Source organism: Plasmodium gonderi (assembly GCF_002157705.1).
Source record: "Plasmodium gonderi DNA, contig: Chr07, whole genome shotgun sequence".
Taxonomy (NCBI): Eukaryota; Apicomplexa; class Aconoidasida; order Haemosporida; family Plasmodiidae; genus Plasmodium; species Plasmodium gonderi.
Window position 1 is genome coordinate 1,578,371 of NW_021628932.1, and position 61,585 is coordinate 1,639,955.

Consider the following 61,585-nt stretch of genomic DNA (forward strand, 5'->3'; position numbering starts at 1 on the left):
AGTACTATCCTTTTTATATGGAGTTGTGTACATGAACATGAGAGAAAAAAATATATTAAAATGGTACATAATATGAAAACAGTATGTAGAAAATTGGCTTCTCATTATAATGTTCCCTGGGAATATGAAACATACCGATTTGGATATACAATGAATAAAATGTTAAAAATGTTAATGGAAAAAGATGAGCAGGATTTAAAAAACATCAAACAATTTGCTACTGATGATGTTATATGTGCTAGGTGGGAATTTCAGAGGTACCTAAAACTTAAAAGAAGATCATGGAATGATTTTACAACAAACATGCGAAGAAAATGGACCTACAAATTGCACAATTGGTTTAAGGATCTGTAATTACAAGGTATTTATTGAATATGCTTTGAATATTCAAAACGGGGGAAGGGTGGGAGATGAAGCTCTGTCTAATTTTGACTGCAAAAAAAGAAAAAAAAAGAAGTAAAGCGTGAAATGGAAATGTAAAATGGAAAAATGAAAGGAAAAATTTGCGTAAAAAATTAGCGTAAAAAATTAGCGTAAAAAATTAGGGGAAAAAAAGTCCATTTAAGGAAGATGGGTTCAACTTTGCAAAAATTTTGATTAGAGTAGGGCAGTGATTACATTCCCTCTCGCTTTGTCTTCTTTTTTTACTTGTATAAATTTAGTCTACGAGCGGGTGTTCATCGAATTTGGTATATACATATGAAAGACGTTACACTTGTTTTAACATTTTGTTTTTTTTATTTTTTCTGCGTCATTTTTCTGAATATTTTTTTTGTTTCACTTGTTTGGTTCATTCCTTTGAGAACCACTCTTTTTGATAATCCTTTTTGCTTCTTTTTTTCCGCACTGACTTAAAATTTTTTTCCTTTTAACGAATATTTGCAAAAAAATTTGACAACATTTTGCACGGCACTTTGAGCATTTTTTTTATTATTTTTTTCTTGTTGTAGTAGGTTTACATTACTCTTTTTTATGAGCTCCTTTATTGATAGAATAATTAGGTTTTCATATGCTGACAGGTTCTAAACCAGAGATGAATTCTCACGACATAAAAAGATTTGAGAGCTTTTTTATTAGAATTTTTATTATCACCGTGAGTGGGGAAATGGTGTGATATTATTTGTCACAAAATTGTTGAACCTATTTTTTGCCAATTAAAAATTGGGTTATTGAAAAATGTTATATAACTGTTATGAATATGTATGTTATGTCAATATGACGAGATTTATAATTGCAGGTATTTTTTTACAAGTTCGTACTATGTTATATGAATATAGGCAGCAGAGTCATGCATTTTTATAATTTTTTTTTTTTTTTCTTTTTTATCATTATTATTATGATAAAAGGAATGCTTTACATGTATTTAGTACCGTTTAGACATGGTAATTATTTGACATGATATATACCTCAATATCAGTATCTAGTTAAAACTGAATTGTATGATTATTAACCAAAAGGTCCGGACAAACTTAAGTGCTCCTTTGTATATGCATGTTTATTTTTGTTTCATTGTTATTTTATAAAAAGTTGTTTCCAATAGGGGAAAAAATCTTGTTTTATGAGTCGATAGGATATATTACGCTTATATTTTCTGCTTTAATAAAACTAGACAGATGAATTTACAATTTTTTTACTCCTCCATTCTTTTATTCACAAACAAAATTATATGATTGTATAAATTTTACTATATATATATATATATATATATAACCTTATTTTTTGATAAACAATTTCATTTTAAGCTACGTTATGGGATACAAAAAAGTGCCTTAAACACACAATGTATGAGTATTTTTTTAAACTTTAAGGAAGAGATAGATTTTCAAAGTAATTATTGAGTCCTTATGTAGTGAAGGATATGTTCCTTTTCATTTCATCATTGAGAGGCACTTTTAAGATATCGTGCTAGCCATTTTGCATACTAATTTGGTGGGATAAGAGTGAATTTTTTTTATTCATCGTGCCATTTAACACTTCTGACAATTACGTGATAAATTCTTTTGAACTACGTTTAACTAGGTAGATGCATATGGAGCATATTTTTTGTAAGCAAAAAAAATTGCGTTAAACAAATGGAGGTTTTTTTTTTTTTTTTCTTTTTAGTGATTAATTTGGCGTTAAAGTAGTGTTAATCATTTGCTAGAAAATCTTTAAGCATATAAAAATCATATCTATAAGTTTCGTGGTAATGTTTTGAAATTCTATGGGGTTATGTAAACATTAAATACGTAAAAAAAAAAAAAAAAAAAAAAAAAAAAAAAAAAACTCATATGCAGGTTAATCTTTAATATATAAACACTTAGCACATAGCTACAGATTGTTCATTAACAAAATAAAATAAGTACTAATTTAATAATTTAATTATATGCATGAAATTTAAAATTACAAATAACAACACTCGTTTTGTGATAGGGAAGCTTATTTTTATTGTGATGCATGTTATGCTTTCTGTATTTTTTTTAAGGTATATCAATGTGTGGAACTCTCCGAAAAATTGCAAAAACGTGTAGTAAAGGTTGCATAAAAATGGTGTAGAAGTGGCCAGAAAATGGTGTAAAAATGGTGTGAATATGGCGCAAAAATGATGTGAAGGTGGCGCAAAAATGGTGTGAAAGTGGCGCAAAAATGGTTTGAAAGTGGTGCAAAAATAACGAAAAAACGAACTAAAAAATAGAAAAACATAACATGCACAATCTCAAATGCTATAATTATGCAGTATTTACACATAATTAAAAATTTCATAAATAAAATACAAGAGGCCTGTTCTCAAACTCAATATGCAAAAATATCTGTGCAACGGAGGAGAGGGGCATTTTGAAGATAAGGAACGGAAGGGAACATACTTTTAATATTTAAGAAAAACGGAATGTAAAATATAGGTATATGTATACATATATATATATATATATATATATATATATATATATATATATATATATATATATATATAAAGTGTATATTTTATTTTTTACATTTAATCAGGTAATTATATAACATTTGGGGGTAAACCCATATAGGGTTAATTAAAGCGCATTGATTTGTTCGAATCATTTTATTTAGTCTTAGAGTTCTCTAATTTCTTCTTTTCATTAGATTTTTCCAAATTTCTTTTTACGCGTGTCATTTTTGCTAATTTTGCAACATAGTATAATGCCAGAAGAGCATACAAACCATAAACCAAAATATGTAATATAATAGAAAATATAGGTGACGAAGTGAAATATTCCATATAGTAATAGCGAGCTGATAACATTAAAGAAAAGATTCCAAGTGCGACTAGTGGGGAAAATACTCTATATTTGTTCATAATTTTAAAAGATTTTAGTACTTTATTTTGGCTTTTTTGAGAATTGTTATTTTGGCCTTTGGATTGAATATTCAAGTAACGTAACATTTCTAATTCAATTTTGGAATCTATTCTTCTTAAAAGTTTACGCATAAAGGAATTACTTTGTTTATTATTATTTTTCTTCTCATTATGTATAGTTTTTTGATCACTTTTGACATTTCCTTGATTCGAAGTTTCTGTTTTATTATATTTACGCAAATCTTCTCCTTTAAGAACTTTTTTATTATTGATATAATATGTTGTTTTCGGGGGCTGCTTATCAGATGTAGTTGGATTTATTTTAGGATTTATTTTTTCAGATTTTTGTTCATCATGTTTTGCAATATTTTCATTTTTATGAACCCTTTCAGTTTTTTCATTAATTTGATTTATCATGTATTCTTCAGCACTTATACAATTTCCATCATCATCAAGATATACAACTTTGTCATGATTTTCTTTTAATTCATCAATATCAAAACAAGATTCATTATCTGTTTCATCTAAATCAGATTTATATGCATCGTCTTCGTCTTCATTGTCTTCATTAAGATCCAATGATTCCAAATCATCTACAGAGTCAAAGCCTATGGGATATTTATTTCCATAACTGGATTTATTAGATGCATTTTTCAATTTTTGTTTGTCTTGATTTATTCTTAATTCGTTATCCAAATTGGAAATACTGGACTCTTTGTGCCATTTACGAAATTTTGCTACATCATCAGCGTTTTTTGCCAATTGATGTAATTTGGATACCTCCTCTGCTATTCTTGGATTCTTATATTTAGCTAAATCTGTTACTTTCCCAATTTGTTTAGGATTTTCTACAACAGAAATTTCATTTGGCTTTTTAAGTGTTCTTACATCAGCTACATCTTCTGATTCTTCAGAATGTGGAGCATATTGTTTTTTTATTCTATCATTAATTTTTGCAAAATCAGATAATCCTTTTAATTGTTCATTATTAAGCAAAATATTAAATTGTTGCTTATAATTGCTGTCATTTATTAATGCATTTAGTCGTTTTCCAAACAAATCTTTATCTTCTTCTTCCAATATATCCACTAATTCTTCTTTTAATTTTGAATATGTTGCTTTTTTCTGCACAACCGCTTCTCCCTTTAACATTCTTCCATGTTGCATACCTAGTGTATTATTTATTTCACTGTTCCTGTTCCATTTGTAGGAGGCACATGACTAAGGGTGGGGGAAAAAAAAAAAATTTATTTAACATTTTAAAAATGTGTACATATATATACATACATATATATATATGTATACGTTTATAACTCGCTTCATAAAAAAAAAAAAAAAAAAAGTAAAGAATTTATGACGTGTAGAAGGTGCGATGCAATTATTTTGGAAATTATTTTCCGTTGATCTTACCTCGAAGGGAAATTTCCAGGCAGATATTAGGAGAAAAAAGGTAAAAACTTTAGGGGAAAGATTAAATGGCATATTGGTTTTTTCTTTCATATTAAGTTACACTCAAAGTTAGTAAAACATTATGGTAATGGGGAATAACATACATACATATATTTATATATGTGCTAATATATATTTATTTATTTTTCTTTTAATTTTATAACTTTGGTAAAAAATTAAACTTTATTGGAATTTTTTAGATATGTAAATTTTCCGTAGTTTTACTTAACTAAGTTTTAAAAAAAAACAAAAAAGAAATTAACGTATTAATAAAGGTGTTTTCTAATGTTATATTTATGCATAAAATAAAAAAAAAAAAAAAATACGTACGTAGCATTTTTCCATTTAATTTTAAAATATGCATACAATAATACGAATTCGTAATGGTAAATCGGTATATATATGTATAAATGTATAGTAAATGTATAATATTTGAAAGATAAGTGTTTTTTTTTTTTTTTTTTTTTTTTGCATGTGCTTATTACCAAATTTTTTATCTTAAGGGAGAAAATATATACAAAAAAAATATTCTTTTTTACCGTTATTATTTTAACAATTTTTTCTATTAGGTAAAAATAAAATTCTAAATTATACGGGTACGTTAGAACTTTTTTACTTACTAATTTATATAGGGAAATATAAAACTTACTGTGTTGTGTTATTTTCAATTTCGATTTTTAACACCTTGAAACTGAGGAGTAGAAGAAATTTTCATACCTAACAGGGTTTTTATTTGTATAAAGAAAAATGTAAATTATCGCAATAATATTAATAATATATTGTTATGAAAAAAAAGAAAATAAAATTGCATATGAAAAAAGTAAAAAAAATAAAAATTAATTATGGTAATTGAGCGGAAGTTACTTTTTTTTAAAATATACTTTTATATTACGCAAAATGTAATATTTTTATATATACAAAATAGCATAGAAAAAATTTATATACCCATTTTAGTTAAATTAATAATGTGAAAAATTAAAAAAATATATTAAGCAAATTTCAAAGTTCTTATTTTTTTTACTTTTTTATCATTACACAAAAAGTTTAGTAGATGTATTTTCCACTTTTTGGAAGTGTTATTTTATTTTTTTTTTTTTGCGCTATCATAGTGCGAGATATATATATGCAATAAATATAAAAAAGAATTCAAGGGAAAAAAAAAAAAGAAATAACACTTCAAAAAAGTGGAAAATAAGGTGATGTGTTACAATAATTTGACAACACTTTTACTGAACATTTTTGTTACTCTCTTAAATTTTGTGAAGTAAAAAAAAAAAAAAAATTTAAAACATAAAAATGTGAAAAAACAAAATTGTTTCAGCGTAAAATTACGAAAAGTTGTAAATAGTAAAAGGTTATAAAAATGTTTTCATTCAAAATGTTATAGAAGCCCTTTTTTTTCTATTCAACTATCTGTTTAAACTTATTTTGATGTAAAATTGCTTCTCTTTTTTTGAGCTTTGTGCTAAAAGAATATAAATATATGTAAATACAATAAGTTCCGCTTCGTAATTATAAGGGTGAAAAAACAGTTAATGAAATGTAGATTGTGCACATTCTCAGAAAAAAAAACTATATATATATATTATATTAAGGGTGTGTATATTGTGTATACCTAACATTCTAACACAGCAACAAATAAATAAGATTAAGTTTATCCTGTGCTGACTAGAACATTATGTTCTACATTCACTGAAATGGGGTATGAACACGATTACGATATACCAACTACTTTTGCTATGTATACATATATATATAAAGAAGATAGAATGAATTTATTGCATTATTTAACTCGTGTAAAAAAAAAAAAAAGTGTTCCACGATTCTTTGCATATATATGGGTGAGTTCATACCATACATAGAAAATTTTAAGTGAAAATTTTCTAGAGCAATTTGCCTTATCTCAACAAGGAATTGTTACTCATTGGAATTTTTAACTTTGCGTATAGTAAGAAAACAGTTTTGAACATTATTTCTTGTATAAAATTATCGATGTACATTTTAAGTACATTTCCCCATAGCGTGGTTCACACGTGCCGTTCATATATAAGCACCTGTGCAATGGTACAATTTTGTAAATAATATACTCTTTAGAATTATCAGAGGTGGGATATTGCATATCATTTTATATGCACAAAAATTGTCCATTTTCAAAAGATGGAAAATATACTGTGTGCACAACTGTGCTGTTGTAAAGGATTTTTACCCCACTAGAGATAAAGTTATCATTTATTTTGAAACCAACACTTAGCAATTTAATTTTAAAACAATTCGTGAATTGTAATGCGTGAGAATTTCTCTCAGTGTGAATAAACGTCTATAGAAAAATGGGGTAATAATGTTGCTATATCAGTCAGTTTGTCATACTTTAAGGTTTGTAAATGTTTGAATCATATGAACAAAATGTATTAATCCCTCCTACGTTGTTGTAAGAAACAAATGGACGCGAAATTAGTCTACAATGGAGATTAGAAAAATAGCAAAGCGTTACATATTCATTTGGGAAAAATGCTTGGGATGAAATTCTCACCCGGTCACTAAAATAAGATTACATAAATGGAAAATAAAAAAAAAAAAGGAGAACACCTTATAGTTATTGAAAAATAACTAAGGTAAAACATAGAACTGAAGTGAAAGGAATTTACCCTACTGTAGAAAATACATAAGAGGGGTACATCTTCCACCACGAACTATTTCATGGATAAGTGTCATAAACACAATTTATCTATTCCATTTATATATAATATATATGAAATCATTACATATGCTGTTTCATGTGAGCATGTTCATTTTATTGAATATGTAATTATTTAAAACTTTTAATTCACATTGACGCCCCTGTAAGAAAAATAAATTGTTACATTTCTATGGTTTATTATTGTTTCTTATTCTTTAACAAATTGGTAGCATATAGGTAGTTTCTATGCCAAATATGAGTAAAAAAGAAAAAATGAAATATGTGTCAAGGGGCACTGGTAGTTAATATTACCAAAAAGCACCAGTTTTATAAGTGCATCAGAAGTTGCGAAAAAGTAGTAAAAATTTGTTAGACAAATTTATGAACGTATTTGTGGATTTTCAGAGGAATATTTAATAAAATATGATTTATATTAATTTCATGAAAATTTGGATTTAAATTTTTCTTTCTTTATTATGTAGCATGATATATATATATATATATATATATATTAGGTATTTATTTAGATCTATCTTTTTTCCTGAATGTCATTTATGTAACTATATGCCACCCTAGATATTTTTTGAGCAAAGTATAGCTATTATGTTTAATACAATAACATATGATAATCCATTTTTTTTTTTTTTTTACGTTTTATTTATCTGGTTTTGTCCTTTCCCATTTTTATGGTTATCTACATGGTGGTTATTCACATTTTAATGGTTTTGTCATTTATACCATTTGTTTAAACATTAATTTATTGTTCTACATTTATAACTTGACACAACCTATTATATTCCCTACGTAAGCTGCACAAATATTTGAGTAAGGATTTATTTTTTAATTTGGGGAAGGTTTAATCGTACACTATTTTGCTTAACAATTTATCACCCTAATTTACTCTCCATTTTTTAAATTTAGTTGGAATTGAATCGCCCTTCGTTTTAATTAAAGTTAATAATTAAAATATTGTCAAATAAATGAAAAACCTTTAAATACTCATTTGGATTGTAATTAATACAAAGGGTATATTACGCATGTATATTAATAATGAAAGGCTTTTACTTAAATAATATGCCGAAAAGTGATGTTAAAAACGTAATTAAAAAATGATGAAATAAAACAACATAAATTTTATTCTACAATACTATATTATTCTCTGAATAAAGCATTTATATATTATTCACGATTTTTGGATAACATACTACAATGAATTGCAGAAATTTTTATATAACCCATATGTTTAGAAACTTTAAATGGGGGTCCAAAACTTACATATTAAAATGTAGCGTAATAACGATATTATACTTCATAACATTTTAAATGTGTAAAAATAGTAAAATTTTGCTTGGAAAAAAATATTTCTCCATCATATATGCTAAATAAAATGTAAAACTGTAACCTTGATTAATATATTATATACATTTTGAATATGATAAATTTAAATGGCATTTCAAGGGACATTCCGTTAATAGTATTCCATTATTTTTATGTTATTTGATAAGAATATATCATTTATAATAAAATTTTGAAATTCCAATATGTGCATTCTATAGAATAAATTAAATATATAGTGTGATGCAAAACGTTTTTTTTTACTTGTAGATTAAGGAGGAGAGAAGTTTGAATACTTTGCAATGAAAATATATAATATATTCTAATAAATTAAGAAAAAAAAAAATATATTAATGATAAATAAATTACATTTATATAGTGTATTCTTATGAAATTTTCTTATTTAACAGGAATTCTTACTTATGCATTTTAATAATGTGGAATGTAATTATTTATGCATGGCAGGATATTTTATAATTTAGTGTTATATTCTTATATTACTAGACCACACATTAATCGATACTTTTTAATAATATCGATTTGAAAATAAAAAAGGAGTATTTATTATTAGAGTGAAATAATAAATATATGAACATGTATCACTTCAAATTTTATAATTTAAAGCAAAAAGGAGAAAATTATGTGAATAATTCCCCAAATGCCTATTCAGAATAATGTAAATAATTTTTCGCATAAGTACCTTATAGCATAATAATTTTTCACATTTAAATTTTTTATTTTATAAAATTATATGTTTTTATATAATTGTACTTTTTTTTAAGAGTTAATACACATATGAACTTCCATAACATTCGACATATATATTCTCTTTCTACGTCATTTTAATGATAATACTATAAATAAAACATTAGCTATAATTAAAAAATACACTACTATGGAATATAAATTTACATTTAAAAAATTAGTATAAAATGATTATTTATTTTATTAGTGTATTATAGAATTACATTTTTTACTTATGAATATTCGTATATTGACGGATCACACGGTTTTGTTTAATTAGCATGTCTAATGAAAGTGAAAATATTTTAACAAACTTATGTAATGATGTATGTTTACGTTTGTCATTAAAATGTTTTTTAATATATTATTATTAAAATATAATGCATTTCATAAAACATAATTATAAACATTTTATTAAAGGAAAGTATTTTAACATTTTTATAATAAATACATTTTACATGCATTTCAGAATGGGGATTTTAAAGTGTTGCCCTCGTGTATGAAATATAAAAAATTGGATGAAGAAAATAATATAAACGCGTGTGAAGAGGAATGTAAAAAATGCAAAGAAGATATCTGTAAAGAATGTAAAGAGTGTAAAGAATGTATAGAATGTAATCAAGAAAATTATAAGGAAACATGTGAAAAAATTTGTCATAGATTGATAAAATTGTCCACTATTCTGAGCGATGAAAGTAGTTTAGGTAACCGCTGTTCATATTTTAATTACTGGACATATGAACAATTATGGAAAAAATATAACAGTTCTAGTAGTTCTAATTCAAGCACTCAAATAAATACTTGTGTTCTTAATGCATTACATAAGTTAATTTGGAGTATTAATGAAAGTGATAATGTAAAGAATAATCCTTGCTACTTTTATTTTGATGGGACATTCAGTGACTGGAAAAATGAGAAATACTTGCATGATTATTTTAAAAATCATGATCATATTAAAAGTAATGGCGGTTCTAATAATGATGAAAGTAAATATTGTAAATATGTTACTTCTATTTTGACATTATATGAAAAATATTCAAGTTATTGTTGTACATATTTTTTCTTCGGACATTACTGGGATCATTGTCCAAATTTTTATAAGTGCAATAAAGATTATAGTCCTTATAAACTGCTAAATAAATTAAAGTGTCATGGTGAATTGCCTCCATACCCAGAAAAATTAGTACAATCATCAGCCATTGACTTTTATGTTATACTTAAAAGTCAAATGAGTAAATTTAAAAAATTAACATACGATTCTTTCTACGTTACAACATCAATTTTATTTACTGTTTTAGCAATATTCTATCTCATTTTTTTATTTTACAAAGTAAACAATGATATGATTTTTTAATGTACATCTGATACATATGATTGTATTATATATAATGTATGAATTAAAAATATAAGGAATAAAAGTATTAGATATTTCTTTTATTACCGTTATTTTTCCTAGTTTACACCTTTAGGATCATTTATTGATAGGAAATCACATAAGAAAAAGCAAATAAAAAATAATTTTCAGGAAAACTCTAAACAGAAATTACCATCTAGGAAGTTGCAACGGGGACACGGGAATGATCGAAAAAAAAAAATCTATATATCTTATAATTCTTAATGAGAGGATTATGTCGAACTAATTCAAGAAAATATATTGAAGATTTCTATAATGCCATAAGAGATATATTTATATATCCTATAATGTATATTTTTTTATACAAATTAAAAATGTAGGTGCGATCATATTTAACAAAATATTAATTTAACTTTGACAGTTTTTCGTTTATTTATATTATTGTTATTATTATTATTCATTTTTTTTTCTTTTTTTTATTTTTATACGTAGAAAAATATTTTTATGTAAAATTTTCACTTTTTTGATTGCATATTTGTTTTATAAAGTCAGTTATATTTTTTCTTTTATTACTATATTCTATTTTTAATGATTAATATTAATTTTAAGGGAAAATTGAAAAGAAATTTATTTTTATGTTCATCAATTTATGTTACATTATTAAAACTTAATAAATATATATATATGGGATATGATATCTACATTTGTTATAAGCATTAACAGAATTTCATTGTTAATGTTAAAAAAAAAATATATTTTTTATATTTTCTTTTATATATAATATAATAGAAAGGATGATTTCTAATAAGAAGTTTTTTTTATAATTAAATACACAGAAAATATGATATTCCTATTAGTTTATTTTTTTATATATTATTGTGTGAAAAAATATGTTTCATATTCCATGTATTTAAGTTGAAGGTCATAGAAAAATAATTTCGGATAAACATATTAATAAAAAAAATATTATTTGGAATTAAGTTTATATCCTCCTTTTTACTCATTCAGCATTTGAAGATGATTATTACTTATATAATATAATTCAATATTTATTACACCTTACAGTTTTATGAATTGTTAGATAGATTCTCATACAATTTACATAGTTCGAAAAATTATAAGAGTGACAAGGCAAAATTGATGTAATCATATACTGTCATATTTGTATATAAGTTTTTGAATAAATTAAATTCATTATTATTTTATATCTACTATCCACCATATGAATTATTATATAATTTTTTTATTAATTTTACATTTTTGACATAAAATATACGTGTAAAAATAATACTGTAAATTATATATTATGAATCGTTTTATAAGCATGAATTAACATTCCTTTATTTGCACATTAAATTGTTATTTTATAGATATTATTCGATATTCATGAATCTACTTTACATGTACTCTTTCAACACTTAAGTATTTGTGTACTTTATTTGTTTGGATTATTAATCATTATTTTTCTACATTATAAAATATTCGAAAGATATAAATGTAATTTTATATTTATGTAGTTAAGATTTATGCATGTAGATTAAAATTAATAATGATTGCATATGCTGAATTAAGTAGATGCTGTAACAGCTTTGAGACTAATCATATGCTTGTCCTACTTTATTTTTTTTTTTCATAATTAAAAATGTATAAATATAATATAAAAATATTTTTATGTATATAATTCATTTTTTTATGATATATTGTAATTAATTTGTTTGTAGATGTAGGGGTTTATATTGTTTATGAAAACACAATTTATTATAATTGTTATATTTTTTTTGATAATAATTTAGATCATTTCGAATATTACCAATAATGGTGATATTTGGAAATATATTCGAAAATATTTCCATTGATCAAATGTATTATTAGTTCTAAAACTGAAAAAAACCATATATCATAAATACTTTAATTAAGTTATTTTTTAAAAAATACAATATATGTTATTGTATATATTATAAACTAAAAGAAATAAGGTTTTTACATTTATTTTTAATGATATAATGGATGTAACATAGGTTATATTCTGTATAATTTACAGTTTCTAGATCATAGAAATTGTAAACAATAAGAAAAAGACACTACATAAAATATTTGTAGTAATTATATTGTATTTTTATGTTTAAATATATACTAATGAACATAGAATTTAAATAATAAAGATTATAGTAAATTTATTAATAAAGAAAAATATATTTCTATAGCTATTTATATACTTCTAAAGAATCAGACCCCTGAAAGATTATTGAAATATAGAAATAAAATTTAAATTTATGAAGATTACACTTAACATATTTTTTCTATATAATTGGAATATTTTCTTTTACTTTCTATTTTACAATATGGTAATTATTCTTTATCATTTAAAATATATAGCATTTTATTAAAATTAGCTTTACTGAAATATTCGTTTTTGCTAAAGAGACGTATAACACATATCCTATTTTTTTTTATTATTATTTATGTATTTCTTTACTGCTTTCTGAAAAATGTTACTCAAAAAGAGAAATAAACAAGAAAAAATTAAACAATTTTTACATGAAGGCAATAAAAAATTTATAAGGGAATAAATAAAATTTAATTATTTTTAATTATTTAATATAAATGTTGAATATAGCATATAGACGGGTTATCTATACATACATTAATGTTATATATAAAATTATGCGATGATGTCTTAAAATTTTCAAATAAATAATTTTATTTAAGACATATAAGTAAATGACAAATATATATAATAATATTTTTACATATTATTTATAAACACGATGCAACGACAATTGCTACATAAATTTAAAATTAGGTTAACGAATTATAATAAAATTAGTGCAAAATATAATATACAGAACGAACTGATTTTTTAACCAAATTAAATAAACACATTTATTTTTAATTCACTCGATTTTCCTTTTACAGGATTATTCAAAATTGTTGTACACTGATTTTTTTTTTGCATAATTTTCTATTTTACGTGATTTGACATTTTGTTTTAAGGTCAGTTTTTTTTACGCTCACATTAATTTTAATTACACTTCACAATTTATATAGTTAAGAAATACACTATTTTATTTTATATAATATAATGTCAAATCTTCTACATTGAGACATATATTAATTAATAGTTAGTTCTTTACAAATATAGTATATTAATACATTCGTTTTCTGAATATATTTCCAAATCTTCTTTGTTTTCTAAGGGGAGTACACGCTTCAAACATTTCCTTAAAAATCTACTCTTATTATATTTATCACTAAAAAATCTTTTGATCTTAGTATACTAGAATTAGAATTTTAATTAATAGAATATACTACATGTATAAATAATTTTAGTGAAATTAAAACGAAATTAGCCCATTCGTTTATTACGAAATACTAAAAATATTTTATAACAAAATTTATATTACATTAAATACAAAAAAGTAGCTAAGAGTAATTATTATTATAACTGTAAAACATATGGAAAAAATAGCACTTTTTGGTGATGAAACAGGAGAAGCAATTTTCCCTAATGATGTTGAAACAGAATTTAATGGTGATGAATCAGGGCACTCAATTTTAGTAGGTTTGCATTTACACTTATCATTTGTTATGCTCTCCCTTGTTAGCAACTGTTCCAATGTAGCGATAATATGATCTTCCCATAATTTTTTTTTTTCACAGTGTATATTATTAGGATTATATCCTTTTTTTTTTTCTTCTAGCCATTCATGGAAATAAACGCATATTTCATAATTTTGCAGAGATTTAATGATAATGGAAAGGCTATTAAGGAAATTGATCCTCATAAAACACCATATGTTATATAATTCAGGATCTTTAATCTTCAGTGAATCTGTTTGTTGACAGTACATATTTTCATAAGTGTTTATATCTGCATCATTCCATATTGAAATACATTCCTCTTTACTTGGAAATTTCTGGTTTGATGACTATAAAAAATGTTATTAATGAATATATATAGAAATAGGAAATTTAAGTGGTTATTTAAATCATCGAAAGGTAATTATATATATTATAATTTATTTATATATGAAACTATATAAACAAAAAAATTTTATTGTTATTATAACCATAGTAAATATATAAGGATTTTGATTTCAAGTTTTGGATGTGGGGTCAACTGATAACGCTTTATTTTTATGTTTTAACTAGTATTGTCAATATTTCAATATTCATTTATCTCTTTGTTATATGCTGTAATTAATAAATGTATAATTTCTTACTCCATGAAATTATGTAAATGGTTGTTGGTATTTTATTCTGTATTATATATAGAAATGAAATATATATTTTTTTTTATACTTTTAGTAATAGATGTTTAATTATTATACACTTCACAATGTTTTAGTATATATTCTGAATACATTATACATTAAATCATGTACTATAAATAATATTATTTACTATATTTTTATTTTTTACCTATTACAAGGTTATTTAATATATTTTATACATTTTGTATTAGTTAATTTTTGTTTGTTAATTTTTTTTAAAAAAATTATGCATTCATATGAGAATTTCATATTTTTTTTTGATACATAGATGCATTTTTCTTTTTTTTTCAATATATATTTTTATTGATATGTATTATCTATTATTAGATTTAATTATACTATAATGATTTAACGTAATTATTGGAGATGATTTATGTATATATATTCACTTTTTAACCATCACAATATATATAACAATTTATTTTATTTTTTTCTTTTATGTAACTTTTTATGCTCTTTTACTTATACTATTAAAACATATACATATTTGCATTAAGTATATAAAATAGTATAATTATTATTAGTTTTTCATGAGCTATCGGTGATATATTATATAAATATATGTAGAACTCTAATACCATAATGTAATAATTTGTAATATTTTACAAATTATATCTTGATTTATAAGAAGATAAGTATTTTATACATATATTTTTTTTAAATGATTTTTCTATTGGATGCACTAAAATAAATATATAACCTTTATTTTAAAAATATGATTATCTGAAATATACATAGTATAAATATTTTTATTTATTTTGTTCATGAAATGTAAGCACACATAAAAGTAAAACCACATATATATCCTCATATAAATCGTGTATAATATTTTATAAATTCAAATTACATTATATATATCATACCTAAAAAAGTTATTAAGTTAAGCCCAGTTAACCACATTTTTTGGAACTGAATATTGAATAACTTAATAAAAGGGAAATAAATAGAAATCATTTATATATTGAATAATATTTTTTTATATTTCTGTTTACACATATATATTAGAATGATATGTTATAATTTGTATATGTATTTTTTTTGTAATATGATATATCAAAACATAATAAAAGTTGATAATTGACACAAAATTTTAATTTTCATAATTATAGAAGTGATTTTATTTATAAAATACATAATGCATTTAATAATAATACCATTCATACTTTTAATAATATTTATACAATGTCAAATATAATGGAAGCAATAAATGTATATAATTCTTTTGTTTTCCTGAGACTAATGATCTCATGAAACATACAGTATAACATAAGATGCGAGCGGAAAAGTTTAATTAGAAAATAAAAAGAACAGAATTCATAATTAATTTCGCAGGTTTAGAATAAATATAGTGAGAATCCTTTACCTCTATATGTTAGTCACAGATAACGGATGTAAAAATTATCTTGATACAACATATGCTAATGCATCACTTGAGAAAATTTTACCAGTAGTTATCTCATCTTATAAAGGATAATATAACAATATAAAACAAATATTCATGTTAATCATAATTTATATATTATATATCCATACTACATTAACAAAATTATTTGTGTATACTTTTGAATAATATTACAAATATTTATGAGTAGATTACATGCTTTTGATTACATATATGCATATGAACAGTAAGAAAAATATACATATATATATATATATATATATATATATATATATATATATATAATAATATAACTAACGAATTATTAATGAATAATTTTTAACACTTACAAAAGGAAATACAAAATGATGTATATTACATTTTTTATAATTCTTTAGTGTGCTTCTAAATAAGGTTTAAAAAGTAATGACACTATAAATAAAACTTTTAATATTATGAATAATATATAATGTTCAATTAAAAGAGAAAATAAAATAAATTTTCTATATTAAAAATGCATCATAGATCTAACGTATTAATAATATGCATGCATAGATAGAATGTGACGGAAACTCTGGATAGACCCAATATCATCAAGAGAATATAGAATAAATAGACAGTTACAATTTTTTATAATTTATTTCTACCATATAGGTGATGATAATGCGCCAAAAAGTATGATTTTACAGCAAAAATTACACAGAACAACTAAATAAGAGGATATAAAACGTTTTATGTATTAGCGTTTATTCAATAATTTCTTTAGTCTTGTGGAACATATTTAACTTTTTTATATGAAAATTGAGATAACACTTTTAGTTGCATTTATAATATATATTTCGTATTTTCTTCTATGCAAAATTTATAATGTCACGTTTTTAATGAAATAAATATAGAAAATTTCTATATTTTATTCTTCCTTTTAGTTTGTTTCACTACGGCACTTTTATAAATTGATCAAAAGGAATTATAATTTTCTGAAAAAGGTTAAATTCGATTAATACGTACAATAGTATTTTTATATTAATTTTCCTATAAAATGATTACTAACTACGCTTATCATTTAGTATGTAATGTTTAAGCATATTGTAATATCTACTGTTAATATAGGGAAATTTTTTAAGAGAACAAAGCGGTTTCTACATATATTATTATTTATTTTAATTATGAGAATATAACTCATTTTTATCATGTATTTATATCCATATTTATCATTAGTGAATTTTTTTGGAGTTTTAATATTAGATATATAATCAAAAATTATTTTGCATTATATTCATGTACGTATACTGTTTAAATTTGTATATTTTTCATGAAGAATGAAGTGCTTCATTTATATATATAATTTTATTGTTTTACAGAATTCAATTTATATTATGATAAATATATTATATTCCTTTTCAAATCTTTTATTTTAGTAAATACATAAATGCTAAAATTATAATTGTAAGATACTTTCTGATATGTGCTATAATTAGAGTGAATAGAAAATTTAACAAGAAAGAAGTCTATAATTAATACAGCTTATAAGATTTGACATAATAAATAGAATATTCACAATATGTTAGAATGTTTCTTTTTATGAAAAAATTATTAATCCATATGAAATTTGCATAAATGTGAATGAAATTCTCAGATATTTATTAAAGAATAGTTGGTTAAGAGAAAAAAATATATAATAGTTATAATCAAAGGAAGACGATATATATAAATAATAGAAAATGAGATATTAATAGAATACTGAATTAAAGATGCTTCCTTTCTTTTTTATTCATCATATATCATGTTTTATTATATCAGGTTTTTAATAATTATAAATATATTTGTTTTTTATAAATTAAAACTAGATGCCACATTTTCGAAGTTGTGAAGAAAATTGACGATGTAATAGAATTTTACTTTTATTAAAAGGCATATTTAAAAATAATTCTTTGCTTTTTTTGGCAAACATTTATTATATATATTAAAATGATTATAAACTGCTTATTCTTTTTGGTTATATTGTATCCAGGGATATAATAAAGTAAAAAGAAGGAACATAATTTTAAGAAAATTTTTCATATATTTATTTTATTAAACTAAATTTTCAAATAAATATATTTTTTATTAAGATGATAATCATGAATTCAATATTAATATAAATTATATTTTATTATATACACAAAAAATCTTTAGGTGTGATACATGTTCCTAAACAAAACCATTGAACATAACCTACTAAATAAAAAGAATAAGGTCCTATTAGATGGATATTATTTATCTTCTTTTTTTATATAATCATATAATAAGATGTAGAATTTATTTTTTGCTTGTTAATAAATTTTTTTAGCATATTTTTGTTTTATATTTATTTGAGAATATTTGATGCTGTTCTGTTATTCGATATTTCCAAATAAAGACATATTGTACATTTTTTTAATATACTGGACTATCATATATTTTTAATGAGAACAATAATAATCATTTTCTTTTTGTATAAAATGTAATTTCTAAATATCATCATAGTGTTAATGACAATTAAACTACAGTTACTGATTGCATATGGTTAATATGTAATAGACTTATATCTAACGTTGTAGTAATTATTTGATATGCATTTTTTTAATCAATTTAAATTTGACAGATAATAAATTATTAGATACTTCATTATAGGAAGTACATTTATATTTTCGTTTACATGTATGAATTTATTTTATCATGGTGCAAAATATATATATCATGTATAAAATTTGAGGTAACATTTCAGAAATAATCATATACAGTTTTATTATTATAATATGTACAATTATTATTAAAACTATTCATCATATGAATATTCTTCATATGTACTTACATTTTGTGTTAATATCATGATGTAGATCATTGATAACTAAATGGAAGCAGCAATATTAATCATATCAAAATTAAGAGGAAATTCTTTTTACTCATAACTAATATCAAAAATTAACCGAGAATCTTTCGTGATACCTGACGATATTACGCAATCTTAATTTTTTCTACATTTTTTCACCCATATACGAATATTTTTCTCTGAATTTTATATTATATGGTGTATATTATAAGTTTAGAAACTTTGAAATATAATATCATAATTGATTTATTCATGCTTTTCCTAGTTACGATAACCTGGATAAACAAAGATTAAGGCAAATATGACATTGTTATTATGAGGTGTATGAATATTCACAATATTATAATTACAAAATAATGATTCTTAATAATTGTAGGATAAATTTTCCCTTTTTTTAATGATATTTTTATTAATGGCAAAAAAAACAACATTTCATAAAATATAAATTATTATATTTGTATAATAAAACTTATTATCTTAATAATGTATTTTTATTATAAAATATAGCAAGGAGTTGAGACATATTTCTATGTTTTCTAAAATCTTCTACATAAAATTTCCAGAAGATATGATATATGAATCTTAATTTATTAATTTTTAAACTATGTGTCTTATGATGTAATTTTAGCTTATGAAATATTTAATATGATGTATATAATAAATATAATTTGTTTACCTATCAATTATGCTTTCAGTATATATTTATAATATGAAAGTATAATACTTTTGTACTTATTTTATAAAATAAGAATTAAGATATAAATCAAATGAATTTTTCTTTCTATATAAAAAATTTGTTTTTTTTTCTGTGAAAGCTATTTGGAATATTTAATAAATCTTCAAAAAACAACAACACAATAATAAAAATTTATAAACACATAAAAATTGTTTAATGTATACTGAACTGAAAATTAAAAAAAATCATATAATTTTAATTATATATTATTACATAATTCCATTTCATATATGAAAGACTATTTGAATGGAATATGAATTTATAGATAGAAAAAATCTCGCAAGTATAATGGAGATATTTTTAATACTCTTTAAGAAAAAGTAAATTATTTTAATTAATTAAGAAATATTAAAATAGCGTATATGTATTCATAAGTGTCTTTTTCTCAATATAATATAACATTACGAAATGTTTGAAGCATGTGAATCTTAATTCTGGAAATCAGATATTATTTATTACTCTATATTATAATAAAAATGTAAAAAATATATATGCTTTCACGGAATGTTATCTTTAGCTTACATATACTATATTCTTGATTTTCTAGGATATTATTTTTATTGTAAAATAATAATTTATATTATGTATTTAATGTGACACATGTTATCTGTAATTTTACATTTTTTTATTTTGTACAAAAGACATTATATAGTAATATATTCACTCATATATATTACTATTTAATAACATGTTGTATTATACATTAATATAAGGCATAGCAAACGTAAACTTTACAAGATATTATTTATATTTACTCCTTCATTATATTTTACAATGCATTAAATTATTAGCTGTTTAGTACTATACAATTAAGAGTTTCAAAAAAGTAATAATTTATTTGGAATTAAATAATTTTTTACGAAATTATTATATTAATATAATGCACAAAATTTTAAAATAAATTTGCATTAATTTAAAATTTAAAATATCTTTAATATATATGATAAGTAAAAATATAACATATTATTTTAAAATTATTCCATCATAAAATTAATATTTTCACATTATGAATTATATTTTCGTTAAAATATCAATGTAAATCAAGATTTATATTCTATCTCGCTTTCATTCAATATTAGATTTCAAATATAGTTTATAAATTTTTTTTTTTTATATATAATCATTAAAAAAAATATATTGCGTAGAACATGAATAATCTCGTTTACAGTAATATTTTATAATCATTTAGTTTATGATGCTATATTTTAGAATATATTTAAATAATACACAAAATGTGGTGAACATATAGATAAAAATACTTATGTTATTTTGTAAAAAGTGTATATATATAAATATTTTAATTATTTAAACATAATCTATTAAATTGATATATAAGAAAATAAATTTTTTTACATGTTTGTAGTTATGAAAACTAATGATACTTGTTTATTTACATCTCTATTTATATGTTTATTTTAAGGGATTGAGATATAAGTAGTGCACGAGATGTAAAAAAATTTATGAATTATGTTGTTTATGAAATTCAAATGGAAATGTATAATATGATTAATAAGAAAAAATGTGTGTGAAATGTATATAATTAAAAATTGAAATGTAATGGTGAGTACAAGTACTAGAAAAATGAAAATTTTTATCGAAATAGTTATGAACTGTGTAAAAATTTTTAAAAATCTTGTTATGTTAAACTCAAAATTATTTATGACATATGTTACATTTATATTAGTTATTCTATTAGGTTTTATGCATACTATATGAATTAGATACATCTATCAATTGTAAAATGGATTATAATAAATTATCTATTGTTGAAAAAAAAGAATAATTATTATTTATTCACATTTTATGTATTTCAAGAAATAATCCCAATACAAGCATTTGTATAGTTCCATATAATAAAATAATATATATTTTTATTCATTTAATACAATAACACAAGTAATATAGATAAAATAAAATAATGAAAAAATGGGTAAACTCTATATCTGATCACTCAAAACTAAACACTAAGGAACAATCTATTATTAAAACAGATAATTAGTTCATTTATATTTTTATGGCTACAAAATAATATACTTTTTAATGTATAATAGTACTTCTTATACGAGGAATAATTAGTACCTTATATATTATTTCATTACTATATAAATATTGTTCTTATATTATTCTATTTCTAATATTATATATAAAACCATGGCTACGACTAAGGACTATGCCACTAGGGAGTATTCAAAATAATTTAAAAACTTAGAAAAAAATATTATATAAATTGTTAGTATATAATAGAATTAGGTTTTCATTTATAAATATTCGCACAGATACATTATATATCTTTATTTATCATTTCTGGAGATCCAATGGATTATTTAGAAAAATTATGTGAAAACGTATATTTATATTTATTAACAAAAATTCATTAATAATATATTATTATAATATTATGGATTTTGTAGAACACAATATATACTAATTACTTAATGATCAACATTTTATATTTTTTATAATAAATATATTTTTTTTATATTATAGAATGTGAATTTAAATGAATTGCCTTCCTGTAAAAAATACCAAAAGTTGAAGGAAGAGATAGACGATTGCAGAATTTGTGAGAGCTATTGTGATAATTATTGTAGTAAAATGTGTTGTAATGTTTGTTGCAACGATTGCTTTATGATAGATAAAAATGTGTGTAATAGTGATTTCAGCAAAAACTGTGATAATGAATGTGATAAATATAAAAATTGTAAAGAAACGTTTTGTTGGGAAAAATTAGTAAGAAATTATAAAGATTGTAAGGAAGCCATCAATTTGGAGAAATTGTCGCAAGGTAAGATATGCGATGAAGTTATTGACACGAATAAATTATCAGAATGTAAAAATATAACTGATAAAGATAAATTATGCCAAAAACATAAAGAATGTGTAGAAGCTATTGATAACAAAATATTAAAGAATAATAATAAAAAAGCATGTAATGATATATGTAATGGATTAATAAAATCCACTATTATTCTGAAAAATGAAAATGATTTTAGAAATCATTGCTCATATCTTAGTTTTTGGGTATATGAAACTTTATGGAAAATAGATACTACTAACAGTGTACTTGATCCTTGTGCTAGTGATATATTACAGAGATTAATTTTTAGAATATCTTATAAAAACCTTGCAATGCAGAAACCTTGTTACTTTTATTTATATGGAACCTTCGAGGAATGGAAAAAAATGAAATACTTGCATGATTATTTTAAAAACCACCAACACATCATGAATAATGTTAGTTACACAGATTCTAAAAGTAAATATTGTGAATATGTTACATCTATTGTGCCACTATATAAGGATTATTTAAGACATTGCTGTACATATTTTTACCATAAGGATTATTGGGATCATTGTCCAATGTTCTTTAATTGTGATACAACATATAGTCCTTATGTACTGTTAAAGAATTTAAATTGTGAAAATCTATTAAATGATTATCCAGAAGGAATAGAATATGAATTATCTATTGATCGCTATGTTAAAGAAATAAGTAAAGAAACAGAGTCAACTAGTAATGGAAGGTTGCCTGAAAAACAAGAAAAGGAGCAACCATTAAGCATTAGTCATCATGATATAATTAATGGTTTAATTAGAGAAAATGGAAGTTTAACAAGCGACCCCCTTTATGTTACCATAGTATGTGCTTACAGTGTTTTAGGAATGTTCTTTCTTTTTTTTCTCTTTTACAAGGTAAATAATGTAATAATTTATATATATATGTAGAATAGAATTAAGTCCACAGAAATAATATATGTTTTTTTTGCATCACGATTTCTTTTATCAGTTTACACCCTTAGGACCATTGATTGATAGGAATATGCACAATAAAAAGAAAATTAAACGTAATTTTCAGGAAAATTGTAAACACAAGTTATCATCTACAAGGTTAAGGCAAGGTCAAGGAAGTGCTCGTAATAAAAGAATCAGTATAACTTATAATTCAAAATGAAAAAAATATTTCAATCTTATATTTTTCTACATAGCGGAGTATTATAATATATTACAGCTATACACACACGTATCTCATATAGGACACATTTTAGCGTCGGACAAAAAAATAGACGTAGGAATATTTTAACAAAAAAATGTGTTTATATTATGAATATATTATTTCGTTTTTACATTTTTATTTTAAGTTTATATTTTTTTTGTATTTATGGAGAACAATTATAATATAAAATATTTATTTTTTGGATTATACAAGTTAATTTTATAAAATACATTTCGTTTTTTGTTTTATTATTATATTTATGTTTTAATTATTACACTTCATTTTAAGCATAAATATGAAAAATGATTTTATTTCTGCGTTATTATATTTTCGTTATGCTGTAATAATAAAGACAATAGATACAAAGAGATCATACCTCTGAGTTTATTTCAATATATTAATGAAGTAGAATGAAATTCTTAATTTATACTTTGTTGAAACCTTAATATTAAGACGAAGCTAGAATTAAAAATTAATATTAAGATGAGACAGAATTCACTAATTATGTTTTTCATTAATATGCAATATTGTCGAAGATATGCATTGATGAAGATGGCATTCCAACATAACATACTATGTAAATTTTATCAGATTAGGCATCTTTTATTTTTAATAAAACGAAAAACATTTTACATATTATCATAATTTATATTACAACACTTTGTTATATTTAAATTAAATTACTATGCTTGAGATATTCCTTTTTTTAAAAAAATATAACATAGTGTTCTTTTCAGGAATATGAATTTTGATTAAATAAAATATAATGTAGAAGAAAATGACAAATATGTATTAGAAAAGCAAAAAAAATTAGTTGGAAATTTTAGGAAAATTATACTTCTAGTGCTTTAGTCCGGAGCGATGCGAGATATTCTCCCAAATGGGAATATTTATATTAATAAAAACGATAGTTTGAAATAATTAAGAATTTCTGTCTTTTGAGGAATATTTAATAACATTAATGAATGATTAATGGTACAATAATAATTCTATTAGTGGAACATAATAATGTGAAATTATTCTGAATCATTTATTGAAGAAAAATTCTAAAAACATTATGACACATAAAATTATATATTAATGTATGATGTCAGATACAACAATTAGTGTATATTTTAGGGGAAATCGACAAAAAATATTATTGTTTTACTCATCATAGTTATGCACAATATTAAACTTTGATAATTCAGTAGACTAAGATTCATTTATTGATGATTAAAAAGACATAATTCATGTATAGAAACACGTAAGCATTGCATTGTAAGCTACACCAGAAGAAAGGTTAAAGTCAATAAAAAATACATTATTAATGTTATAAAAAAAGTGTTCGTACTAAATATTTTCTACAAGTTCAATTTGTTTGAGGCACGTAAGACGCATTACCATAGTAGTGGCAAAAAAAAAAAACTAATTTAAAATTTTTTTTTTCTCTTATTTAAAGCATATTTACGTTAATTCGAAATGATAATGCATTGACACTTCACTAAAAATATTAATGAAAAGTGTGGAAATTACAAGACAAACAAAAAATTATATATAAAGTTTTAAAATTATTCTCCTCTTTTTAGATTTTATTTTCAAATTGAGAACAAAAATTGCTCGTCATTTTATTATAATTTATATGCAATGTAAAAATAGGAGAATATTTTATTCTTAAAAGTTTTTTCTTTATTTTTTCTGAGTGAAAATAAGTTATTAATGATAATAATAAATTATTCATAAAAAAAAGATGTTTTATAAGCCACTTGTAATTTAATATGTGCATATTGTACTGAAGAAAGTTTCTTTTTTTTTTTTTTATTTTGGTGATTGAGTTTTTAAGAGTGTTGCAATGCAAAATATATCATCTATCAGAGTTAACATGATTTATCCACCTGAGAACACAGAAATTAATAGTCTACATAAAAGGATTTTATATTTTTTTAAGGTATTTATAAAAATGTCAGTATTCGTACTTTCTAAAAGTGCATAAATAATATAATATTTTCATAACTTAATTAATTTATTAATTTTTCTTAAGTGAAATAATAACAGGAACGAGGAAAATTATTTTATTTCCCACAAAATATAAAGGATTTAGAAATAAAGGAAACTACGATTTAAACATTTCATACATGAGATAAGCTTACATTAGGTATTATAAAGTATTTTTTTTATGTGGTATATTGCATATATTATATAATAATATAACATTATAACGCAATGTTCTTTAATAATGTGTATAAAATGGTTGTTTGTTGACCTTATATTCTGATGTAGAAAAAATAAAATATATTTAAAGATATATATTTATAAATACTTAAAAATAAATTACACAAATCCTGTAAAGTATTAATAAATTAATTAGACCCAATTAATTCCAATAAAAAATATACAAAACATTCGTACATATATAACCAAAATAGTGGGATAAAAACAATTCTATATTTTATGCTCAAGTATATATGAAAATACTTTTTTATTTATATAACAAATTAACACTATTATTTTGTACATGCTAAAAGAGTGTATATTTTATCTTATAATATAATGTTAAACAATTTATATTATATGCCTTTTCGTTTTACGCTATTTTTAAATGAATATCATTAATTTGTCTAATTTTAAAAGTATCATTTTATTTATCTAATGTTAATAATTTAAAAAAAAAATTATTACTGTTGCTTCATTCATTTTCACATTATAATTATGAAGAAAAAAACATGTAACACGTGTCAAAATACTATCCACTTATTTTCCATACAAAATGATATATATTTTAAGATAGGTTAAATTAATGCTCTTTAATTTACACATCAAATTTCAATGGAAGAGAACAGTGAATTTAGTCAAGTATGTTATTATTATTGTTTATAATTTTGTATCAATTGATTTAAATGTCTTATTTAGTTAGAGATTCTTCAAAATCTTATTTTTTTTAAATAAGTATTGATTAATTTATATGTTTGTTTTGTCTTGCAATTTTTAGGGTTCACTTTTGAATGAATGGTCTATAGAAGATTTTGCTAGAGCATTATACAATGGTGACATTAATAATTACAAGTCGCTGCACGATGAAGTTCTACAATATTTTAGTGGTTATAATGAAACTAATATCGATTATAATTTTTCAAACGAAATAGAATTATTAGAACAATTAGAAGAAAGAGATGACCATAGCAGTGTTGACAATATGTGTAGAAAATTAAATAATTGGTTATATGTTATGAAAAAAGAAAATGCTTATGTTTTTATGGCAGCAAAGCGCATACTGGTTTTATTAGGACGTGTTACAAATGATATTACAGATAAGTATCATTGTAGCTTTGATTGGTTTACAAATGAAGAAGAATTTGAGAATTTAATAAAATTATATAATTTTAATGAGCATATTGATTCTACTAAAGATAAAATTAACGAAACAATCACTGAAAAGTATAATTATTTCTGCCACTATGTACGTAGTTGTATTGAAACATATAATAAATATAAAAAAAGTCATTGTAATGGAAGTAATAAAAATCAGAGTACACTTTGCAGCGAATTAAAAAATTTTGAGGAAAATTACAAAACTTATATATTAAAGTCAGATGAATTAAAAGAAAAATTTCCACCTTTAGAATCAGTTACGCATGGTTCTCAAGTAAATTGTGCATCAACTAGGGAACGTGATTATAATAAGAAAATTACATTAACAAAATATAAAAATGTTGGGTGTTATTTGAAGAGTACGCTACATAATAATGGTGATATTCCTCTGAGTCCTGATGGAGAAGGAACAGACATTAGAGTAATAGTTTTTGAAAGTGTTTATGAATAAAATTTTTTTTTTTTAAAATAGTTTTGTCTAATGTAGAATAATTAAAAAAAAATAAAAATAATTTTCTTTTTTTTTAATTATATTATTATTCGTTCTTATATTTTTTTTATAGTATCACGTGTTCGATAATTTATACATATATAAAAAGAATGAGAGTTCGTCTAAGCATACCCCTGGTATGAGGGCATTTACTCAAATTTGCAACAATGCTAAAACTTTCATTAGTAACTGGGACGATGATTCAAGAAATCTTTGTGAACATTTTATATTATTTTTTATGGCATTACGTACTGACATGTTTGGAACTGGAAATATTGGTTGTAATTATGGTGAGTTCTTAAATTTTTGGTTAAGTAAAAAATTAAGAGGAATGACTAAACCTGATGAATTTAGGGAACAGTTTTATGAATATATGAATAGTAATAGAGGAAAATTTGATGAAGATGATATATTAAGTGGTATACTAAATGATATTTCTTTGGAAGATTTAAATAAATTAGATGTATTATATAATTTGTATGATAATTACAATAAAATTGAACACGAAATAATCGATGAGAGACAAAGGAAAACACAATGCCGGGAATATGGAAATAAATGCGTTGAAATATTAAGAAAAGCTATAAATCAATATGATGAAGAAGACAAAAATAAAGAATTTTTTAATGCATTAAAAGAATTTAGCCATTTATACTCAAATGGTATATATAATTCCGAATCGTGTAAATATGTGAAGTTGCCGCAACTACCAAAATTCAAATCATTCGCTTCGACGAATCAGGGAATTACCCATGATGGAGAAGCTAAATCTTGTGAAAATATGTTGAAGAGTCTAGAAGCTATAGATCATGAAAAAATAGATAAATTTGTATGTTATAAATAAAATTTAAAAAAAAATTAATAATTCCACATATAAATGACAAAAATTATATTTAAAACACTAATAAATTTCTTTTCATGTGAACAATTTATTATTTACATGTCTTAATATTTGTGTTTAATTTACAGCATAACATTTTAAAATCCTTCAATGTATTAGATAAATATGAGAAATTTAATAGTGTGGAATATTCAGATTACAAAAAATACTGTAAAGATATTTGTAATTTAGAGGCACATTTTCCTGGTGTGAGAGAACTTTGCGCGAAGGTTTCAAAGAATTTAGAAGATATAGCTTTAGAAAGTAAGAAAGATGAACGAAATGAATATTGTGAAAACTTTTACTATTGGTTATCTGACAACATATGGAATTTATTCAGGAAAAATTTAGAATATATTGAGAAAAAGCCTGATGTTCTTAAATTTCTAAAAGTAGTTTACGATATTATATATAGGTTAAATATCACCGAGTGTTTGTTTCATTATAATCCCTATGAGCGTAAAGAAGTATTAAAAGAAAAAAAACATTTGTATTATTATTTTAGATATTATAATACAATTAAAGGTTTTATTGACAGCAATAACGAAGTAGAAAATAAAGAAGACTACTGTAAGTACATTAATTACATAATAGATCTTTATGAAAAACATTTACCAAAGTGCTGCTCCTGTTTTTCTGGTATTGAAAATTGTTCTGAGTATTGTAAAGAATACTTTAAGTGCAGTAAAGATTATTATCCTGGCGACCTAATTTCCTTGTTGCGTTGTGAATATGAAGAACCCGTTAAAAACGTAGAAGAATTATTTAAACATGTAACAGTAAGCAGAAATGATCTTATATTGGTATCTAAAGAATTAGCAAGTCCATCTGTAAAATTAGAACATAAAGATCCCTTTTACAGCATTGTGTTATTTGTTTTTAGCGTACTCGGAATTTTCTTCGCGTTTTTTGTGTTTTACAAAGTAAGAATTCAATCACAAATTTTGGTAAATGTATATATATAAGGATAATTCATTTTTCTTATAAATTTTTAACTGTGAATTAAATATATCAAGTCCGTTTTACTTTTATCATTATTTTTTTAGTTTACACCATTTGGAACTTGGTTGCACAAAAATAAAATAAGGGAAAAAAATATTAGATATAACATGCAGGAAGAATATATGGAGAGATTATCAGAAAGAAGACGAGAATCCGATAATTTTAAATCAAAAAGCAAACGAATACAAATAGCTTATCAGAACAATTAAACCAATTTTACATATTCGATTTAGAAATACATAGTGTTTCATAAAAATTGCATTAAGATGGATATAGTAAAAACTTTTCTGCTACTCTGATTGGCGACAAGATAAACAAAGAATGAAATATACAACTTTAATAATGATTAAATTGATAAATGCATAGTTACACAAATATAGGTTGTAAAATTATTAAAATGAATATTATTTAACAGCAGAAAAATTCTTTCTAATCGTTTATAGCAAAAATAAGTTTTAAAAAATTAAGCCTTATAACGACTGTCCAAATCATACTTAAGGAAACATTAGATATATAACAAGAATATGTGGAAACAATATACAAGTTACTTATTTGTAACCCCAATTTTTTTTAATTATTTTAAAGTAAAATTAAATATATATACTAATCTATCGACGCACGGCAACGGATTTAACCCTTTATATGCTTAAAAGTAGTTGAAAAGTTTTGAAATGACATATACAAAGGTTTTATAAAATATTTATATATAACAATGAAACATGAAACATATTACTAGTTTTAGAAAAGATACAGTTCGTCCATAAGAATATATATTAGTATATTAAATTGGTTTATTATTTGTTTTTCAGCAAACATATTTATATTTTTTTTTAAGTGTACAATTATCTAATTTGATTTTTATGCTAAATATTTTATTAAATAATTCACACATTTTTTTTTGTAAAATTTTGTTTTTATTTTTATTTCACTTAAAGAATGTTTTTAATAAAAATTCATTATTTATTTTTGTTAAGAAACTGCACTAGTTCATAGCTTTATATAACACATTTTATGAACTAATGTAATGAAATGCGAATTCGTAACCACAACTATTTTTAAACACTTTTATTAATTCCATATTATTATGCCGTTATCGATATTGTTTCATCTCTCATTTTTCACGTAAGTAAAAAATGTTATAAAAATCAAAATATAAAATAAATTAAACATTTAATTATCAGTAATAAATAAAAATAAAGCGTTCTCTAATTTATTACAATAACTCATTTCCTTTTTGGCCATCTGACGAGACATGCGGAACTCGTGAAATTATTAATAAAAAAAGTTATTTTTGCTTTACTAATAGGTTAAACAATATACATGTCATAGTTATACCAATCCTGTAGAACGTTTGAAAAGATATACTTTTCGAGGAAGCTATTGAAAAGAAAAAATGTTTCACAAAATTTTCGCAATTAATTAAAAAAAATATATTTTGTAGTAAGGATGTTAATTCACATTGATTCAATGGATTGCATATGAACATTTAAATAAGCATTAAATACTTTCACAGGTTAATACCATTACAACATTTTTATTTTGAATATAGAATACTTAATGATATCGTGTGTTCCTATGAATATTATAGTAAAAATGTGTCCTCAAAAGATGCAAAGAATATTCATTCTTATATTGTTATTTAAGAAGAACCCCTTTTAATGCATTTTTTTAAGAGGATTCTAAAAATAAAGTACATCCAAAAAGGGAAAATTAAAATAGGAACATATATGACAATACTGTGATAGGTAGTTACTTATATTTTCCACAATAATATAGCAAAACAGTTAATACATTTTTTTTTATTATGATTGTACCCTAAAATGTTTTTATAGATTATATCAATTGTTTTAACTTTCATGAAGCTAAAAGTACAGCAAATATATATTTTCTTTTGTTTTACCTTTCTAACGCGTTATAATTTAAAAAATAAAATTTTTTTTTTACATATAAGTGTGTACATTTTTGGATAGTTATGTTTATCAACATTGTTACAGAAAAATTTGTATATAATATGACACACAATTTCACTGTAATATAAAATAAAGTGTGAGCTACCTTTTTTTTTTTTTCTAAATGTTTAGGAAAAAAGGAAAACAATATGCATTAGTAATATGTGGCTAATTTTTCCATAAATGCATAACAAATTAAAAAGGTGCTCATTTTTTAATATATATTATTTGTCTTGAGAAAATGCTTTATTTTTTAAGTATTTTATTTAACATTTCATAGTATTCCTTTTTGATATACATATTCATGTATATATAATTATATTCTTATAATGCCAACTCGTTTTATGATTTTAGATATATTTTGCAACAATGTAAAAGTCAAAAAGGACATCTATGTAGTAATTGTTTTGATATAAACTTATATATAAAAGGAAGTTTACTGATTAACAGAAATAGGAAAATACTGTAATATTTACGTTTATATATAAACCACAGAACAAATTCACTAGACATATCGCAAAAGCCATCATGTGAAAAATAGTACTATGTGTATGCTCAATTAATGAACAGATATCTTTGTTATGTAACGTACCAATAATATTATATAGTTATTTGCGTAGATGTAATGATCATATATTATTTAGTTAATGAGAAGGCTATGTTTAGGACTACATAAGATATCTCAATTTTTTTTTTTAATTTATTGTTCTATATAATATTAGTAAAATCCATTAAATTTATAAGCAGTCTTCCTATATAAAAATTGTCTTTTTATGTTCTTATTCTTATTTTATAGATAATTATTTGATCTTATAAGTATTACAATAAATTGTATAGTATTATTTAAGGAATACAAAGAACATTATAAATTCTATTATATCATTTCATTAATATGGATGATCAACAAATTCATGAAATTGTTAAATTATTGAACAAGGATGTAATTTTCTACATTTTATTATTATTATTATTCATAAATACTTATTTTAATATATCCTGTGTCTATAAAAAAATATATATTTTTTAAAAAATTATGTCCTTGTAATAGTATTAAAAGTGCTCTTATTTTTATTTATAGCATATTTATACAGAACCATTGAATGCGCATTTGTTTTATTATTTGTTAGATGATGGATCGAGTTTCGATAATAATTGCGACAAATGTAAAGCATCAAATGATCCAAAAAGCATTAAGATTTGCTGCGTTTTTTATAGTATGCTAAATGAATGGGATGCAATTTTAGATGATTTAAAATTAGACAAGGAAAAATGTTGCAATTATTTGATATATTGGCTATATGGTAAATTAAGTGAAAATAAGTTCAGTGCTATAACAATTCATGATCTTTATGACACATTTAAGAAACTTTTTACAAAAAAGTGTTCTAAGGGTGCGGAAAACGATCTTTATAAAATTTTTGTAAAATCATATGATATGAGTGTGTTAAAAAATAAGAAACACTTATATGACTTTATAGAACATTTTAGCAGCATAAAAGAATTATTAGATAAAGTTGAAAATGGTGAAAAAAAAAAAAGAGTTTGTGAGTATTTAAAATATATTATAAGTTTATACCAAAAAGTTGAAATGCAAAATGGTAGAAAAGAGTACTGTCCAGAATTAATTATTTTTGAAGAAAAATTTAAGGATAAAGGTGAGTTAGATTTAATAAATAGTAAATGTAATACTACTTTGAATTTAATAATCAACGAAAAAAATACAACATTTTGTGCAGAACAAGATCATGAAACAACAAGCGTACGTGGACACAAGATTGAGACAACTTTTCGTAAAAAAAAATTCACTGTATGTGGACTTTTAAGTGAATATATGAAAAAATAAAGAGATGTCCTTAATAATTTTCTTTATTTATAGATACATGCTTGTAATTTTAATAACTAATTTGTAAAAATATAAAATTTTATTATTTATATTTATCATATATCTGTTATCTTTTTTTTTTTTTTTATGGATTAAATTTTAGGACAACACTTTAAAAGATGTCCCTTTTTATAATTTATACCATGAATACAACAAGAATGAGAACACGGAGAAGTATAAAGAGTATTGTGAGAATATATATAACCTATATGGAAGTAACAATGAAGTATGTAACCTGTGTGAAAAACTTTCAAGAAACCTAATATATGTGTCTAATTTAGAAAATGAAGAAAAACATAATATTGGGTGTTCTTATTTTATTCATTGGGTATATGAACAAGTGTTGAGCATAGAAAATATTAAAGCAAATTATGAAAAAGATAATCCTGTAATCATTGAACTTTATAAGGTAGTAAACAACATTAACATGAGAGAATTTACTTACAAACCTTGCTATGTGTTTTTTGATTATACATTAGATGAATGGAAGGAATGGAAAATTCTTCATGATTATTTTATGAATTATGATTGTACTATTGGAAAAAAGGATGAACCGATTATGGACAAGTGTAAAATAAAATGTGAAGATTTATTCAATATTAATGAGCTTTATGGAAAATATATAAATGAGAGTTGTACTTATTTTAGCAATAAAGGATATATTAACGAGAGACCAGAATATTTTATGTGTGATGAAAAGTATAATCCATATAATCTCTATTTACATTTGAACTGCAATAACGAAAATTCTGATAATAATTTTAAAAAAGTAGATTTACCTGAACCCATTGATTACTATTCTAAATATATAACGGAGAAATCAGAAAAGGAATATTTGTTATATAAAAATTTTTATAAATCTAGAAATACAACGATATTAGGTGATATTTCAGAATATGACCCATTCTACCCTATTACATTGTCTGCTTTTGTCCTATTAGGAATGTCATTATTTTTTTTCATATTTTACAAAGTAAATTCAATATCATATTAAATGATAATTATTATATATTCCCATTTATTATTTATTTTATATAAAAAATGATAATTGCAAAATAATTTAATTATATACTTGTGAATAAAAAATATTTTATTTTTAAAACAGTTCACTCCATTTAGAACCTGGATACACAGGAAGAAAAGGAGTAATAAAAAGGTTTATTATAATCATAACCTAAAATATAAAAAAGAGATGTTAGATCAAAGATCAAGATCGAAACAGATAAATTCCCAAAGGAGAAGAGTTAACATAGCTTACCAACATAGTGGAGATATATTTCGCTAACAATACTTGATAAAGGGGAAATGATGATAAAAAACTTATAAATAGCTAATAATATGCAATAACTTTATATAAACTAAAAGGAAAAAAATTAGGGTGATTATAAACATGATGGCTCTAAATGGAGATAGTGAAAGAGAAAATTAAGAAGTAAATAAATGCTTGAGTTACGAATTGTGATATAAATAAAAAAACATATTTTAAAATAAATTGAGGAAAAAATATTATCATACATTCATAAAGTTTTATTCATTTCATGAAAATATATATTAAGACGTTACAAATTTTTCGTCGAATATAACAATGAAGGGAAAAAGTTAATAGTATTAAATATAGATAAAAAGCGTCATGTAATACACCATATTTATTATACCATTTCTTCATATGCAATTAAAATAATAGTTGGAAAAGAATATTCTAATACATCCATTTAAATAAGACATAAACGATATGCGTAAATTAATCAGTGAAAAAAGATTCTTTCAAATGATTGATATGTTTTTGTATTTTAGAATTTACATTATAGATATAATAATTTTTTTGTATTTTTAAAAATTTATTAATGTTTTAACGTTGTTTGTCTAGTTATATATACACATATAATTCATCAATTATCTGTTGTTATGTAATGCTTTATAAATAGCAACAACTATTTGATAAAAATTATTTCTGTTAACTATTACATTTTTAATGTAATAAAAACAAATTAAAGCATTTTAATTGTTTTTGTTGTATCCTTAAGAGTATATGTGTAATCATATATTATCATTAGCTCCAAATGAGGATAAATTTTGTATTCTTATAAATATTTCATGAGAAAATGATAAAATTATTATTATATTTTAGATTCATGATTTAATAATTTTGCATATATCAAATATGTTCTTATTTCTTATATGTATATTTAATATAAAATAGCTTTAAAAACGGAATACCGCATGTGGTGGTCATACTAATAAAAAGCTTGAGTTACATTGCATTCTTATTTTTGCATGAATTCGTATTTTTACATGAATCCATATCTTGAGATGCATGCTTATATTATTTTTTAAATAAGTGATGTTTTAAAATTTATACTTTTGATTTAATTAGAAGGCATACTAGATATATGCAAATATAATAAATAAAATACAAATATTAAACAGAACCTGTTATAGCAAAGATGCGAAAATAAATATCTATTCATTAAACAAAAGAATAAAAATATAATATTAATGTATCACTGTGAATAGCTGATCATAAATTTTATTTTGTTATCTTTTACAGTGGACGATATAAAGCACGATATCCACTCATTAAGGGTTCATGGTTCTGTGATTACTCCGCAACATAATTTTGTGATTTAGTCATTTATAAATATGCATTAGATAATTCAATTTATTTTTCAATGTATTTTTATCTACATTTTTCAATTATGCATTACATAGAAAGAAATTTTTGCATAAATTTCATTAGCACTATTTCTATATAATTTTGTGCTTGTTATAGAAATACATATATATTAAGACGTGTATTTGTCGTAACAATAAGATTTTGCTGCAGTACAACATAATATGTGGTATAAATATATTCCTTATATAATAAATTTTTTATTCATATATTTTATTATGTAGCAGAAAATAATTTTTAATATATCTATAATATTTTTCTTATATGAAAATGGTGTATGACATAAGAAGACATGTTTAACCATTTCTTTTTGTAAAATGTTATTTAGTTAAAAGCATTATATATATAATGTTTTACATTCGAACAATAGGAATTTTTTTATTTATTTGTTCAGTAATGTAAATAATTATATAAATAATTTTATATATACTAATTGAATAATATATTTCTGAATGCATAATATATATGTAACCTTTTTGTCCTTACATTTTTCAATATTTAAATTTCTAACATATTATATCAACTACGCTGTTCTATATATAATTCCAATAGAATGAATAAAATAAATTACAATTTTTTCTGATTTATCTGCATGATTATTCTCTATTGATATATTCTAAATCTTCATATGGTACATTTACTTTATGCCATATTTGAAATGAAACATTGCATCATATTTTGCTATTAAAACGTAGATTATTATATTTTATGTTAAGGAAAAATATTAATATCATGTTACTTATAAAAAAATATGAACACTTCATTTATGCATGTTTTCGTCTTATTCATCGAATATATGGATTTCTCATACAGTAATTTGTTCTGTAATTTTTTACCCATAATATTGATATTTGTTGCGTTTGGTGCTTCTAGTAGAAATCAAAAAATTTATAACTATTCCTGCAATATTATATTGATAAAAGGCATTCTGTTTGATGTATTTTGTATAAAATTACGTCGAACATGTATTTGAATTTTTATTATATATATTAGAATGTTTCTCTAACGAAAATCTCTTTATATAAATTAATAATATTTTAATAAGAAAATAATAGCGCTTACAATTTTGGAATGGATTGTTCATACAGGATGATAACCAATTTCATGGCTTTTCATTTGATGATTATTATTACCCATTTCGTAAATATTTTCTAAATAATCCTTATAATCTTCTCCATACAAAAAACTTCTAACTTGGTTTCTCTTCTGATATAGAGAATCCAACCATACCTTTGCTGGGGTAAACTAATCGAAGTAATATATATAATAAAAAAAATATGTATATTTATATGTTAATTGTCTATGTATAGTAGAGATGTTTTAGGACTAAATGTTTTGGATGTTTTTATTTTTTTATGAAATTATTATTTACTTTATATAAAATAAATGAAATTATTGGAATTAATAAAAGTGGAATAACAACAGAAGAAACATTGAAAGGCTTATCTGATGCCTGGACTGCTTCTGTAGTTAAAAGTATTGATGGTTCTTGTAATTCCGATTTTCCTTTTGCGCGATGTCCCAATGCTTCTTCTGATTCTTTAGGAGAACTCATTGTTTCTACATTTCTACTTGAAACAGGTGCTTCTTCTATTACCTTTAAACATTGTGAAGGTGATAACTTTTTTTCTCTATGAACCTTACCAAAATATTGTAATACCTTCTCCCTTGTAATATCATCCGCAGTTTCGGTACCCTTTAAGGTGTTATATATGTTATCAATTTCCACCAAGTAATCTTTAAACTTTTTCGTACATGCATAATTTTTACTTACTAGGTGTAAAAGAATACTTTCATAATTTATAGCATGGTCATAAATTTTTTTATAACGAGTGAAATTATCCATATTTCCTAAATCTGAACGTATATCACAATGAATAGTTTGAGAATAATTATTCCAAATATTACGTAACTCATTAATAACTTTGCTGGCGTTGGTTTCACTATTTACTTTAAGCATGTTATATATTTGTTCATACATCCATATATTCACTATTGTACATTTATCAATATCAATTGTCCCTGTAAATGACAACACATTAAATTTTTTTAAAATACCTGTAATTTTCATGCAAAAGTCCATAAAATTGTAGTATTTCTTCCCTAAATTTATGTGCAAAACTTCACATTTTATTTCATCGGCATCATCAAATGATTTGTAAGCATTCCCATTTAATCTTCTATAATTATAAGAAGAAGACAGCCAGATTAATTCGTCACTCTAAGAATTAGAAGGAATAAATAAAATAATAAGGGCTGTGTTGTTCTTGAGTATTTATATAACTTTATTTGTACTCATTTTTTTTTAATGAAAAAAAATATATACAAATTCCTAATTTAATAAAGTGTTATTTACTATATCTGCCATTATTGATAATTCTTTATTTGTTTGTATAAATGTGCTTGATGAGGATATGCTATTTGTTTTTACATGTTATTTTATGTGTAAAAATAACACTATTGGTGATATATATGTAAGGAATTATTTTAAATCCATTAAAAAAAAAATACTTTTCGATTATATATTAAATTAAAAATTGCATTCCACCTTTCATGCTAAAATGTGAAAATAGTGTATAATTAGAAAAAGATATATTACTTATTATTATATAAAATTTAGTATTTATAAAAAGGTAAGAAATTTAATATTATATATATTTCATCATTTTTATCAAATATTAAAAAGAAAATATTAACATTCATTAATACACTTGTATTTACATATTTAAACTTTTTAATTAATATTATTTGGAAGACTCCATGAGCCTAAGTATACTCTTTCATCCTATTGCTTATTTTATACTATTAATAAAATATTAATTATTTTACACAGGTAACTACATTGTATATGTCTTGATTTTTCATATATTTAAAAAAAAAATATAAATTAGTATTCACAATAAATATAAGTTGAAAAGCAAAAACAATTTTATTCATCATAAAATGAATAAAATATTTTTATTATTAAAAGATATTATGTAAAGAATAAATAATAGAAAATGAACATTTTTTTTTCTGCAATGCACTAATAAGAAACAAGACGTCACATAAGTTTTTATTTTTATTGGAAATATAAAATATAATTGTTATTTTATTCGTATTATATTTAAAAAATATCTCTACTCTATAACCTTATTCTATATAGATCTACATGTACAAATGCTTTTATATAACTCTTTTACCTTTTCTTTACATGTATGATAATGTGCATATGCATAACTAATTAATAAAGGTATAATACCTTTGGTTGCTATAATGATATATATTTTAATGTTAATCTGTGGTGAAACGGAACATATATTTATATATTTAATAGCTCAAGAAAAAAAAATTATTTTATTTTTCACAAATTGGAAAATTTAATATAGTAATAAGAATTAACAATATAAGTAACAATATGTATGTGCTAAAAATAAAAATTTTAAAGAAAAAATTATACAAATTAATGAAAATTGTGAAATAGTTTCAAATTAGTTGTTGCATTATGTTAAGTTCCTCATTTTTTAAATTTACATTTTATGCATGCTAATTATTACATAATTTACAAAAAAAATATTTTACACTGGTTGCTATTTATGAAATTAAATTTACTAATATAAACAATACGTTCACAATAATTCTATTCAAAATAAATATATATATATGTAAATATATTCTGCATGTTTTTTTCCATATTCTATTATATATTATTTTTTTATATTGATATTGTATATACTATCCAATCTCCCTGATATTGCAACTAGTTACAGATAATGAACAAATTTAATTGCATATTTTAATAAATACAATTCATTTACATATCCATAAGAATTTATATTATAATATATTAGTCAAATATTCAAGTACGTCAAAAAATATGTATTTTTCTTCATTTAAATATTTAGAATAACTATATCCCTATGGTGCTAAAAATCTATGCAATTTTATTTTTATAGTTTTCCATCATTATAATATTGAACGTGTTAATATTTATAGAATAATTTATTTTTGACAGATTATTTATATTCATTTACAATAGGCATGTTAAGTATTTTCATATTAACGTTTTTATATCGTGGATGAAGTGTATCCTAAAGTATATATAAAAATAAGCATATTATAATTGCAAGAATATTTTTTATTTCTGACCTATATATATTTCCGTTAATAGTAAAAATATTAATTTAATATGTAATAATCTTTTTAATTTATTTATTATTTACATATTTTTATATCTTTGCAGTAAAAATTATTGCCTTTTAAGCTTAGCTATAAATATGTTTTTTTTTTGCATGATAATTAAGAAATATGGAAAATATTTTCAATATGTATGAATAAAAGAAGAGAGATAGCATATAATTTTAACGTAAGTAAATATTTCAGTGCATTAAAAGAATATATATTTTTTGCACCTTATATTTACACAATTATTATATAATAATTTTAATTATATTAAACAATTTTGTTATTACACTTATCAATAAAAACCGAAAAGATATGTAGTACAATAATTACATATATACACCTTATCAACTATAGGGATTATGAAAACATAAAAATTTATCTTATTTTTGGAGAACCATTAGAATATTAATATATATATGCATATATCCATTTAACCTAATCATATGTAACTGTAGATAGAAAATAACATCTTACAGTGTTACGGCAATTAAAAAAATGAAAGAAGAAAAATTCAAAATTATAAGTATAAAACAAATATATCTATGCATAAGTACAAAACACATTTGAAGTTTTATGTTAATATAAGCATGATCAAAATTTTATATTGAGTAATATACCATTAATTTATTGTGCTCAGAATAATAATTAATATATGTCAATTTTCCATTTTACTATATTAAATTTAATCTAATAATGAACTATATTGTTATGGAATTGTTGTATATATTTTATAGCATGCTCATAGTACCAGGTAAAATCTGAATAATATTAACTAAACATTTCGTAATAATAATATTATTCCTAAGCTATCTAATTGCTACTACTATTTATGCTGAACTTACACTAAAATAAATTAAAGGAAAATTGAAATATAAATCCTATATTTCTTTGAATTATTATTAAAAGGAATCCTATAAATATTCTATATAGAACATATGTTACATACTATAGGCTTATTACGCTTTAGTTATCTTCAAATATTAAGATCAGAATTAAATATATATTGGAAAAAATGAATAATTATAAAATGAATTAATTCATATGATAAAATGTAATTTTTTTTAATTTTTATTCATTTCTTATGATAAAAATGTAAAATATGCATTAAATATTTTATTCATCCATTGTTATTAGTCATTATTGGAGTAATAATATGCACATATTAAATCAAGTATACAGTAAACATGAATTTATAGGATGAACTAATTCAAATATATTTTTAAAATTTTTCCCATTTTATTTATGTTAATACTTTTTTTGTTAGTATATTGGATGAATTTTTTTAACATTTATTTTTTTAAAAAGTGATAAATATTAAATATAGTTATAAATCGAATAAGGGCCTAGTCTTTACTATCGTTATATGTATATATCAATGATTACAATTAATATTCACATAATTTGTGATATGTATACAATAATTTCTTTTTCACATTTAACAGATTATTGTTGTGTTTTTACATTACTACTATAGTATATCACTTTTTTTTTTTTTTTTTAATAATATACACTATTTCTCGAAATAAAGCATGTCGCTGAAAAATGTTCATTAAATTCTTATTAAATAAGAAATTTGCACATTTATCTCATACAAATTTATGTGTCCTTTTGAAATTTTTTAATATTTGTTGTATGAGCAACGCTTTAACTAAAAATTTAATAATTTATATAGTAAACATTTTTGGCTACTGTTGTAAAGGTAAGAAAAAAAATTTTTTGTGAAAATGAAAATTTTTAGAAGTAAAAAAATTAAAAATATAATTAATTACATCCTACAGCAAAGTATTATAACATATTGTAAATGTATTCTTAATTATGAAGATCTAAAACATTTTTAATAAATAACATTATGACAGTTCAAAATAAAACAAAAAACGTTTTTTCAAATACTAGTAAAAATTTGAAATAAAACTAATTTAATAATAATCAATTTTGTCAACATTGTTTATAAAAAAATGAATATATGTTATTTTTCGCATGTCAATCATCACAAAATCACATTTTAATAAACATATTAATATGATAGTTTCTGTTAAATACTCTATTAAGATTAAAAATAATATATATTATAGTGTATAATTTTTATGAATACGTGAAGAACTACTTTTATAATTAAAGTATCCGCACATCACCAAACAAAAAATTAGCCAATTCAGATTATTTTGGCTATAATGCAATATGTGAAATTATTTACTTCACATAATTCCTAGTTTTACTATTAAATGCATGAAAAAAACATTATTAAACACAAAAAATGATTTAATTATAAGCACATTAAGTGACATACATTTTTTTAATATTTATAATAGCGAAAATTTATTAGAGTGAAAATAAGTTATATTATAATTAAAAATTATATACTATGTTTTATTATTAACATGGGAAAAATATAAAATTAAATATATAAATTAGGAGGTAAAAAGCTTTTTCAAGTGCATTTAAATTTCTCCAATAAAATTCTCATATGGAGATGCTTCTATTTACTCATTAAATGCTTATTTTTTGTGATAATTCGGTGTTAGCTTAACGAAAGAAAACTCATGATGATTGATAAGCTAAACGAATTCGCTTTTTTTGAGAATTTACCAGGCTACCTTGTGATTTATTACCTTTCACAATTTTTGGATTTATTTTCTGAATATTTTTTGAAATATTTTTATTTTTATATTTCCTTCTATAAAACCAGGAACCCAACGGTGTGAACTAATATTAAAATAATAATATAAAATGAAAATGATAAAAAATTTTCATAAATGAAATTTTTAATGAGTACAACACATAAATAGTGGGATAATTTATATGAATTTTAAAGTTCAAATTGTAGTTACTTTATAAAAGACAAAAAATGTAAGGAAAATTCCAAGAATACCAAAAGATGATAATACTATATCATTAAACGGATCATATATTGATATTTGCTCCGAAATTTTGTATTGATTTTCATATAAATTCTGCTGTGAAATTTCATTTGAAATTTGATGTAAATCTGTGTTTGAATTTAAAGATTTTAGTAGAGTATATTTTTGAATTCCATGATCAAGCGTTACACTTTTGAAAACATCTTCTATGGTTTCCTGAATCTGTTCACTTTGACACCCAATCGTGGACATAAGATCACTGGGAAAATATTGTTTATCACATCTAAAATATTTTGGACACTTCTCAGAACAAGCTTGTTCTGGATAGGAAAAACAAATGCAGCACTTACCTATGTAACTTTTATAAAGTTCATTAATATGTTTAAGATATTCGCAATAAGCGTGACGATTATTATCTTCAATAGAAGTAATATAATCCTTAATTTCGCTATAATTTTTAAAATAATCGTGTAAATGTTTTTCATTTTTCAATTCTGAAATATCACCATAAAAGTAAAATAGACATTGATTCTCTTTAGACAATTCACTATTAGCCATGAAAACTACTTTGCTAAGTTCATTAATTAAAGTTTTATTATTAATATTGTCCAAATTATTACTATATACATTCATTATATTTTCATATGCCCAATAAGTTAAATACGTACAACGGTCATACGGTGATTTTGTTTCTTTTAATGTTTCTGATAATTTTCTTATATTTGCTGCAATTTGAGGGCAAAATTTTTTAATTTCATTCGTTTTTTCATCTGAATTATTTATATTAATTACATCAGTACAAAACTGAACGCATGTGTCCACATCAGCAGTAACACTATTTAATTTTTTATATATTTCCGATGTGCTTAAGCTTTTTAATATTCCTTCCTGGAAATAAAAAAAATAAAATAAAAAAAATCATATATACCATTTACTTTTTTTTTTAAGTAACACTTTATCGTTCAGATGTATAAAAATTACTCAAATATATGGTTTTAAAAATGGTTTCAGAAAAAATTAATCATTTACATATTTTTCATTCGTATGTGATAAGATGGGCAACCTTTGATTTGTATATGTTTCACATAATTCTGAAGTTTTTGAGAGATATGATAATATTACTTCATGATTTAATTTGCTCATTTTTGGAGATTCAGGAAAACTGTTATTTTTGCAAAATTGGTGTTTTACTTTTGCATTAATGTATCTAGACCATACCTTCATCAATTCTACATAAAAATCATTATTTCTTGTCAGATTATATTTCTTGATACCTTCTTCAAATTTATGTATAAATGTTTTACCATTTTCTTGGCATTTTTTTTCTTCTTTAGAAGATATAATAACATTTAAATTATTGTACAATTTATACAGTATATCCATTTCTTCACGGAGTTCCCCATCGATGTTATATACATAGTTCTTAAACATACTGTAATCCTTAAAGGCAACAAAACTTCTATCCACGGAATTTTCTAGGATTTTTAAGAAGTCGGTAGCACACTTATCAGTATTTTTTAATTCATTGTTTAACCAATAATTCAAAAATCCAAAGTATTTTTTATATCTTGGATTATATTCATTAATATTTAAAGACAAATAAGAAATATATGATATAAAATGTTTGCACACATTTTTAATCTCTTTGCTCTGGAGAATATCTGTTTTCATGTTATTTTCACAGTAATGATCTGCGTGCGATGAATAACTATTTTTTTCTGATTTAACCAAATTAATATACTCCATATATTTATCAAAATCACGAAAAATATCGTACTACAAAATAAATAAAAAAATATGTATATATGAATATGTAAAAACTTCATCTCTCTGACAATTAAAAATTTATAATCACTAAAACTACAACATTTAGATAAATATATAAAAGGATATACTTTAATAGAAATGACAATATAATTATTCTAGTAATCGAAAAATGGCGAATCTTACATCTACAATATATTTATTCTTCGTTCTTTCTTCTATTATTTTGATATCTTGTTCTTGTCCATTAATTAAAGCATTTAAGACTTTAGTTTCATTATCAAATAAGGGTATCTGAGAATCTTTATTACATTTTTCTGTAATAAACCCTAACTCATCATCTATAATTTTTTCCTTAAAACGCTTCATTTCATGTTTATATGCATGAATAGATTGTGAACCAGGCTCCTTTACCAATTTTTGGTATAACAGAAAAATTTTCTTTATATATTTGCAATAATAATTATTATTACCCAACTCATTATCCAAAGCTTTTTTTATTGCATCATAGTTTTCTAAAAAGTCATATAGTGATTTCTTATTTTTTAATAATCCCTTATCTAACACTCTCAAAAATTCTGGATTGCATTTATACTGAGTATTAAATGAAATGTTTTTATTAAGTAATTTGTGAAATTTAAAGTAGATCCATTGAATATTAAATACATCCCACTGTTCCTTATTTATTTTTCCATACATCCAATATAGCAAGTGTTCACAACAATTAATATGATTAGTTTTATCAATTAATGTACAATAATTATCAAAATTTTCTAATATTTCTTCTAAGTTATGACAAATTGAAACTACGTTTTCATCAAGCTTAGATAGTTTATGGGGATAGTTTTCTTCATCGCATATTTTATGGGCACTGCTTGTAGATTTAAATGCATCAAATAATTTATAATGCGAATATAGCCCTGACAACACAGATGATGCAACCTATGAACACAATTAAATATTCACAATATAATTTTGATCATTTAGAAAATTATTTCTATGGATAGTTGAATGAGATTTAAAATATAAACTTAAAATTTGGTGAATATGTGTTTTTGAAAAAATTCAATATATACTTTATTTTCCAAGTGTTCAAGTGTTTCATTTTCAATATCATCGTCCATTTTTAATAAAATATATATTAAAAGTTCAAAAATATACCATTACCTACACTTGTAGAATATCAATGAATAACATTGTGGCATATTATTTTTTAGACCTTGTATCTCACAAAATGTGAACTCGTAAGATTCACTAATTAAAGCTGTCTAATTGTATATTGTGACTTAAGCATCATATCATTGTTAGCGCCAAACAATAAAAAAATTTACATAATCAAAAAAGGCGTAAAAGCAATGAAAATTTATTTTCAACGAAGTAGATTATAAAATATAATATTAATTTAGAACATTTATATTTTAGAAATGTTCTATACACAAGTATTATATAATCCTATTAATGAATAGTGCAGTAAAATTAGCGCACTATTAGCATCAATATGTGTATACATAATAAATCCCGCTAGTAGTATTATACATGTATTAAAAATAATATGGACCACATGAAAATACATAAAGTTATGGAAAACTATTAGTACGTTTTAAAATGTAGCACGAATTTTACAATTATTTTATGACAATTTTTTTTTGGATGAAGCTTATATACTCCTTAACAATATGAACATGTTGATACTGAAAAATTAAGCCTTACTATAGTGACATAAAAATACAAATTCAAATTAAGACATCAAAATAATAATATTAATAGTGATGTTTCTGTATATGGTATTAAAATAACACTTATCATAAAAGTATATTAATTATAAATGAGTTATTATTAAAACTGTGCAAGTTTTATCATTTGAAAATCGTTCCTTAAAATTTTGTAAAATTTTAAAGATATTGTATAATTTGGTTTAATTCAGTATTTAAGCAATCATAATATGTTGTGTTTAACGTGGACTCTATGAATATTGCCATAAATGTAGAAATAAGTCCAAAAAAGATGTCAAAACTTATTATAATATAATTAAATTTTTCTAAAATATTCAATATTCATAAAAATAAAAATTAATTGAATATTTCATTGATTTATGCTAGGGATACAGAAAAGATATAAATCAAAATTAATAACAAAAATATTTAATGCATGTTGAATAATTGGGTATGATTTAGAACCTATTTAAAGAAAGTAAAATATTCACATGTTATTCAGCCTATGCTATTATTATATATTATTAAATTGACTGTATCCACATAAATATTATGATATATATCACAAAAATATATACGATTTGGAGAATAACTATTTTATTTTTTAAAAATGTTTAAAAACGTATATTTAGTGTCAATTTTATACACACTATATAGAACATACAATATAGCATTTTTTCAATATATTTTTATAAATTACGCAAATTATATAATGTATTCTTTTATAAACTACAATTTTGTTAATAAAAAAAATGGCAAATTAAATTTACTATAAGATACTTAAAAATATAAACACAAAAAATAGGAAATTTACCCCACGTATATTTTTTTTTATTTCACCTTTATTAACAAATGTATGATTATATTATTCTGTGTGGATAACAAAATTACATTATTTTATTTTTCTAGGACAGATTACAAAGCTTCCTACAAAGAATTTTCAACCTAGTTAAATTTCCACAAAATTAATTATTATTTCTTTAAATTACATTACTAAACATTAAATTCATTTTTATTTTGAATTTTTTTATTTCTGGACCGTGTTAAAAATTCTTTATTAGAATTTAAATGTAAACACAAATATTGGTATAATATATTAATATTAAATAAATTTGATAAAATGAGGATGTCGATAATATAGGTCGTAAATTATCGTAGTTAACAAATAGTTAACAAATACACGTAGCAGCAATAACAGAAACGACAAAAATTAATTTCCTACTATTTTATTTAAAATATTTTCAAATAGTTGTGAAATATTATGTTATAAAATAGGGAAAATGTATATTTAATAAAATATAGTCATATGGTATAAATCACGTAGATAAAAGCACACTTAGACAAATTCGCTGTTATGCAACTTAAATTGAAAAAAAAAAGAAATCATTGAAATTCTTCTTATTCATAACATAATAATAATACAAGTGGATAAATGAATTAACATATATTTGGACATGAATTATTTGTAGTCATATATTTATTGCTTATGCCTAATAAAATGATTATAAAATTTTGTACTGTAATATTTTACATATTATAATATTTAGTGTATCCTTATTTTATATTACACTATTTCATATTTATTAAAACGAATAAGGAATATTATAAACGTAATATCTGAGAAGAATTAGGAAATTTTTCTTCAATGTTGTGAAAGCAAATTTTTATAGAAGAATATGTAAGCTATTTTTATTTGCAATGTAGCGCGTACAACATAATAACATAAATTGTGTTTTAATAATTTGTTAATTCATAATTGCTAATCAATACATTTTACAAAAATTTTTATAAATAAATTATTATCTGAATTTTAATTTAACACACAAATATTGTTGTTTATTTTTAACATCACTCCAGATTGTATAAGTAATAAATTGGTGTAATATAGTTTTTACAAAGTCATGTTCCTTCATACTACTGGTGAATTTTTTAATTGCTAAGATGGTCTATTTCTACAATGTACATAGGTTTTAATGTTACTTATTTTAAAATAAGAAGTGAAAATAATGTGTTCATTTTTGTTGCGTAAATTAATGGATACATCTTTTACACTACATATTGTTAGGCTTTTGGCAGAAACGTTAAACTTTGGGTAAAACGTAATATTTATTTGGTTGTAGAATTGATTAATTAATGTAAGCATTTAATATAAATGTTATTCTGAATAAGATGCATAAGCGCAAGTTGTATGTGAATTAATTGTTGTGTTTATGTGATACAAAGGTATAGATGTAATTTTTAAAAGTATTCTTTTATAATGAATGTACCCTTTTATACAAAAAAAATTATTCAATATACGACAAAAGAAAGAAAAAAAAAAAGGCTAAGAAAATAAGTAGAAGAAAAATAAACAATTATACTTAAAGTATAAAAAAGAAAATCACAGCTAAACAAATAATTGTATAATTTATAAAAATCAGATTAAATAAAAGTGCATTTAAATAAAACAATGAAATATGTTCTTATAATGTAACACCTTTTAATGTTCAATTCAATTATAATACTTTTTAAAAATATATTCGTTACATTTTCATACTGGTATTTTCAACATATGTTCACACCATTTTAGTTATAATACTTTATTTTTATCCTTACAGATGTAATTAAAATTATTCCATTTATACATAAAAGTATTCATTTGTTTTATGTCTTTTATATTTTTCTAATCCATGTCTTTTTTTTTTTTTTAATTATTTCATTTTGATAATTCTCTACATTTGCTATGATATAATCGTTGTTTATCTTTTTATAAATTCCTGCCATTTGCTCGGAGCTATTTCGACATATATCTATATATTTTATATTTATACTGAAAATTCATAAGAAGAAAGTGTTTTTTCACTTTATGGGATAACATTGCCAGGTCAAAAAATATAGTGCAATTAAATAAATTTCCATTTATTAATTGTGTGTTTTTTATATTTACTTCACATATATTACAAGATTAATATTTTTTTTCATAAGTCTTCTTGAAATATATTTCTTAAAGAACACCATACATTGGAGCTTATTTAAATTACACATAATAAATACTTTCTTAATAAAATTAACATTACGGATCTCATTCGAGCAAGGAATATTACATTGTGTTATAAATTAAATAGATATTTCACCCGTATGTAAAGTTATACATATCATATAAATCATTTGAATAAAAATATGGTATATCCCTTTTACTATTTTTGTACTTAAATCTCCGTCTTCGTCTTCTGCGTCTTTTCATATTTAATCTAACAGGGTTTTGCTAACACAGGAATAAAATAAATAAATATATATATGTGCATTTCCTATCTTTGTATAATAAAACATAGCATATATTTTACACAGCTATAATTATTATTTACTTTAAAATAATAATAGCAAGTAAATACTATTCCCAATGTTAATAATACTACGCTAGAAATACGAAAAAATGTCCCGCTAAATACATCAAAATCTTCGTCTGATGTGAAAGATGTATAATCACTATTTTCCGTTGGAACAAAGTGAGGAGGTTCTGGAAAAGAATAGGTGTAATTATTAATAACACTCATTGTTCCATTTGCTTCTACAGGAACACCATCAACAGAATTTTCTACAGTTGCAGGATTTGAAACGTCTACTTTATTACATGGTTCATGAGAATCTGATTCTGTTAACGGATCAGAACATACTTCATGTTCTTTAAAAGGTTCAGTTACATATGAACTTCCATTTTCGCTGCTAGATTGGGAGATTGGTTCCTCTGAAGGTGGCTTGGATGGTGTAATCTTTAATTGTGCTTCTCTACCACTTGGTTCACTTAGTGTAGTCTTTAATTTTTTTTCTTGATTCTTTGGTTTTGATATAGTAAATAAATCGAATAACCAAAGATAATATCCTTCATCACCCTTTATAGAGTTCTTCTCTGTACCAAACTGAGCTAGGACACTTACAATATTATTACATTTAAGTGTGTTAAATAGATCCCTAGGATTATATTCTGGATCACAGTTAAAATAATGATTACAAAACCCTTTCAATTTAGAATCTTGAATAAAACAGCAATTTTCTTTCTCACTTTCGTATAGATTTATAATATGAAGGATATATTTGCAATATCCAACTATTTTATTCGTATCAACATCGGGTTTTAAAAGATTGAAATTCTTAAAATAGTCATGAAGATATTTCTCTTTTTTCCATTCTGTTAAATCATAATTAGTAAAGGGGACATAATGATATTTATTCAATTGTTCATTAATTTTATACACTAAGTCAACAATATTGTAAAAGGCATCATGCACATTAGTAGTTTTGTAGTTTTTGTAGATTTTCCATATTTCATCATATAACCAGTACAAAACATATGAAAGTTTATCATTATCATTTACATCATTTAGTCTGGTAGACAAATTTATCATATTCCAAACAAGTTTATAACAAAGGTTTTTAATATCATCGTTTGTGTGATTAGAAGTACTAATACCTTTGCAATATTCATCATAAGTATTATTAGTCTGAATGGAATTTAATTTTATATATATTTTATTAGCATCTAAATCTTTTAAAATATTACTCTGAAAATGAAAGCGCCGAAATTAGTTTTCATTAATACTTATGGTTCAATACAAATTGTTCTTCTTATGAATAGATGTGCAATTAAAATTATTTAAACAACTTTTTAACGAACAATTTAGTGACAAAAAGTGAAATATTACAATTCCTAGTTTATTACAAAGCTCATCATCCATGTTACTCCAACATTTGTGATATAAAATGAAACATTGTATTATATAGTTTCATATATATGGAAGATAGTGATAACATAATTTTCTAGCATATATTATATATGTCATTATTTAGAATGATTTTGTAAAATATGCAAATTTTTTCAGGTAAAGGTTTCGTAATTATCTTCTAGGCTTAATTAGTTTTATCATTTTTTTGTTTTTTTTTAACATAGAATAAAAAGTGTTTTATATTTTAAAAAATAAAATGAAAGAAAGATGTGTGCTAATTTATAAAAAATATACTTCACACAGTTAGGAACTTTTATATACTGTGGCTTTACAATATTTCCCAAATTATTTTATTAATAGAGGAAAATGGATGAAATTATATGTCTATAATATATCTTAATGTAACAAATTGAAGGGAGCATGATTCAATTATTAATTCAATAAACTTGTAGGACTTATGAACACTTTTTTTTACTATTAAGGCTTGTTTGACATTTTTGTAATAATATAAATATTTATATGAAATGTGAAGGATTCGATATGGAGTAGTAATTCAGGAAAACGGATCTGTTATTAAAAAGGTTAAACGTTTTGCACTGCAAAAGTTTATTTATTATAATAACATTATTTAAAAATTAGAAGATGTGGAAATGTGCATATTTTCACACACGCAGCGTGGTAAAAATATAGTCGAAAATTGCAACATAAGATAGGTAGCACAAATTACATTTCGAAAAAAAATATTTCTAACACTTATGCTATTTTTCTTATATAAAAGAAGAGTAACTAGAAGGAATGATATAAATATTGTACCGTATATTAATATTCTTTAATGACCTAATTTATTTGTGCTTCAAGGAAAGCTAAAAAAATTGTAACATTGCTTATGCAGAAAAATTGATAAATAGCATAAAAAATTTTCAACATTTTGATGTATATATGTTCTTTCATTTAAAAGACTGACGCATGTAGAATTATGAAGTACCTTTTCGGGTTATTATAAATCATTACCCTGCTTAAGCAAATATTTTTTGGAAGGATAATACATGAAAAAGTATTAAAATATATGTGGATAATATTTACGAATAAAGGAATACAAAAATAATTTTTTTTTTTTTTTCAGAAAATCATGATTATTCCATCATTTAATTGTGAATAGAGATGTGTGAAATTTAATATATGTACACAGTTAAAAGATAATTCCATGTATATATTTTTTAAAGTATTTTTTTTTTAGAGATATTGCAAGAATTCGTTCATAATATTTCCGTACTCTTTATTTTTCTTGTGAAATGAATTTACTGGAAAAGCATATAAGAAGATTTACACGCTCTGTTTTCGCACAAAAAATACCTAATGAGAAATTACAAAGCAGTTAATATTTGGGTTTCTTGTGAGTTTAATGTATTCGGTTATTACTTAAATAATTTATTCTAGATAGAGAATTTTAAATTAATGTAAGGCTTTTAAAATTTTATAATTTTTATGAATATATTTGTTCACAGTCTGTGTATATTTATTCAATAATTTGTTGTAACTGATGTATTGTTACATGTCAGTTAATCCGGCAGTTATGCCGTTCTCTTTAATCATGTTATTATTGAGGTTTGAATCACGTCACAATAAGAATACTTCCTTTAGATATTTGATATATTATTTTATCACACACATAAATAAACTCTTGGAAAAATTTGGTCGTTAATATTATGCAAATATTATGACATACTTTGCTAGGATTCCGTTTGCTCAATTTTTTCCCATTATGTCTAACAAGCACCTTGAGTTTTTTTAATCATTATGTATTCGAAAAATTATATGATTCATTCCCATGTTAAAAGACTTTTCACATGTTGTTTTCAGTATTAATAGTGAGGTGAGATAATGATCATTTGCTTACCTATAATGTTAACCCCACATTGTGAGTGACATTTTTGTTTAAAATTTATGTATTCCTTTAATTTTTTTTTGCATTTTTTTCGTTATAGTATAAGGAAAAATATTTTTTACTTTTGTTATAAAATTTAAGGTTTTTGCAAACACAACACACTTGCGATTATTTGTCATGTTTTGTTTTAACGTCTAAATTGTCATTCTAGATTTTAATTTCATCGTACAAGAGTTTTGTATAAAACATGACCATTATTATCTTTCTCTTCACTCCTTTGCTTTTCTACCGAAATGAGTTAGAATGAAAATTAATGCAAATCTAAATAGAATGATGTAATGTTGGAGTTAATTCTTTCTCAAAGGGTCAACTCTACATTAACATTATAATACTTAAAATGATGTAAAAAAAATATGTGATAATCACAATTATATTTCTGTAATTGGTGACAGCTGTTGATTTTTTCTAACCATGTAATATCAATAATATCTTTCATAAGGTATTCTAAAGATTAACGAATTAAAATAGTTGAAATATAATAATGTATAGTAAACATAACATCATTCTTAATGTGTAACATGAGCGCTATTTTTAACATTAAAAATAATTATTATCCTTTATTAACATTAGTAGATACTTTTTATAAGTGAACTATAAATTTGAAAAAGACTCATTTAAATATCATTTTATATATTTTTGCTAATACCATCTGTATTGTGCCTAAAATGATATGCATCATAATATACCAAAATTATAAACGATCATCAAGTTTATTATGCATAAAATTCCAATTCTTACCTTAAAGATTAAGGGGAAAACATATTATGTGATAATTGTTAATGTTTTCTTAAAAACTACCAAAAAATAGGAATATATCAGCGTATTCTGAAGTAATAAAATTTATTGTTATTACAATAAGATTGAATAAGAAAAAAGAGCAAATACTTATTACAGTATTTTATTTCAAAATATAATATACAAATTTATAATTAATTATGCATAAGGTACATTCTGGTTTGAAAAAAAAAAGACAAATCAGTTACGTCGCAATAGTAGAATATAAATATGTGCACTTCTGCTTCACCAAAAGAACATTTAAAAGCATAGCAATTTTTTTTTTGCTTATTCCCTTGTTTTGTGTATGTAATGTGTTATCACCGTAGTGTCACAAAGAAGAACAAAATTAAACAAATATTTAATTCAAGAGCACTGGAATATAGTTTGCATAATTCTTATTAGATAAGGGAAAATAAAACAAATATTAAAAATATTTTTCTTTTTCCCATGAATTAACACTTGTCATATTTTTTGAATAATTTTAAATTAATTTGCACGTAGAGTATTCTACTATTCTGTTATTCAGTGAGAATAAATTTTATGCCTATTTAAATATTTTACTAGAAAATATCTTGCTATCATTTTTTGTGTACTTGCATATTTAGTAATGCTAATTTTAAAGCATTATGTACTAAATGTCATTATTTTATTTTTCTTGTCTAAGGTAAAATTTTAAGTCCTTCATTATGTCTCAATGAATTATATATAGTGGATAATTTAACTGCATAAATAAAAGGGAATTTTCCAAAAAATAATAGAATAATAAATGTATTTTCACATGATGAAAAAATAATGTTTGAAAAAATAAGATGCTTTAAGTGTTACAATATTGCTGACAATTTTTTTTTCCAAGTCTTAATTTATAATATCATTTTACGTATCATGTGCGAGAAAAATGCTTTTTATTCATATTCATAATAGTGAGTAAATAAATTAATTTAAAGACTAAGCACACTAATTTTTAAGACAGAGTTGTAATACATATAAAAAATACTTTTGTTATATATTTGCAACGGGCACTTTATGTACAAATAACATTGTAACATATTTAGAAGGTTTATTGTATAAATATGCTCATTTAGGTTATATGTGTGGATATTAAAATTCATTTTTTTTTTAACATGTAATTAGTAGTAGTACATAGTATGTATATAAATCATAAAATAGGTTTAATTGTGTGATTTTGCATCACATTTTCATCTTCCTTGTATCTTTATGTTGCAAAAATTGATTCAAAATTTTCGCAATTTAAAATGCTTACTCTGGGAAATATTTGCAGTACTACATCAGATTGGCACAAAATTATGATAGGTGAATATTTTTATATATTAATTAGAGGCATGAAACTTCTGTAGAAGTATTAGTAGTTTATCAACGTATTGTATTCTATTATTTATTTCTAGATATTGATATTTTTATGGATATTATTAGAATATCTTTTATTTTATGCATACGTCAAAATAGGACCCTTAAAAATGGGGAAAAAATAGATACATTTATTTCACCTTAAAAAGGGCGTTTTTATGTTGATATTTAAGCATGTTGAAAGTTGAACCTAAGCAGAACAAATCCTTCGTATAAGAAGAATTTAAAAATTAATATACCTTATATTTTTTTTTTTTTATATTAAGAGAAGTAGTTTAAGGGAGTTGCATTCGTATGAATTGTAAGAAAATTTTAATGGAGTCTAAAAAAAAAGCTAATCATGAAAAATATAATGAAGTTAAAGAGAGTGGAAGTGAAAAAGAATGGATTAATGAGTAATGTATTAAATTCTGTAAGGAAATTAAAAGAAATGAGACAAACAAAAGATTCGAGCTCAGAATATCTTTGTTTACATTTGAATTATTGGATATTTAATGAAGTTGAGAAAAGAATTAAGAATAAGTAATATCTATTATATTTCTGATTTTTCTAAATTTCATAAAATATGTAAAAGTGCTAATAAAAAATTAGGCACTAATTGCCATTGTTTCTGCTGTTCCATGGCACAATGGATGAGTGGGTAAAGGAGAAAGGTTGACATTATTACTTTAAAAATTTTAGTAAAGTTTAATGGAAAATTCTTTTTTATAATGAAAACTTCAATTTATATTCAAACTATCATCATTATATGAAGAATATATATGAAGAGCAAGTAAGTGATTACTGTATTTTGTCATCCCCAGATTTTCATAAATATTTCGAATGTGGTCCAATCCAAATCTGTCTTAAGTTTTTAAGTGAATTAAAATGCAATGATTAGTCACTCAGAGAAAATTCTGATAATGCAACTCCATAAGAAAATTCATTGCAACTCAATTAGATAATAGAATAATAATTAAGCAAGGATGATGAAGGAAATCCTCTCATATATAAGTGTGTACATGGAGAGTATAGGGGGACCTCCAGAATCAGGAGAAACACCTGATGGAGGGAAAGAAAATGTAGATATAAGTAAACATGTAAGAGTAGTTCTGGCTTAAAAACACACCGTGAAATTACAAAAATAAAAGTTGAACCTAAAGAAAAAAGCCTTCCCAAGGAAATCCAGACAAATTTCTGAAGATGAAAATAGAATGACATTATTTGCTTAGGTTATAACAAACATAAATGATAAATATATTAGGGAAAAGTAAATTACATGTTTGTCTAATGAAACACAAAAAGAATTACGAATATGCACACAGTTAAGGGAAAAACGTGAGCATGAATATCCTAAGAAACGTAGTAAGAACTAAGAATTTAGAAATTGGAAGACGTGCAACTGTTGATCAAGATGGGCAATATAGTCTTCAGAACATGAAACGAATATAATGGATGATGCTTTTTCTCCGTATTTCCATAGGAACAAGGTTTTAACAATGGGAGCAATTTTGTTTTTATTCTTTTATTATAAGGTAAAAAAAAAATGTTCAATTTAAAACAAAAATGTTTTTATGTTTTCATTTATGGTATTTTTTGCACAAGACTTTTTTAGGCATAAATCAATAGGATTTCTTTTGAGTTTTTCATTTTTCTTTTTGATATTAGTGTACAGCTCTTACATAATGGTTAGACAGAAGAGCATTCAGAAGAAAAAAATATATATACATATCTATATGTATATAATTAGAATAGATATAAAAGTTAAATGTCAAAGAATGCTTCGCAATAAGTTCATGGAAATTCGAATATTGGAAAAGTGCGTATAGCTTATCAAGCTATAGATAATATACGGGACTACAGTTCCTTCTTGAATTCAAAGTATTTGTAACAGTGTTAAGGGATGTTCTACAATTTAAATTTTTTGATAATTACATTTAATAAAAATGTAAAAAGAAACTACTGAAAAAATATCTTTTGCCCTGTTTTCATGTTTCTTATTCGTATAATTTTTTTTTTTTTTTTCGTTTTCTAACACACGTTTTTAATATTTTTTTATGTTTCTATGTTAAATGGTATATTTAGTTATTTTTCTTCATTTATTTATTATATGATAGATTGTATTTTCTTATTTGAACAATTTATTTTATAGCTTTAATTTATTGCCTATTTGGAAAATATCTTCAATAAGCATTTTTAATTTACAACCTTTATTTAAGTAGCACATTCATTTGACATTGTTTTGTTATTCATATTTTTTATATAATAACTAATTTTTCTAGAGTGTAACGTATCAATTGAATTTAAAAAAAAAAAGAATTTTTGATTAAATTTTTTTAATTGTTTCCATATATTAGCTTCTGACACAAATTTCCATTAATTTTTTTACAAATAATTTCGACTTTATTTATTATTTTAATTAATTATCTCTATAGAATATTAGTTACATCATAGTTTAGGCATAAATAAAATAATATGCTTTTTAAAACGCTTAAAGTAGTATTTATTTAGGAAAAGCTAATACCTCAAGGTATTATATTCTGCTATTTTTATGATGTAGATGCTACTTCACCTACAGAATTTTTTATTACTATTTATTTAATATGGCTGAAGCGAAAGAAAAGCCATTTATTGTTGATGCCTTTGTAAAAGATGTAAATTTTTATACTTTTATAATACGCGATGTTACATTAAAATTTAATGTGAATATATTCTCTCCATTAAGGACCATTGTTACAACCCTTCTTAAAATTAAACACTTGTTCTTTAATTTTTTTTTTTCTTATTAATAGAACGAAAAATTGAAAACTTCCGAATTAAGCAAATTTTATGAAACGTTAGATGGATATTTGAGAAACAATAAGACAGAGTCTGCGCATTGCACTAATATAATAACAGACCCACAGCTACGTAGTCTTTGTAATGAAATTGAAAAGATATTTAATGAATGGGATAAAATATGTAAATTTTCAGGTGACGAAAAACATAAATGTTATAATTATTTGAACTATTGGTTGTATGGTAAAATATTAGAATATAATTCTTATCCCTTAAATATTTTTTATTTTTACCAAGGATTAAAGAACATATTTAATGCCAAACTTAATGGTGTACCAGCTGGCACATACGAAAAATACTTTGAACAGGTAACATACAAGGAAACGATAAAAAATAAAAAGGAACTACACGATTTTACACACTATTATGATGATATAATTAACGTTATCAATGATAAAACCACAGGAAATAAAGAGAAAAATTGCCAATATCTATTGCATATTTTGGATTTATACAGTAACATAAAAGATGAATATAGCCCTGAACTATCTAAAAGATATGATAAAGAATCAAAGCTTTTTCAAGCAAAATTTAATAATGAAAGTAATTTGAATTCACTACTAGGAAAATGTGCCATTTATTATGAATCAACTGAATCTGAGAATATTGAAGATATAAAAAATCGATTACTTAAGAAAAATGGTGAGACGGCGCTACCAGTACATGTTAAAATTCCTGAAGGTCTTAACCTGGTTAGTATAAGAAAAATATATTAAAAAAAATAAAAGAAATATGTCTCAAGACAGTTTATTTGAGTGCATATTTTTTATTAAGTAAATATGTCACTCGATTATTTTTTTTGAAAACAGTGTTGCATTTAAGAACTTTTCTGCTTTTTTATTTGATATTCAGGAAAACATCTTATCCGAATTACCTTCACATGATATATATAAAGATCTTAATAAAGATGAAACTTCACATAATTATGATAGTTACTGCAGTGAAGTAAGCACTTCTAATGCAGATCTAAAAAAACTTTGTAAGAAACTTGCGAGAAATTTGAAAAATATAACAGAAAATACGAAAATGGGAAAACTAAGTCATGGAGATCGCTGTCTACTTTTCATTTTTTGGGCTTATGAAGAAATAAGTAAAATATTTAATACGTCTTGGAGAAATGTTCATAGTATTCCTGAAGCCCAAAAACTTCTTGAGGCATGGCGAGATATCAGTAAAGAAACCATGAGAAAAGGAGTTAATGAAAGAGAAGTTTCAACAAGACTTCAAATTCAAAGTAATTGCACAAGGAGAGATACTAAAGGTTCATGTATAAGACATAGATATATAAATGAACTTGGGGATAATTACGCTCTAAATAATTATAAAACATGTTTATATTACATTGATTGTACATACAATGAATGTAAAGAAATGAAATCTTTGTTTGATTATTTTAGTAACTTTAAAGATATACAAAAAAAAATTTCCTCCAAGGACACATGTCCAAAGTACTCTACGTATCTTAAATACATTATGGAGCTTTATAACAAGTATCGATACTTTGATAATGATGATTGCTGCAAATGGAAAGACTGTGGTGATTATTTTAATTGTAGTGAAGATGTAAATCCGAATAAATTAATGGAATCATTACCATGTCATTTTGATAAAAATAATCCAGAAAAACCATCACACGAAGATAACCAGGAGGCATACAAAGATCATGATTTTTCATGGGAAAACATTGATTGGGAAGATTTAAATTTTTCCGACAATGAAGATCCTTACCAGTACGAGGATTATTTACCAGAATTTAAGTATGATGATGATATGTATAGTAAATACGAAAATGAACCTAAAGATCGAGTAGCAAAGGATAAAAGAAGATTACTAAAATTTTCATTTAATAAGAATAAGATGAAATATATGTTTCTGGTTGCAGGAATATCCTATTTAGCATTTGCTTTGTTTAGGGTAAGTATAAATGATATCTTTTATATGAATACCTTATATTATCATAACTGCAATAAACACTTCATAATATGTTATAACTATGTTATGTATTTTTTTTTTTTTTTAATTACTTTAACACTTATATTAGTATACACCCCTTGGAAACTGGTTGATCGACAGAAATTTGAAAAAACACCCAATGAATGATTTTTATAATTATACGGATACAGAGGAATCATCACTGTATGATTCATGGGATTATGATGCTTATAATAGGATATTAAATTTTGGTTATTATCCATCAGAAGAATCCTCGTATTATTAATGCATACGGGGACTGTTTTCTTATCTTTATTGAACAATTTTGTGAAGGATGGAAATAGTTTCTAACCTTTATTTATGCTTAATGTAAATAATGAAAGAACAAAAGTACATATAAAAAAGGTTTTTTTTTTTTTTTTACCCTTTAATAATACTGTTTGATTTTGATTTTGATTTTTTTTTGTAATTTTATAACACTAATTTTATTCTCTTGTAGCTCTGTTTGACTTTTGATTAATTGATTTTTTTTTTTTTTTTAAATTTATTAATCCTTGTTTGTGTAATATCGGCTGTTTGTAAAAAAATGTGTTTTTATATAATTTTTAATAATTAGTTCTCTATTCATATCATACATTGTAGGAATAGAACAAAACAGAAACATGCTTTTACAAAAACTCGTACAAAAAAAGGTTGTAAGTATTCCTAAAAAAATTGAGCGAACTGTTTGTTTATAAACTTGAATTGTGTTTCATAATTTGTAATAAAAACATTTCACAATTATTTAATTTATACATTTTGTTATTACAATAAATGTGTTTATGTATTTTTTACTACTTAGATTTGAAATAATGTATACGAACATTAATTTGACAATGTTCAGATTGACGGGGAAAGAAAGCATACATTATTATTAATATGAACTGCTTTCTGAATTGCTTATGACAGTTTTTCCTTGAAAATAATATTTTTTTTTAAAAAGTGTATAATAAAAATTTTCATTTGTCAATTTTTTTTCATGAATTCTACAATTGTTAGGTGTGTAAAAGCATATTTATTAAAATATGCCAAATATAATGTTTCATACGAAAGGTACTTTTTAGAAGTATTAAAATAAATATAAAATATTAAAGCATATCGATTAACTAAAAAAAAAAAAAAAGAGAGAAGAAATTTATAATACAAATGTGTTAATATATAGCTGACAAATATTAAATTTTGCAATCT

At 22.9% G+C, this 61,585-nt stretch overlaps 11 protein-coding genes across 11 annotated transcripts in view; 6 read left to right on the forward strand and 5 right to left on the reverse strand.

Moving 5' to 3' along the window:
• Positions 1-354, forward strand: part of PGO_073400 (Phist protein) — a gene marked incomplete at both ends in the record, with an annotated part of 1,151 nt that extends 797 nt beyond the window's left edge. Inside the window, one exon of the mRNA XM_028687213.1 lies at positions 1-354. This exon is cut by the window's left edge and continues 387 nt beyond it. Coding sequence (XP_028543014.1) covers positions 1-354 — 354 coding nt within the window.
• Positions 355-3,052: 2,698 nt separating this feature from the next.
• On the reverse strand, positions 3,053-4,807 carry PGO_073410 (Plasmodium exported protein, unknown function; the record flags this gene model as incomplete). Its single annotated transcript, XM_028687214.1, has 2 exons — positions 3,053-4,528; positions 4,718-4,807. 2 exons carry the CDS (start codon positions 4,805-4,807, stop codon positions 3,053-3,055), a joined length of 1,566 nt encoding a protein of 521 aa, XP_028543015.1.
• Positions 4,808-9,793: 4,986 nt separating this feature from the next.
• Positions 9,794-11,130, forward strand: PGO_073420 (variable surface protein; the record flags this gene model as incomplete). The annotated part of the gene is made up of 3 exons (XM_028687215.1): positions 9,794-9,838; positions 9,982-10,842; positions 10,969-11,130. 3 exons carry the CDS (start codon positions 9,794-9,796, stop codon positions 11,128-11,130), a joined length of 1,068 nt encoding a protein of 355 aa, XP_028543016.1.
• Positions 11,131-13,996: 2,866 nt separating this feature from the next.
• PGO_073430 (variable surface protein) lies at positions 13,997-15,042 on the reverse strand (the record flags this gene model as incomplete). Its single annotated transcript, XM_028687216.1, has 3 exons — positions 13,997-14,143; positions 14,280-14,795; positions 15,016-15,042. 3 exons carry the CDS (start codon positions 15,040-15,042, stop codon positions 13,997-13,999), a joined length of 690 nt encoding a protein of 229 aa, XP_028543017.1.
• Positions 15,043-22,423: 7,381 nt separating this feature from the next.
• On the forward strand, positions 22,424-24,060 carry PGO_073440 (variable surface protein; the record flags this gene model as incomplete). Its single annotated transcript, XM_028687217.1, has 3 exons — positions 22,424-22,453; positions 22,596-23,801; positions 23,896-24,060. 3 exons carry the CDS (start codon positions 22,424-22,426, stop codon positions 24,058-24,060), a joined length of 1,401 nt encoding a protein of 466 aa, XP_028543018.1.
• A 2,818-nt stretch (positions 24,061-26,878) lies between these two features.
• On the forward strand, positions 26,879-30,031 carry PGO_073450 (variable surface protein; the record flags this gene model as incomplete). Its single annotated transcript, XM_028687218.1, has 5 exons — positions 26,879-26,920; positions 27,071-27,889; positions 28,014-28,769; positions 28,910-29,743; positions 29,867-30,031. The coding sequence occupies 5 exons, from the start codon at positions 26,879-26,881 to the stop codon at positions 30,029-30,031; spliced, it is 2,616 nt and encodes an 871-aa protein (XP_028543019.1).
• Positions 30,032-32,663: 2,632 nt separating this feature from the next.
• Positions 32,664-34,938, forward strand: PGO_073460 (variable surface protein; the record flags this gene model as incomplete). The annotated part of the gene is made up of 4 exons (XM_028687219.1): positions 32,664-32,690; positions 32,850-33,578; positions 33,757-34,626; positions 34,759-34,938. The coding sequence occupies 4 exons, from the start codon at positions 32,664-32,666 to the stop codon at positions 34,936-34,938; spliced, it is 1,806 nt and encodes a 601-aa protein (XP_028543020.1).
• A 2,466-nt stretch (positions 34,939-37,404) lies between these two features.
• On the reverse strand, positions 37,405-38,623 carry PGO_073470 (variable surface protein; the record flags this gene model as incomplete). The annotated part of the gene is made up of 3 exons (XM_028687220.1): positions 37,405-37,569; positions 37,697-38,545; positions 38,609-38,623. The coding sequence occupies 3 exons, from the start codon at positions 38,621-38,623 to the stop codon at positions 37,405-37,407; spliced, it is 1,029 nt and encodes a 342-aa protein (XP_028543021.1).
• Positions 38,624-43,026: 4,403 nt separating this feature from the next.
• On the reverse strand, positions 43,027-46,234 carry PGO_073480 (variable surface protein; the record flags this gene model as incomplete). Its single annotated transcript, XM_028687221.1, has 5 exons — positions 43,027-43,191; positions 43,317-44,234; positions 44,376-45,122; positions 45,303-46,052; positions 46,187-46,234. The coding sequence occupies 5 exons, from the start codon at positions 46,232-46,234 to the stop codon at positions 43,027-43,029; spliced, it is 2,628 nt and encodes an 875-aa protein (XP_028543022.1).
• Positions 46,235-49,931: 3,697 nt separating this feature from the next.
• PGO_073490 (variable surface protein) lies at positions 49,932-51,534 on the reverse strand (the record flags this gene model as incomplete). The annotated part of the gene is made up of 3 exons (XM_028687222.1): positions 49,932-50,066; positions 50,167-51,360; positions 51,502-51,534. The coding sequence occupies 3 exons, from the start codon at positions 51,532-51,534 to the stop codon at positions 49,932-49,934; spliced, it is 1,362 nt and encodes a 453-aa protein (XP_028543023.1).
• Positions 51,535-58,191: 6,657 nt separating this feature from the next.
• On the forward strand, positions 58,192-60,644 carry PGO_073500 (variable surface protein; the record flags this gene model as incomplete). The annotated part of the gene is made up of 4 exons (XM_028687223.1): positions 58,192-58,242; positions 58,381-59,118; positions 59,249-60,340; positions 60,468-60,644. The coding sequence occupies 4 exons, from the start codon at positions 58,192-58,194 to the stop codon at positions 60,642-60,644; spliced, it is 2,058 nt and encodes a 685-aa protein (XP_028543024.1).
• Between the last annotated feature and the right edge of the window lie 941 nt (positions 60,645-61,585).